Raw genomic sequence first — 72,089 nt, 5'->3', positions numbered from 1 at the left:
ATATATTGATATATTCCTTGTTTTTGAAGGTTAAAACTGGTGTGTGCCTTGATTTGAGCACCAGCCCAGATTCATTAGAGACATCTCAACAAGTTGCTCAACAGATTTCATCATCAACCCCAGCTATTTCCTCCAGCATTGATTTTTTTCAACCGATGTTATTTCAAACACAGACGTCGGGGGTTCTGTGTCCATCAGGAGAAATCAAGCAGGAGGACCTGGAGAGTGGAAAGATGCAGAATGAATCTAGCCCGGATGTGCCAGTAGAGGGTACCTTACAGGGGGCCACCCCACTAATTATGCAATGGGATGCCAAGTCTATGCTCAATCTAATTCTGGAGGAGATAAGAGATCTTTAAAGCTTCACAAATTATAGAGATTGCAGCCCTGCAGATCAGACTTGCAAAAATATAGAAGTTTGTGCCCCGAATCCCGGAGAGGCTAAAAGAAGCTGAGACACCTATTTGGCAGCTAGAGGACCAGGTTACCATAATGCAGGATAAGGTTGCCATATTTCAGAAACAAAAGGTCTCAATGGAGTCTAAGTTAGAGAAATTGGAAAATCAGTCCTGACGTACCAATCTACGCATAGTGGGGGTCCCAGAGGTTCTTAAGGGTCAGCAAATGCTTCAATGTGTGGATGCCTTCATTAAAACACATGTGCTTCCAAAACAACCTGGGGACCTTATAATTACAAGAGCTCATTGTGTCCCAGCAAGTCAGCCTCCAAATCATAAATGCTTGTTAATTTTGGAGACTGAAATGTGATAGCACAAATATTAACTACAAGCCATCAAGCAGAGGCAGTTCAGTATGCCAGTAGTTCCTCTCTGTTGCATATTTCCCGATATGTCAGCATCGACAGCTAAGCAAAGGAAGGAATTTGTAAATATTCTTCATTTGTTCAAAGCACAGGTCACTCAGGCAATGATTGCACATCAATCCAAATTGAAGGTGCTGGTGAAACAACAATTTCATTTATTCGGCGATGTTTCTCAGGCGCAGGAACCTTTTACAGCAGATCTCTAATAAGTCCTAGTTAACCGATGCACAGCCTTAAAGTCAAACCATAGTTATTTGACTCTCCGGTGGAGTGTGGAGTAGTGCGGCAGACCCGAGAGCAAAAGTCGGCCCGAGACCAGGGTTCAATTCCCGACGCGGCAGGGTCATGGACTTGGGTCAGCGGACTCGATAATTCTCGCTTCGGTGCTTACTCTAATCAGGGGTTCCACTCGGCAACTCTGGGCATTAGCTTGCCTAATCTCCACAACGGCCCCATCAATTCCGGGGATGCCTGGCTCCACCTTGGGGACTCCCAGCAGGGACCATCCCACAGGGAAAGCCAGGACGGGTTCCCCAGAGTTATACAGCGCCAGGAAACCTACGGACGGGTAGCAGTGCGCTTTACAAGCTCAAATACATTTACATTTACAACTGTGATTCTCCCATGGCTTGAATGACACTTTTTTCTTGCTCTTTATTGTCCTAGGAGAGGAGGAAGACTGATTGACACCAAGTCATTGTGCCAGTTTTCATGTGGGGTGAGCATGTCAGGTTTGAGTGGGAGGGTGATCCACTCACTGCTGCACAGGGAGGTTGGGAGTGTAGGGTGTGAAAAGGGGTGTTGGTGGCTTGGGTTAAAGTGGTTATCAAAAAGAGATCCAAATTTGTGATTCATCATAACATGCTTCAATTTCAGAATTGCACAATGTGTATCTTTTAGAGAGGGGGTCATGGCCGTCAAGTCAATTCCCTCACTGTTTTACATGGTGTTTTGTTTTAGTTCAGGAGACATACTAGAAGTGCAGAGCAGATATATAGTTGGAATAATTCAGACTCTAATATTTTGCGAGAATCATTGACAGTCTAATCATTTTTTCCAGATATGGATATACTCGAATTGGAAAGAAAAGATGTCAACAAATAATATCTTGAAGGTAGTCTTGTTTAATGTCAATAGCCCTAATAATAAAAAAACAGTGGGCAATAGAAACCTTGATTTTAGCTGAGAACCCGTCTGTGATTTTAGTTCAGGAAACTCAGATACCAGTTGGAGCACCGTGTTCTTTTCAGGCAAAAGGCTGGGAGCTGAAGTGGTCAATCTCTCCAGAGATAAAAATAGTCGCTGGTGCTCGGTGAGCTGCTTGGTGGGGTCTAAACGTCTTAAGTTTGTACGTTTTTATGTCCCAGTTGAATATAATGTTTTGCCCTATGAGGATTTATTGCAGTCACTATTACAAATTTCTGGAGAAGTGATTATCAGAGGGATGTTACAATTCATTGCATAATTCTTAAATTGACTTCTCTGTTAACCTAAAGAGGCAGCTTAAACCAAAATCTCTGAAAGATGTGCTAAACTATCAGAAGATACAGGGATTCATTGACCCTTGGAGGGAGGCCTTTCCTACAAAAAGTGTATATACTTGTTTTTTAGGAAGATTTCATGGCTCCTCCCATATATATTTTTTCCTACTTTGAAAAGCCCTAGTTTTTAACTCTGAACAAATCTTACCCAATGTTTTTTCAGACCATGCAGTGATTGTTTTAGAGTTTGCGATGGGGAAAGCTTCGGTTCACACTCGACAGTGGGTTCTTAATAAACAATACTTACAAGAGGAAGGCTGGGTGCAATCATGTAAAGGCAAGATAACGGAGTTCCCGGTAATAAATCATGGGACCGCCTCTCCTAGAATTGTATGGGATGCGTTAAAGAAACAGGGCTGGGGATAGGCACAGATTCTGGAAATAACTTTTTCAGTATTTGGAGACCGAATGGCAAGTTCCATTAGCCTCCAGTTCCAGGTTGAAAGTTTTTGGGCATGACCCTCCCCTTGGCCTGAGCAATAAATGGACACAATTATTATATGTTGCAATGGCTGTGGCCAGATCCCTCTTGCTTCAAATTTCGCAGACACAGTAGTTTCCAACAATAGGGGATTGGTTACGAAAAATTAAGCAAGTTAGAAAGAGTGAACAGTTATATACAATGCGAAATGGGGCACCAAGAAATTTGATAAAATAATGGGGGCAGCTGTTTGAGTGAAAACAGGGGTGTGAGCAGATGAGTGGATTGTTCTATTGTTTTTCTTTGCACATTCAGTTTTAGATGTATTGTATATACCTATAATTGCTTATTCAGGTTGCTGCTTGGGCAATTTATTCTGTGCTTTTATCCGATGTGGAGTTTTTAGCTAGTATTGTTCTCTTACCCGATATTTGGTGTATTTGAATATGTAATATGGGTTTATTGTTTGGAGCATGAACAATATTTATGAATGTATTTGATGTTATGGTATATAATACTTTGGATCTCAATTAAAAATATATTAATTAAAAAAAATAACATGCTCGAGTTAATCATCTGTTCGAAAAGTTTTGGATTTAGGTGTGAGCAAAACTCCCTTAGAGAGATAAAATGGGAAAGAAAATCTTTTTTTTAATTTCCATGTACCGTTTTTGCCCCTGCACTAATCTGCATGAAAATTGGCATGCCAAACATTAGCTGACCACATCAAGCGGCTGCCAGATTTGTTGCAGAGATCTCGATCGGGGAAGGGGGCAGTGGGGGGAGGTAAGGCGTGGGATCAAAGTTATAGTTGAATCAACAAATGTTTTGTTATTGGAACAATGAGTCTTGGGGCCTCTCTACAGAATCTATTTTATTGCATTGAATTGTTGCCAAATATTCTTTAAAATGGTCCATTCGGAGTCGTATTTAAAATATAATTTGAGAGCACCGGAGTGAAAGAACACTTGAAAGTCATGTTGGTTTTTGTTCTGTGTTGTGCATGTTCATGGCATGTTGTAATGATAGATGATAAGATGGTCTCATCTGGTTCAAGAAAAGTTTTATTAGATGTTTTATAATTGTGCCCTCGTTTGTAAGCCACAGCTGGGCACTAAAATAATGTACATATTTCAATTTATTGTCAAATTGCAACATATTGACTACCAGGACTGAGAATGGCGTTTTCCGATATTGTGAGATATTGCACTGACTATTCTCTTACGTTATTTTAGTAGAATAAACACATGCAGAGGACAGCCAGTGCAACATATACCCCATGCATGAGGCTCTATCCTCTACCAATGTGGCTGGCGTCTGGGTGCATTTCGTTTTGGCATTAAATGAATTGCCACTTGTTGCCACTTGTTGTTTTAGAGTCCAGCTTCGGCACACAAAGGATTGGGAGGCTCCTTTGTTAGTGTGGGATGTTCATGGAATTTGCACTTATTCTTTAGCAACAAGGACCTTGCTTCGAAATACTTTTTTCTAAGATGACTAAAAATAAAATTTCAAGTGGCACAGGATTAAATCAGTTACTGCCACAGCCCTGCCGTGCCCCTCCTTTCAGGATATTAAGGAGAGGACTGCTGGGAGAGAACAGTGACAGGTGTGCTCAAGAACAGTCACACAACATCTGTATTCCCCATTGCACACACAATTCGGGGGGTACTGTGAGAACTGGGGCGATAGCATCCATCCTGTGCTGTTCCAAAACAATCACAAAATGCTGATGTAGCAGTGTGATTGTCCCTTGCTCTCTACCCTACAGCTCAAACATTTCAATCAGAGTAAAGCAGGAAGGGTAATCAGAAGTCTATGAAAAGATAATCGAAGGGACTTTGAAACAGGGATCAACCATAAAATAAAGAAAATAATATTAGCACAGCATGTAGAAGAAACAAAAATCAAAACTGCAGTAAAGATCAGTTACATATAGGCATTGGGACGCCGCTGCGACCCAGTATTGCAGTGGTAGATGGAACACCAGAACAGGGATTTGCAGTGTGGAGCGTGGTGAAGGTTTGCTGTGGACATTCCAGAGGTTCCCCTGTTTCCCCTTGAGGCAGAGGAGCCATGAGTTTGGCACAGCAGAGTTGTTCAGTACTTGTCGCACTGGCCCCGCAGGTGTCTCCCCCTGGGGTTTTCGCGCACATGGAACAGTCCATGCGCGAGATAGGAAGGGAGCGTTAGGGAAGTTTTACCGCGCGTAGGTTGTGAGGAGATTAGGCGTAGGCTAAGGCGCAGGTAGGATAGAGAAGGCGAGGTTGCTACTAAAGCGAAATTCGCCCCCCACAAGGTTGTTTTTTCGTGTTTTATAGAAGGCAGTCGTGCTTAAAACATAGCGACTTTGTCGCCAACATGAATATGAATGAGCAGCTGGTGGCTGCATTGAGAGTCATTCAGCAGGAGGGGAGAGAGGACATGCTGACACAGGCTGCCCGTCAGGAGATGCTCCCTCCCGCACGTCCTCCACAGCGAAAAGCGGCAAAAGGGGTGAAGTCTGCTATAGAAGCTTGTCAGACAGCATATGTCAAAAAAGGAGGCAGGAGAGCGCGCTCCTTGAGCAGAGGCAATGAGGGGACAGCAGGACCTGGTGCTACAAGGAAGCTCGTGAACATGCGCAGGGGCTCTTTCCTCACACCTCAGAAAGCGGTGAGTCAGGTGGAGGACATACATGACTTTGTTGAGGAGGGTGCGCAGGTTCCAGTTTTGCGGAAGGGGGTTTCTAGTGGCGCTAAGCAGGCAGCCACCAAGAGAAAAGGGAAGGAAAAGGCTGTGAAGAAACTGGCAGTCACCCAAGTCGGGCTGGGGGGCCCAGGGATGCCAAAGTTACCCCCACCTATGCACCTTCAGAAGGGATATGACACTTCTTGTCAGGATATCAAACATAGCGCCATGAGTCAGGCTTTTATTGTACGGGGGCGGGAAGGCTCATTGGTTGCCTATTCCAGGGACAGCGAGGAAGGGGAAGAATTTGAGGCGCAGCTTTTTTCAGGAGGTCCCCCTTTCCAGCTCACGCAATAACTTGCCACTTAACAGGAGCGGGATGGAGGAAAACATGGAGTCAGGAGTAGAAGGTCAAACTTTGGCACAGAAAGGGGGACCACACATGCATGCACAGATTTCATTAGGTCCAGAGACACAGGGTACAAGTGATTTGGAGTTTGAAGTGGAGTCAGTCAGTGAGGAGGAAAGCAGTGATGAGCAAGGAGTTGGGGAAGAAGAGAAACAGTTTGTCCATGCCCGGAGTTAAGGAGATGGGATACTGAATATATTTTCCCACGTGCTCGCCCGCCACCATGTGCAGCGACGAACATGAGCAACACACAGGACAGGAGCTCGGATGGTCAGTGGGTATGGGTTGAGTGCTCAAACTCTGCTGGCGACAACAACACAGTGAGAAAAAATTATGAAGACAGTTTCAACTCTTCGGAAGGTTCTTGCGACTTTTCTGATGCGCAGATGGGTGGTTTCTTTACTGTACCATCTGTCCAAGCGGCTATCTCTAATGTATCATCGTCCATTGGGGAGCTTGTTTATGTCAAAAGTAGCGAATCCAGAGCGGATTTTGAGCGGTCGGGCAGACCTCTTGAGCGGAGTTCTGACTCAGCTTGGACAACTCTTGATGGCGGGTTTGGGGACGGAGTATGTCCCAGCACTAGTGCGATCAGGTATGAGTCTAGACAGGGGGCAAGGGAACAGGATGGGCTGTTGTTGAAGGGCAGGGATAATTTGAATAGCAAAAAGGTTCCACAACAAATTGTTTCAGGTATGGTATATAGGGCCAAAGGGGGAAAAAAGGGGGAGGGGGCAACACAAAAATCTTCTTTATCGTTTCGGAGGTCAAGTGCGGACTCTTCTAATAAGGACCTAACACCGAGAGATTATCAAGAGCGGATGTCTCGAACGGAGTTACAGCAAAGAGCGGAACAGTTACCTTGCGGTAAGCCTCATTGGTGGGCAGCGTGGGATGAGATGCATGAAAAACGGGGGAATGGAAGAATGTTACTTAGTATAACACCTGTTGGGGAAAGGGAAAGTGCGAAGGGTCAGTTGGTTGATGGGTCTGTATCATCAACTGTGTTGACACCGCTCACTTTAATGGCTCCACGAGAGTCGCAGGATAGGTCAGCTATTTTAGGCGACGGGCGAGCACAAGACGAAGTTTCTGATAAGATAGTGTCCGTTAATGTTAAACAAAGGCTTCCTTACATGGGTATTGAGATGCCCTTGGGGACTCATTTATCGGACAAAACCAAACAGAATATATGGAACCATGAGTTTGTTGACGTCTTCAAGTTACTACACCGGGACGTTCAAGCTAAAGAGGGTTCAAAGGTAGAGGAATGGGAGTTAGCGCGACGTCCCAGGGTTCCTCGTACCATTAAAAACTGGACCTCGGCTTTCCTGATATATGCAAGTATTTATTGCGAAAAATATCCTGAGCGGTCAGTTGCCCTATATAAATACATTGATATCGTCAGGAGAGCACAGCTGCATTTTGGGGGATACTCATGGTTGAACTATGATGAGGAATTTAGAGCTCGTATTAGTATATGTGCTGAAAAGCCGTGGGGGGATATGGACTCGGAACTTTGGCTCCAATGGATGTCCACTTCTCACCCATTGGCAACGACACACACGGCAAGCGGGTTGCCAGTACCTTACCGGCCCTTTCTGTGGCGTCCCGCTCAATCTGGAGCGGGTACATGAGGAAGGGGTTTCAGCTCTGGGACGGGGCTTGTTGGAACTATAATAGGGGAATGTGCATTAGACAACTGTGCCGCTTTAAACATGAATGTTCCCAGTGTGGGGGACGTCACCCACTCACGCAATGTGGTTCCCCAGCAGGAGACTTTGACGGCCAAAGATTCAGTGACCAACAAAGATTTAACGAACAGAACAACTGGTCCTATGGGGAAGAGGCGCCCCTTTCCATGCTTTTCCAAAAGGCGCATACACCAGTTAGTTTTCAAGCTTGGCGCCTTGGTTAGACAGGTATCAGGATACTGACACAGCGGCTAGATTGTTTTGGGGATTCCATGTAGGTTTTAAGCTTGGATATCAGGGCGCCCGTCATCGTAGGTGGGCGGACAATTTACGTTCGGCTAGGGAATTGCCGGAAGTGGTCCGTTGTAAATTAGAAGCAGAAATCAAGGAGGGCAGGATAGCGGGCCCCTTTCAGCACTGTCCTTCGCCGAACTTGATGGTGTCCCCACTAGGTATCATCCCAAAAAAGACAAAAGGAGAATATAGGATGATACAACATCTGTCCTGGCCAGAAGGTGGTTCCATTAACGATTTCATCTCAGCAACTGATACTGCAGTGTCTTACACCACAGTAGATGAAGCGATTAAGTTAGTGACACGGATGGGAGAAGGGGCAGAGATGGCTAAATGCGACATCCAATCTGCCTTCCGTTTACTACCAATACACCCTTCTGATTTTGAACTGCTGGGTATGTTTTTTCAGGACAAATACTACGTTGACAGAGTTTTACCAATGGGCTGTGCGGTTTCCTGAGCGCTTTTTGAGATGTTTAGTACATTCATTCAGTGGGTATCTTCTCAACTGTGTACTAAGGGCGCCAGTTATCATTATTTGGATGATTTTCTTTTTGTTGGGAAGGCTCAGACAGGACATTGCAAGGCAGCACTCACTCAATTACAGGCACTCGCAGATTCTTTGGGTGTCCCTTTGGCTCCTGACAAGACAGAAGGGCCTGGTCCGATTATGATTTTTCTAGGCATTGAAATTGATACTCTGAAGATGACGGTGCGCCTCCCAGAGAGTAAGATTTGTGAGATCAGATCTTTTTTGCTATTGGTAGTAGATGCACGGAAGATTGAGTTGAGACAAGTACAGCGCTTGTTAGGCTATTTGAACTTTGCGTGTAGGGTAGTAAGAGCAGGGAGGACATTTTGTAGACGTTTAGGCATGGCGTTATCAGGTGCTTCTCTCCCACACCATAGAGTTCGCCTGACTAAGGGAATTAAGGAGGATTTGAGAGTGTGGCTGTGTTTCTTGGAAGGTTTCAATGGAATACCATTGCAATTCTTAGATGAGGATTTTGTTTGGCAAGTACAGATATATTCTGACGCTGCTGGATCAAGTGGTTTTGCAGTATTCTGGGAAGGGAGGGGGTGTGCCGAAACCTTGCCGGAGCATTGGAAAAATCAAGGTCGCAGTATTGCATTTTTGGAGCCGTTTCCTTTAATTGTTGCTCTGTTGGCATGGGGTCATGAATTTCAAAATAGATCAGTTTTATTTCACGTAGATAATACAGCAGTGGTAAATTTAGTGAATAACCAGAAAGCCAGAGATGTGAGAGTGTTACAAATACTGAGGATGTTCAGGCTATTGAGTTTGCGGTTCAATATGATTTTCAAAGCTAAGCATGTCCCTGGAGTTAACAATTCCATTGCTGACGCTCTTTCCCGTTCTCATTGGCAGAAGTTCCGAGAATTGGCGCCGGGGGCGGATGTCAACAAAACGAGGGTGCCACACAACCTTTGGGCCCTAGGGGAATGAGGATCGTACAGCTAGTCGAGCAGTCCATTGCCCCTTCGACTAAAAGAAGTTATGTTCAAGCATGGGAAGAATTTTTACAGTATGAACAGGTTTTAAGCGGGTCAGGGTCACCGGAGAAGGAGAATGCAAATATTTGTGACTTTGTGCTCATGTTAATAGATAAGGGTTTATCTCACACGACCATTGCAGGGAAACTGTCGGGTTTGTCATTTTATGGACAACTGTTGTGGGGTTTTGACCCAGTAGATAATATTTTGGTTAGGAAAATGTTGAGAGGACTTAAGAGGAGGACAGTTAATTTTCAATAGCTATGGGCCCCCATTACTTTTGAGCTATTACAACAGTTGCTAACAGCTGGCGTTATTTTGTTATGATGTTTGGGAATTGGGGCGTTTTAGATTGGCCATGATTTGGATGTTCTTTGGCGTGTTCAGGGTGTCTGAAGTTCTGGGTTTGGGGACAGATCGGGGGTTATGCAGCAAAGAGATTTCAGTCCTGGAGCATAAGATAGGTATATGGGTTAGGAGGTCCAAAACTGATCCGTTGGGTCGGGGTACATGGGTTTTTCTGAATGGCAGTGGACTAGCGCATTGCTGCCCGGTACAGGAATGGGTAACATTTTCTTCTTCAACCTCTTTCCAGCAAGGCCACATTTTCATTCATGAGAACCCGCAACATTTTGCCACGCATTCATTCAGGATGGGGCGGCTACAGAGGCAGCTAGGTTGGGTCTGGGATTGGCTCTATTGCAACGTATTGGCAGATGGAAATCCAGTTGTTAAAAAAGATATGTACGAAAATAAATGTGTTTTGATAATCGGTCAATTTATTGCAGTAGATTAATTTCTGTTTTCTTTTAGGTACTGTTCGGGGAGTTACATCGAAATTTAAAAAGCAAACGTGGATGGTAGGTCATTCCTTTGTAAAATGGGCGACTCTTTTTGCCGAAAAACAGATTTACGGAAGATCTCTTGGTATTCCCAGCGCCCAGCATGAATTGGTGTGGAAAGGAAAAGGAGGTATGAAATGGGATGATTTGTTCCCAACGCTAACACAGATGTTTCATGTAAGAGGTTTTTTATTTTTTATTTTATTTTGTAGAGTTTTATATAGCGCGAACTAGACCCAAACCGAATCAGGTATCAGAGCGCTTTACATAGCACACGTTATGTTTTTACATGAGGACACACTTTCATTTTTAGGCAAGGGGAGATTAAGTGATTTGCCCAGAATCACAGGAGGTTTTGGCGTTGTTACCAAGACTCGAACCCAGATCCCCAGGTACGAGGGCGAGCGCCTTAGCCGTTTGGCCAACTCCTCTGCCCGGACTATCTCATTATCCATCTAGGAGAAAATGATTTGGTGGACTTGTCGGGCCCAACACTCATCAAAATGATGCAATTAGATTTAGCCGTTTTGAAAACCAATTGGCCGACCACTCGCCTCATCTGGACTGAATTCATTTATAGACAATCTTGGAGACATGCCAGATGTCATGCTGCAGTGGAGAAAGCAAGACGAAAGTTAAACAAAGCAATGAGGGTATTTTGTAAAGTCATGCAGATCAAGTCTATTGTGCATGAAAATATCACAAGCACCGAAGGTCACCTCTTTAGAGATGACGGAGTACATTTGTCACACTTAGGCATGGTTTATTATTTAGTTGAATTCAGAGATATGCTGGCTCAGGAACTACAAGTCAATTTGTGGTGTAATTCTAAATTGTGACTCGCTTTAGATTAGGTAGAGGGTGGGGCCAGGAAAACTCCTTGGTTTTCCTGAGTGGCAAAAACTCTCGGGGAGGAAAAGTCTAGAGCGGGCTTCTCCAGTCATTAGTTGGTTAGGGGGACTTATAGAGAACAATTGAGGGGAAGGATGTAAAGAAAATATTGGGGAAGTTTATTTCAGTTTGGAATACAAGAAAGATATATTTGATGGTTTCGGTCTGAATTCATATTTATAATAAAACAAATGCTTTCGTGTTCAATTGCCAAATTGCATATTATAATATTAATATACGGTTATCTGATGGGAATTCATATATCCTGAATAAAGTGGCCTTTTATGCTATAAAGTAAAGCGAGTGGTCTTGATTTTGTGGGCGATGGCCCCGCAGGGGGAGCGGCGCGGGCTGTCCCCCCTGGGGTTTTCGCGCACATGGAACAGTCCATGCGCGAGATAGGAAGGGAGCGTTAGGGAAGTTTTACCATGCGTAGGTTGTGAGGAGATTAGGCGTAGGCTAATGTGCAGGTAGGATAGAGAAGGCGAGGTTGCTACTAAAGCGAAATCCCACCCACACACCCACCCAAAAAAAAAAATTTATATATATATATATATATATATATATATATATATATATATATATATATATGAAACGAAGGATCCCAACCGCTTCTTGTAGCGGTTTTAAGCAGGCGCAGACCTCCTCTCCAGAGAACAAAATTTAGATGTTTTAAATCATCAGATAAGCCAACACACTAGTCAAAGTGCCAGCAGTGCATTTTATTTTGCAAAAAGTGTCAGAGCAAGTGCCCTCCCTGACGCGTTTCGCTCCGCGGACGGAGCTTGATCACATGACGCGTCAGGAGTAGGCGGTGCAATAAATGGTGATTAAAAGCCCAAGCGCCTAAAGAAACAGGACGCAAGGGTCACAACAAAGCAAACAAGCAGTAGTTCATCCATAAATGCTCAAATACTTGAAATGTTTGAACACAGAGACCCAGTGAAAGCATAGTGCTAGAATACGAAAGAAAAGGCCAGATGTCTGAATGCAAATAAACCAATGTAAAACAAATCTAATACAGTACAGAGGTTTGCCATGACAACATCATCCAATGATTTATAAAATAAAACCACAGCACATATATTCTCTGTATACTCTCCCGTAATTTCATGAAAGAGAATATAACATGAAAAGATGTGTATCTATTGCAAGTGCAAAATGTGGTTTAGAACACCAAATATATAGGCCTAAACTGAAAAATTGTATAAACCAATGTCTCAAAGTGCTTGAATGCTACAGTGCAAATGCTTTAAATGAAACCTCATATTGAGATGTCAAATACATGGAATACATTTAAGCGGTAGAGAACTCATCTGAGAACCTGCAGAAAAAGTAAATATACCACAAAATCACAGCAAGTGCTTCATCAAGCATATATAAACATGTCGTAATCAGACATATAGAGGAAGTACAGCATAGGGAAAGATAAATCACTGATCAAGGTTAAGAACAGGAACACAATTTTACAGAAAATGATGTAATTCAGCAAAGGCATTTAAACCATTGGGAGATCTGGTGTCGAGCAATAGAATGAAATAAGCTTCTTTTTGACGCAACAGCTTTTCTCGATCACCACCCCTGCCCGGATTGATTACAGAACACAATAAAGTATATTTCAAATCTTTCAATTTTTTGTCGTGAACTGCTTTAAAGTGGCGAGCCACTGGATAATTCATGTCAGAGTTTACTATAGCACGAATATGTTGCAATATCCGTTGATTAGCTTGCAACTTAGTGCTTCCAATGTATGAGAGTGAGCATGTGCAGGTAAGTTGGTAAACTACATAATCACTACGACATGTAAGATGTTCTCTTATTGGAATAGCTCTCTCATTGAAAGCAGAAATGTAATGCGTGCTGTTGACAGCAAAGGTGCAAGCACGACATGAAGTACACCTGTAGAAACCCGGTTTATTGAGCAAGGTAGTTTTGGGTGGGAGCTCAGGTTGGGTTCTATCTAAAGAGTCTTTCATAGAAGGAGCCCTCCTAAAGGTGATGGCTGGTGATCTAGGTAAAAATGGACCAAGAATCACATCTGTTAATACTATAGGCCACTCTGATCTGATGATCTTACTAATCTTGGAGGTTTGGGAACAGTAGGTAGTGATAAAGCGAGTTGAGCCCAAGGTGGCGGAATCAGGGATAATTTAGCTTTTTGAGGTCCAGAGTTCCTCACGGGGACGAGCTAATGCTTTAGCAAGAGCCTGATCTAAAATGACTCTATTGTAGCCACGTCTGAGGAATCTTCCCCTAGATTCCGATAAACACTGATTAGCAGTGTCTGAGCTACTGCAAATGCGTTTAATACGAATAAATTCTCCCAAAGGTATGCTATTTATGGTATGTGGGGGATGGGCACTGCGGGCATGCAAGATGGAATTGCCCGCAGTGCTTTTCCTGTGAAGTTTTGTCTGGATGGTGTCTTCTCTCCTCTCAACACTTGAGCACCTCTTTGTTCACCCTTGACTATAGCTCTTTTTTTAGTCTTTGCGCCGTACATTTTAGTTGTTGTTGCTTGACAATGTAAATAACTGTAATATTTCGTTCTTGATAAATACAAATCTTTGAACTGTGGATGGTGTTTTTCTGCCTATTTCATTAATTTCTCTCTCCCATATAGCTTGATTTCTTAAATGCAGATTGAATCGCATTTCTACTTTTGACTAGTTAACCAAGGGATTAAGTCAATTTGATCAATAGTCTAGGGCCATTGTTGTTTATATCACTGATACCCAGGTCCTATGATTTAGTGGGTTTTACCCCATTGATTTAATGATGATCAATGTAAACTTGGACATCCAAAAATTCTGCAGAGTTTGATGTAATATTGGCAGTGAATCTTAGGTTCCTGTTGTTTGTATTGATCTCATTAACAAACAAAGCTGCCTGTTCTTGAGAGCCCTTCCAGACGATAAAAATATCGTCGATAAACCGCCAATAATGAACAAGGTGAGGAAGCCAATGTGCGTGGGTAACACCAAGAACATGCCTCTCCCACCAGCCAACATGAAGACATGAATAGCTGGGGGAGAAGCATGAACCCATGGCCACCCCGTGTTCCTGATGGTAAAAATCCTTGTCAAATTGGAAGTAGTTGTTAAAAAGGCATATACGTATCATGTCAAGTAACATGAGGTTGTGATCTCTCATGGCAGCCTCTCGCGAATCTAAGAAGTATTGAACAGCTTCCAGACCCTGTAGATGGCTGATGCTGGTGTAAAGTGCCTCAATATCCATCACCAGGAAACAAAAATCAGGACACCAAGTGATTTGACTAATCTTAACCAAAAAATCTGTGGTATCTTTAAGATAAGAAGGGAGAGAAATCATATGGGGCTGAAGAAAAAAATCCACATATTTTGAAATATTTTCATTCATACTACCTTGAGCAGAAATAATAGGGCGACCTGGGACAGGAACAGTGCACTTATGGATTTTGGGTAAAAGATAGAAAAGTGGCGTGATGGGATGTGATACATTAAGGAATTTTGTTTCTTCCTTAGTCAGTAAGCCACGTCTATACCAGAGATTGATATCTTTTCTAGTTTTCTCGTGGCTATTCAACATCACAAACTTTGTAGTTTTAGTATAACAAAAGGGGTCACCTAGTTGGCAGGCTGCCTCTAATATATAATCAGTCTTGGCCCATAATACTGTGTTTCCCCCCTTGTCCGCACTTTTCACTACCACCTGATTATTACCCTGGATCTTTTTAACAAGTTTAGTATATTGTACATTGTTGAAATCACATTGTTTTTTCTTTCCAAGCACTGATTTATTAAGTGTCTTAAGTTCTGTGATAATCCTGTCACTAAACACATCCAGAGCGTCTTTAGGCATCAAAGGCAGAAATGTGGATTTGCCCCGAAAAGCAGTAGTTGGTGGTTGATTCACAGTAATAACTTGACTGACTGTAAGATTAGTTTGCGAACTTTCTTCGGTAGCTAGAGAAATCAAAGTTTGTAATCCTTGTAAATGTTTGACCTGTAAAGACTCCTCATCCGATGTTGTCACTGCAGCATTAGCACGTATATTTGGATTTTCCGGATGTAACAAAAAATACTTTTGTAATTTAATTTTTCTAATAAATTTAAATACATCAATACGTGCTTGAACATAAGAGAAGTCATTAGGTGGACAATAAGAAAGTCCCAACGAAAGGAGTTGTTCCTCCGCCCTAGAAAGTGTCATATCTGTCAGGTTAATTACTGTGTTGTCTTGTGCACTTGTTACTTGTTCCAATTCTTGCGAGCTCTGCCTCGCCCTCCACCTCTTTTTGGCAATCCGTTTTCTGCTGTGGCGTTTTTGACTGCCGCTTTGCCTGCTTGTGGAGGATTGTTCCGTGAGCGCAGAGAGTACCTCCGGTCCTCGCTGACAAAATTTAATTCATCAACCACTGAAAACTTTGTGAGATCGATAGAACCTGCAACAGCGGGTGGCAAACTTCCCTCTGAACCACTGAATGATGCTACTGATAGGTTGTCATCATTGGTCACAGTAGAGCTTGAAGGTGCCGTTTGATCAGTAGTCACACCTATTTTCTGTTGGACGGACATGGCTTTGCGTTTATATGAGTCGTATTTACGTGAAAAGGTAAAAATACGCCCTGTCGCATAGTCCTGTTTGTCTCTTGCAAATTTATGAATTTTGCGCTCTTGAATAGTTTGCTCCAACTTTGCAAGTCTTTGGTCAATTTCTTTGCGGGTGTTAGCTATTAATTCAGTTTCACCAGTGGCTTCCAAAAGAGAATTAACCTTGTCGATTTCAGTTAGCAATGCTTCTCTATCTGAGTGGGCAAATTGGATCAAAATCAGTAGCATATTTCTAGATGACTGTAAACTGTTTTCTGCCCATGCCTGAAGCATTTTAGGATCCGGGTTTTCATAAGTGGGAACAATCTTACTCTTAAACCACGTGGAACACGGTTAGCTTCCAGATATTTTTCTAATGATTTCTTCTCCCACCACTTCGATAACTCACTGCGAAGCAGTTTCTCCAAAGTCTTAAGTAATTCCCTAGTGCTGTTGTTGATGTTCGTGGTGCGACTTTCCTGAGTGGTTACAGACGTTACAGAAGGCAGGTTTTCATAGAGAGCCTCCGCCGCCATTTCCCTACTCCTAAGCGCGTCGCTGGAAAACATATTTGCATATAAAGTACGCGGTTTTTTATACGCTGCTAGACTGCTGTTTTGGCTTAAATCAGTTCAAGATATTGGTTGGAGTTTAGCCCAAACCCGCTGAGTTCAATGATATAAAGATGGTTCGCACGTTCAGTGCCTTACCGGATTCCACCTCGTAATGCCGTTAGAAGTTCGCCGACTTCTCCAGCTCCGAAGCACCTCTCCGGGTCCGGTCACCACTTGCACGAACAAATGAAATAATTCAATCCATGAACTGCGGGGGGCACGGTAGACAGTACTTATTCAGTCCAACTGTAGAACGCCGTGGCGTTTTGGGTTGCAATGAAACACCGTGCCTCAAAACATGGGCGGGTCCACGAAACCGGAAGCAAACCAATCCCGGTAATGAAGTGAAACGAAGGATCCCAACCGCTTCTTGTAGCGGTTTTAAGCAGGCGCAGACCTCCTCTCCAGAGAACAAAATTTAGATGTTTTAAATAATCAGATAAGCCAACACACTAGTCAAAGTGCCAGCAGTGCATTTTATTTTGCAAAAAGTGTCAGAGCAAGTACCCTCCCTGACGCGTTTCGCTCCGCGGACGGAGCTTGATCACATGACGCGTCAGGAGTAGGCGGTGCAATAAATGGTGATTAAAAGCCCAAGCGCCTAAAGAAACAGGACGCAAGGGTCACAACAAAGCAAACAAGCAGTAGTTCATCAATAAATGCTCAAATACTTGAAATGTTTGAACACAGAGACTCAGTGAAAGCATAGTGCTAGAATACGAAAGAAAAGGCCAGATGTCTGAATGCAAATAAACCAATGTAAAACAAATCTAATACAGTACAAAGGTTTGCCATGACAACATCATCCAATGATTTATAAAATAAAACCACAGCACATATATTCTCTGTATACTCTCCCGTAATTTCATGAAAGAGAATATAACATGAAAAGATGTGTATCTATTGCAAGTGCAAAATGTGGTTTAGAACACCAAATATATAGGCCTAAACTGAAAAATGGTATAAACCAATGTCTCAAAGTGCTTGAATGCTAAAGTGCAAATGCTTTAAAAGAAACCTCATATTGAGATGTCAAATACATGGAATACATTTAAGCGGTAGAGAACTCATCTGAGAACCTGCAGAAAAAGTAAATATACCACAAAATCTATATATAACGCTCCAAAAGTTCACCGCCAGGGCAATCTGCGCACTCTTGTGGACGGGTGCAGCTAGTATGGCGGTGACCATACTTAAAATCAAAGCTCCTGTTTCAAAAGAAACGCCTCACTCGCGGGACACCATCAGAAATGCATTTATTTACAAGGAATGCGTTTTCGGCGTGCTGCCTTCATCAGCTTGTTAAAAATGTTCGCACACTCTAACATGGTGTCAGTTTCAAACAGGTGAGTCTTTTGTGATTGGGTGTGGCAATGAAAGAGGACTGCTCCCTCGAGACCGATGTCCAATCCCCCTGATGCATTCTGGGATTTGAGGTTTAGTGAAGCGCTTGAGGAAAATGTATCCCGCCTGTATGGCATTATATGCAAAGTCCTCTGTAAGAGCATTTCCCTTCCATGCGCGCTTTACTTGCATGAATATGCGCTGTCCTCTTAGAGCTCACCCCAACCTGTGTGTCAGATGTTCACTTCCTTACGGTGTCCCTCGTCCAACCACCGGACCCTCCTGCATACGCCCCTGGAGCCGGTCGCATGGCCACATCTCCAACAGTGTGGATCACTGTCAACGTCAGTCGGCGGCGGTACATTCTTTCCTGCGTGGTGGTGCAGTTGCCGATATGAATAACGCTCCAAAGGTTCACCGCCAGGGCAATCTGCGCACTCTTGGGGACGGGTGCAGCTAGTATGGCGGTGACCATACTTAAAATCAAAGCTCCTGTTTCAAAAGAAACGCCTCACTCGCGGGACACCATCAGAAATGCATTTATTTACAAGGAACGCGTTTTCGGCGTGCTGCCTTCATCAGCTTGTTACAAATGTTCGCACACTCTAACATGGTGTCAGTTTCAAACAGGTGAGTCTTTCGTGATTGGGTGTGGCAATGAAAGAGGACTGCTCCCTCGAGACCGATGTCCAATCCCCATGATGCATTCTGGGATTTGAGGTTTAGTGAAGCGCTTGAGGAAAATGTATCCCGCCTGTATGGCATTATATTCAAAGTCCTCTGTATGAGCATTTCCCTTCCATGCGCGCTTTACTTGCATGAATATGCGCTGTCCTCTTAGAGCTCACCCCAACCTGTGTGCCAGAGGTTCACTTCCTTACGGTGTCCCTCGTCCAACCACCGGACCCTCCTGCATACGCCCCTGGAGCCGGTCGCATGGCCACATCTCCAACAGTGTGGATCACTGTCAACGTCAGTCGGCGGCGGTACATTCTTTCCTGCGTGGTGGTGCAATTGCCGATAAGAATAACGCTCCAAAAGTTCACCGCCAGGGCAATCTGCGCACTCTTGTGGACGGGTGCAGCTAGTATGGCGGTGACCATACTTAAAATCAAAGCTCCTGTTTCAAAAGAAACGCCTCACTCGCGGGACACCATCAGAAATGCATTTATTTACAAGGAACGCGTTTTCTGCGTGCTGCCTTCATCAGCTTGTTACAAATGTTCGCACACTCTAACATGGTGTCAGTTTCAAACACCAAAAGAAGTAACGCAGTGCAGTGCTGCAAGCCATTTGGGTGTGCCGCGCTACGTTACTTCTGAAGCAAAGGGATGCGTCATATTTACAACAACATGAGGTGGGGCGGCAGGATGTCGACAGACGACAGAATAGGAATTATTTATTTATTTAATTTTCCCTATGCCATCATCTGTTGACTTCTTCCCCATCCTGCCCTGCCCCGACTAGCTCACCATGCTTTTCTGTACGGACCACCGCAATGTAGAAGGATACCTGGTAGGAATGCTTTGGGTATAAGAGTGTGTTTGCCATTCTACTTACATAAGTAGGGTTGCGTTGTCATGCTTGAAGACTAGCTGCTCCTAGGTCTGAAGCTGAGGCAAAATGGAGTAAGAGATTTGGCTCAAAAACTTCTGCAGCCAGGGAATGGATGGGCAGTGAGGGTGTGAGTGCGGTGTGGCCCATGTGGGAAGTTTTTTCATGCTGTTCATGCCACTGCTTCTACCTACCTACCTGCCTGCGCATGCATTGCAGCGCCTCTTCAGGTACAAAAACTGCTGCATACAAGCAATTGCCATGCAATACATATGCTGAAGTGTTTTAAAAATAGTAAATATGCTTATAAATAAGTGCTGGAGACTACCATAAAGGGAAACATTACACTACACATTCAGTCAGTGTATATGTACAGGTTCTCTGTCCAAAACAGGACTACGAGGTACATTTACAAGCCCCATGCGCCACTTTTGCGTCACTTTTAACAAGGGAAAAATGACGCAAAAGTGGCGCAAGGGGCTTGTAAATCTGCCCCTACGTTTTTAAAATCTTGCTAACTCTGTAGAACCAGGCGTTGCCTTTTAAACAATGCAAAATACAACTTCCAACCTTCAGCAACACTGCAAAGAAAGGTTCTCCGTGAAGTATTGCATTAGGCAGAAGTTACTACCAAGAGACTACCCGAGCTTAGCAGTTCAGACACACACATCCTTCTGGAGTTTCATGGAACACGAACTAATTGCTGCCGGTTCTCCAGGGGGTGTTCGTGACCTGGTAACTTTTCACTCGGAAACCTTTGCTTCTTGCCATGAACAAATAATCCCTCGCAGGAAAGAAAATCCTACAGGGAAAACATAAGAAAACTCATGTTGATCGGCAGCGGTCTAGCCTTAAGCATGTAATCTACCACATCTGGGACAGCCCTGAGAGGGGTCACGGCCCGACGTGCCCCGAGTGACGTCGTGTGTTCAGATCAAATCGCTTATCCGAAACAGACCAGATGGGCGGCAAGAGGCCAGCATTATAGGTTGTGCAGATGGCACTGTTCACGCGGCTATACTGCCCTAGCCACCATTCAAACAAACACCCACTGAGTCCAAACATCGGTAGCATGCATTTCTGCTCCCTTGCTTGGTGACATTTACAGTTTACTTTTCTCAATTCGAAAAAATACGTTTTAGATGATTTTTATACCATATTGTATTACAAAAACTCACCTTTGAGCATGTTCATTCCATGACATTTTTAAACATGCAAGCAAAGGTCTATGAAAACAGGGATTTAAGAAACTGGTGATACGTATTACAATAATCCAAATAATTGCTGAAGCTGTTACTAGTCAAGCTCGACTCAAGACCGAATTGGAGGGATGCCCCAGTCTGTTGTCTTGGAAAAGGTATATTTAGCGCTGGTTGAATTTAGAGGAGTTGCTGGTGGTTGACCTCATAGGTTTTAAGGCACTTTTAACCATATGGAAAAAGTTCCAGGGGATTTGGCTTTCAGCATTATTAGTTGCATTATTTCAGATCTTTAAAACATGTAGCCATGCAAAACAAATGTCTTATTATAAATCTCCTCTACTTTGAACCATGTTATTTAAATGTTTCGCACCACTGCCACAATATACCGGTTGATAAGTCTCCTAAATCAGGGGTGTCCAATGAAGAAGGCCTATGAAGGTCAAATCCAAACCAGACTTTCAGGATAACCAGTAAATGCGTAAACGAGTCTTATATAAAATGATCCTATAAAATATCCTGAAAATCTGACATCAGCGTATCCATCAGGCTCGCACTGGACAGCCCTGACATAAATGATGTATTATAATCAAACAGCCTAGACTTCCACAAGTAAGTGAATGGGTTCTGGACATAATGAAACCCTACTGCTTCAGGAAATGACATCATAAATGCCTACCGTCACAGGGAACATCACACCAAACTAAGGGCCCGATTATGACTTTGGTGGCGCTGCGCCATGCAGGGGCCACCCACCAGATTACGAGTACAATTTGTGTCTGGAGGGCTTTTCTTTAGCTGTTACCATGGCAGTGCCCTGAAAACGGGCACCGCAATGGCAACACAAAAGAAGTTCCAGCATGGCAAGGACTGGAAAGTCCATTCCGTGCTGGAACTTGGAGTGCATTCAAACAGGAGGGGCACATGTTGTGCCCCCCTGAATGCATCCCCATGGCGACGTGCTTTGCTTTACCACCACCAGCCTGTTCAAAGGGGAGGATCCACCATGAAAAGGCTTGAAGTGGGGAAACTCGAAATATGCTGTGCGGACCGCAGAGGTCCAGCTTTGCTTATTGAGCAGCTATGACCGCTGCGTCATCACCAGGGAATGGCGGTTCCCAGGCATAGCAGGTGCAGTGGTGGATGGTCAAAGAAGCCACCTCGGAATAGGGCGGCCACAGGACCGCCACCACTGTGCCACCACGAGTCTGGCAGTAGACCGCCATACTTGAAATTGAGCTCTACGTTTTTTTCTGACACCTAGATACCCCTCCTCATTCACCACAAAAATCTGCTGACCCTTCAAGACAGCAGAAAACATGCGTGGTGACAAACAAAATAAAGAAGTCAACCTCAAAACAACACACTTTACACATCACGCTTGCTGCCCCCTCTATCAGTGAAAGAAATGAGAAAGGAAAGAAGCTACACATTTTTTCAGTTAGCATACAGTTGTGTTGTAGAAGTCCAACATAATCTTCAGACCACCATGAGGTACTAGTATGTTTCATCACTCACCACAGCAAATAGACATCCAGTTTATAATTAACTAACAACCCTGATCATAACCAGTCACAACAAAAGAAATGTTATTGTTCCCCTACTTGGGGAATGTTCCTTCCTTGTCCTTTGGTCGCTGACGGGTATCGTGATCATTCAATCAGCTACTCCCTCAATTGAGCATGGAACTGTAGAGGAAATATCAACTGTTGAGTGTGTCCACTCAACTCAATGAATATCAGCTGTGGAGCATATCCACCCGACTCAATGAATATCAGCTTCTCCATGCTCAAAGGTCACAGACATATTTGTTTGTTTTTGACAGTGCATCTAGGAACAGTGAAGACCCTTTCTGCAACACTGACACAGGAGTACATTTTCTTGCCATATTATAATAAGCACATATACACACTGAACCGGGGGTCTCAAAAAGTAGGACCAGACACACGAGTGAAAAGTAAGAGTACTATATAGTCCCGATTGGCAATTGAAAAGAGAGTGAAAGTGAAAAGACCCTTAATAAGAGATTGGATTCCCATCAATTACCTTGGTGATCAGTATCATCATCTGGGTATCCTTCCAACCTACCGATGTACCTCTTGATCATAGAGGTGATCTCCTTGGAACAAATCTCAAGTGGGTTGAAAAAAAGAACCAGAGAAAAAGAGCAAGTAAGATCTCTTAATATACAAGGAAAATGATCATAGATGGTTTCCCAAGTAACCATGAGAAAGGTGCAGTGCAGAAAAAGTGAGTGCAAGGTTAAAAAAGAATTGGTAAGAGAGAAACAGACTTTATTTTAGATATCTCTTAGCATTCTCAATAAAAACTGTGCAAAAAGCAGTTTTCAAAGATAGCTGCTTTCTATTTAGGTCGACATGTTTCAGCCAATTGGGTAAGGTCACCGTGGCTTTCTTCAGGACCTGTCTCTATTAATAGTTTGCTACTGCATAGAAAAAAGTGACCAAAATTGTGCACACTCAAAAACGAAAACAACTTAAGATGTTAAGGTTGGAATAAATACAACCTTATACAGTTCCTCCGCTTCAAGAGATGCAGATGGCACCCGTCTTGAACGAGGAATGGACCTCACCTCACCTGGTAACCACTCAGGACTACAAGGCCCGCTCTGTCCGTCATTGCCTCCGGTTGTGCCTGAGTCAGGGATTATATTAAACACCTAAATACAACACACATGAAGAAGCAGCTGGCACAGATAAGTGTGGTGGGGCGGGGCAGGGTGGGGTGGGAGGCGAGGAAGTCGACGGAATAGTTAAAATTAAATAAATAAACAAAACCTATTCTGTCGTCTGGTGACTTCACACCCATCCGCCCGCCCTACTCCACCGCCTCACTGCACTTTGCCCCAGCCAGGTCGGACTGGGCGGGTCTGGCTCACCGCAGAGGGGGCAGGAGTTATTTGTACTCCCTCCCTACGTGCGCATGATGGCTTGAATGGCTTTGTAGGGCCAGCGAAACCATCATGAGCACTTGGCATGTTCTCCGTTGGGCCGTGTTGCACAGCCCCATGGAGACAATGCCCAGCCTCCCCAAGCACTGCCTGAGCAGCCACACAGGCCGCCCATACCAATCAAAAAGCTGCTCAGGGGCTGTTGTGATTGGCTGGCGAGAGTCAGAATGCCTGGGTGATTCCAGTGCTGCCAGCAGACAGAGGAGAGGCGTGCGACGTTGGGAGAGGCATGCAACTGGGGCACTTCATTTTTTCCACCCGAGACGCTTGCCCCACCACCCCCGTTCAGAGGCAGCCACCAATGATCGCCACTCATTATGTTCTCTATTCATCAAAGTGATGAAATGCCGAGCGAGCTTTTCAGTGTTTCAGGTCTCTGCGTTGTAATTTTATTGAATCAACATATATACAATACATAATGTATTCAGGTGATAGATGATCAATTATACTAGTGCAATCAGTGTTCGTTGATATTTTGCACAAAAAAAAGATAGGAGTGATTAATTTCTACTGCTGAGGTGTCAGATTTTAGGCAATCTGAATATCATCTTTTTTTGCAATAAAATGTGTGGGCCTCATTTATGAAGGCCCTGCGCTACTAGTGCGTCACTTTTTCCCATTTTAAAAGTGACGCACCAGCGGCGCAAGACCTTCATAAATAAGGCCCTGTATTTCTAGAGCAACTTGGTGTTGGTCGAGTACCGGAGTAACTTGTGAATCACTGTAAATAAAGTCTTAGAAGCAGCATTTTGTGGTGGCGACAGTTTATTATCTTACCAGAGGAGGTAACCTTTTGAGTAGCATACTGATCAAAGGAAAATAAACATCGTGTCCTCGGCATTATTGGCTTTATATTGATACAGGAAAACAAGGATCCATACTTGAAGCCTTTTAAGTCATAATGCTTAAGGAATTGCAGAAGAAGCTGACACAAAACTAGATCTATCACCACAGGTATTGGAAATCCATGCATTTACTTCTTTGAGAAAAAAAGGTTTTCAAATACATGTGATGATAGATTCAGGGAGGGAGTGAAGCTGACAGAACATCTTTCTCTACCAAAGCATTTTAATTCTACATTTTGAAAATGTGAAATTTTTGCCACAGTGTTTTCTAATGATTTAGTCTGGTTTGTTCTTCACTTGACCACAGAGCCAAGCAATTATCCCTATTATAATTGGTTTAGGTTGTCGGTACAGTGCGAGCAAAATTGCAAAGTTAGGGCCATATTATCAAGCAAAGGCGATACATTATCGCCGCTTTTATCGGCAGGAAACTGCCGGTAAAGCGGCGATAATGGGATTGAAAATATGCCCTTGTGAATTCCCATAGCAGCCCAGGTTCTGGTGTTAACCTGGGCTGCGATGGGAATTCACAAGGGCATATTATCAAGCCCATTATCGACGCTTTATCAGCAGTTTCCTGACGATAAAAGCGGCGGTAATGTATCGCCTTTGCTTGATAATATGGCCCCTAATTCTCAGCATCTAAAGAACTTCTGTAGTGTTCTGCAGAGAATCACTATTCACCTGTATGCGAGGCTGCAGAGACACCATGGTAGAAATGTTTCCGAACATAAAGGAGCGGTACAAACATGGAGCACAATAACTATTTACAGAGCCAGAGTAATCGAATTTTCGTTTCACGTGTCCACAACAATGTTGAGTGTAACGTGCAGCAGCGGACCATCCTTACGGGTGAAGAGCCACACCCATTCACCTTTTGCCAGAGAAGAAGAGTGTCTGTCGTCCTGAGCAAAGGTCATCCTGACAGCCACTCTTCTTGTTCAGGTCAGTCAGCCATGAGGAAGCCGTGCTTAAATGCACAGGCTCCTGGCTGTTTATGTTGAACTTTGTCGGGGGTAGGATTTCACAGCCCTGAGGGTGGGACCTCCTCAGCCTGGCAAACGTGCCTGAAGTCCCTCACTCACGTGACGAGGGGGAGCGTCACTGATTGCTTCAGACCTGGGTGCTTCAGTTTTAAGCCCTGAAGTGCCCAGGGCTGAGTGTCAATCACTGACACCTCATCACAGAGTGGGATGGGGTCAGTCATCTCACTGGTTTCGTCCCACTCGATGACGATTGATGGCCTGTTGCCCACGCCAATGAGGGGAGGCGGCAGCAGTCCCACCACTCCAGGGACCTCAGAGACATTTCTCTCTGGGAGCTGTAGGGCATTTTAGCTTTCTATTTTGGAATGTTTGTTGAGTGTGTGCATGTATGTATAAATGTATGAATTTGTTGTGAAAGCATGTGATGAATGAGTGTTTGTGTGCACGTTTGTGAATGCATGGTTGTGAGTGAGTGTATATGTGTGCGTGCGTGCTACCCTGCCAAAATTATCGGCCACCACTGGCAACGTGCTAGTTGTGGATGGGTGCATATACTGAGCACAGATGTGTTGGAATTATGGTTAAGAAAGCATTGACAAAGATAGCAAGTCTTGCTTTTACATGATAGCAAATACAAACAGAATCATGCACAAAAGGCAGTCTGCATGTGTTGCTTACACAAATGTTGTGTAGCAGAGGCCAAAAGGAGCAAAAAAGGCTGCTTTCTGAACAGAAAGTAAAACGGTAAAGAGCTGAATATGACAAATAGTGTGATGATTGAGAGTACTTTCCAGATGTAAAATAGTCCTTATGCCTTTTCAGTGGAAGCACTTACTAGAGGGCGGAATGATACACAAAATAGACTCCAGCATTGGGTGAGCGATTTGTACTCCTTTGGGTGGAGTTGGATAATGAAATAATTGGTGATAGCAGGTAACAGATATTTCGCTGTAAAGCCAGCCCTACAACACAATGGAAACGAGATGGAGGCAGTGCAATCTTGACGTGTTCAGCTGCTCAAGTAACAAAACAATAGAACACGTGACAGGTTTTGAAAGCCCAGACACTCCACATCTACACTGCTTTGATTATAAACAGGACATAATCGGGACCTGTGGCGAAGCGACCCGGAAGTGTAATGGCAATCATACTTTTAGTTTAAACAACATTTTTCTTTCACTAATCAAACCTGCTAGTGCTGTCCTATTCACAGCGGCTATGTAACAACTTGAGTACCAACTTCTAACGACTAAACTGCTAAATTTGCCAGAAAGTAAGACGACGCTGCCACCTAAAGGTTCATTTTCAAATAGCTTTGTGTAAGGTTTTTCAAAACACCACAGATTATGTATTTATTGCATTTTAGACTTTTGCGACGATTCTCCTTATTCCGAAGTTTAGACATGTAGCTTTTGCGAGTGTAGAGCTTCTGTAATTTAATCAGCGAGTCCAGCTGTGAAAGTGAAATACAAAGAATTAATAGATATATTAGAAAAGACTATGTAAAATGCTAGCACTCACTTAAGTATAGATCTTGATAGCGCACCTTTATAGCTATTACGACCGTTACATTTCACAAGTTCAGGTTTTTCAGGTCTTTAAGCTTAGCAAAAAAATTTTGTTAGCCACAAAATGGATGCTAGACTTGAGTTCGTTTTGGAGCTAACTTTGGGGCACACCAGTAGGTGAGGGGGGGGGGGGGGGGGGGAGCACGGACACAGACACCAGAAGTGTGTGAAAAAGGCCGCTTTTATTGGAATCAGGTGCACATATAAAAACATCCCCCTTGGCCTGTGCCGCACAAAACTACTGCTCACTAATTAACAACTGCCTAACAGCCCCCCACCCCCACCCCTAAATGCAAACCCGAACATTGCAACAGTAATACAACAACATACGCTCATCAACCTGCCCCTCTACTAGATGCCCCTAATGACCTCCATGACCCCAAACCCCCGCTACCATGCAGTCCCAGGCCTCCAGCCAACCACCCTATTTCCTTAGGACAGCGCCCCACAACGCACCTGTTCCAGCGACAAAAAACACAACCTCAAACCTAAATAGTGCACCCTCAACCAAAAAAGCCCCTCGGGACAAATCCTCGACCACCCCCCCCCCCCCCACCCCGCAAGGGGAAAACAGCGTGGGCCTAACACAAAAAACCCGAAGAAACCCTGCAAAAAAGGGAGGGAGGGTGGGACAAAATATTTCCCCGACCTGGCTGCTGTGTCACCGCACCACAAACGTGCGCGGTGACACAAAATGGCCGCCTATATACCCCCACGTCCCCAGGCAGCCCAAAAGGAGCCCAAACCGCCCAACCAGCCCAAAAAGCGCCGCTACGGCGCACCCATAGGGCCAAACTTCCCCCTCCCCCCCCCCCCTCCTCTGGTGCCCCAAACTTCCCCGGGGGGGCGAGCCTCCCGTTGGTCGGCCACCCCCCCAAATCCCCATTGGGGCACACCAGTAGGTGAGGGGGGGGGGGGGGAAGCACGGACACAGACACCAGAAGTGTGTGAAAAAGGCCGCTTTTATTGGAATCAGGTGCACATATAAAAACATCCCCCTTGGCCTGTGCCGCACAAAACTACTGCTCACTAATTAACAACTGCCTAACAGCCCCCCACCCCCACCCCTAAATGCAAACCCGAACATTGCAACAGTAATACAACAACATACGCTCATCAACCTGCCCCTCTACTAGATGCCCCTAATGACCTCCATGACCCCAAACCCCCGCTACCATGCAGTCCCAGGCCTCCAGCCAACCACCCTATTTCCTTAGGACAGCGCCACTCGAAAGTCGCTTACGACTTTCGACCCCCCCACTAGGACTCCTGTCTCCTGGGGTACCGAACCACCCCCAGGGCCCCATCTATAGCCTCCTTTAACTGCACTATGTACAGCTCCATGCCGTACCTGGACAGGTGGACCCCATCCTCCAGGAAGAAATAGTTAGCACCATAGCACAACTCCGGGTGCTCCATCCTCCCCACCCCTTCCTTGGCGCAGAAAACGCGCATCTCCCGATTGATCTTCCTTCGAGCCCTGTCTATGGCCCCTGGGCGCTCAGCTCCCCTCCACACCCGCCTGGGAATAAATTCTGACCATATGACATGGCAGCCCGCCCATCGCCTCCCGATTTCCTGCAGGTCCTGTCTCATCTGCTTGAGCAGCGCCAAACCCTTGCACTGCACCAAGTCGTTCTCGCCCAGGTGAATTACCACCACATCCGGGCACACCCCCCCTTTTACCAACGTGTTTAACAATGGCAATAACTCATGCCAACGCCTACCCCCTTTTCCCCTCCAATGACATCTATACAACCCCGGATCCAATCCCAAATTGAGCGCCTGATGTCTGTCCCACTCCGCTCGTTCAGCCCGCCTGACGAACGAATGTCCCACAATATACAAATTCAGGACAGCCACATCCGGCCCCGCCACAGCACCTGCAAAGACACATATATTAACATCGGGAATCATTGCGACAAAGCACCATCCGCCTCCCTCAACCTCACATACGTCCTGTAAGCGTCCGATTTCCACCTACCCAGCCTCTGAATCTCTTCCTTACCCCAACCCCTCCGTGCCGCCTCCGTCGCTGCCCCAATCCTAAAAGAATGCGTCCCGAACGCCAGGGGATCCTCCCCCAGGACCCGCAGCGCCCGCCGCAAGACCCACAACGCTTGCGACGCCGTCACCCTTCCCCCCCCACCCCGCCCAAAAACCTCCCCCTCCGACACGCCACTTTCAGCCATCAACCTCCTGCCCCAAACCGCCGGGCACACCCCCTCCGTGTCGCCCGGCCCCAGCACCACCCAAGTACCAACCCCCCGCTGGTCAGTCTTCGAGCGTCTCAAACACACCGCCACTTCCCGGTCCCGCACCTCCACCTCTCCCCACAGCACCCCCCGCCGCCCCCTTGCACCCAGCAGCTCCGACACTCGAAACGCCCCAAAGAAAAGCCATGACATCAACGTAGAGAAACGCACCGACTCGCCCACATCCCTGCACACCTCCGGCAGCGCGCCAATCACTCCTGCCAGCAAAACCGCCGAAATGGGACGGCGCCGCCGCACTGTCGCCCCACGCTCCCTCGCCCACCCCTCCAGCAGCCTGGTTCCCAACTCCCCCGCCGACGGAGGGTAACCCCACCACATCTTCCCCATGAAGGCCACCGCCGACAACTTTCCCGCAATTGACACCCGCGACAAACCCCTGTCCATAAGCGCCAACATGAATCTTACCACCTGTTCCTCGCGCTGCCACCTGTCCCCACACCGAACCGCACCTGACTGCAGAAATTCCTCCCACGCTAGCTCGTAAGCCTTCCATGTCGACACAGCCACAGACGTCCTCACCAACTGAAAGACCCGGCCTCGCCTACCGACCACAGTTCTTCCGGCACCGGCGTCCTGACTTCCTCCGCCGCCGTGGCTAGCCCATGGAACCTCTCCCACTGTGAACGAGACAAGGCATCCGCAATGTCATTGTCCACACCGGGAACGTGGCGCGCCTGAAACAGTATGTCATTGTCCAAGCACCGCAAGACAAACACCCGCATCAATTTCAGCACCTGAGGATCCCGAGCCGACTGCCTGTTCACCACCTGCACGACGGCCATGTTGTCCACTCGAAAAAGCACCCTCTTGTGTGCCAACGCCCCTGCCCACACCGTGACAGCCACCACCAAGGGGAACAACTCCAGGAACGCAATGCTCCTCCCCCCCCGCCTGCCAATGGTCCGGCCACTGCTCCGCACACCATTTTCCCTCCCAGTACAGGCCGAAACCACCGACGCCCGCCGCATCCGAGTACATGGTGACCTCCCACTCCCAGTCCTCCGCCGGCGCCATCGGCACCCCATTGAAACGCTCCAAGAAAGCCCGCCACATGCGCAGGTCCTCCTTCACCCCCGCCGAGAGGCGCACATGGTGATGCGGCAATGGCAAACCCGACAACGCCAGCCCCAAACGCCGGCAAAACGTCCGTCCGGCCCGCACCACGCGGCACGCAAAATTCAAATGACCCAACAACACCTGTACGTCCCGCACCGTCACCTTCCGCCTCGCCAACATGTCATCCACCAGACCCAACATCGCCACCCGTTTGTCTTCTGGCAGGCGTGCTTCCATGGCGACCGAGTCGAGCTCGATACCGAGAAAGGACAACACCGTACTGGGACCGCACGTCTTCTCTGGCGCCAGGGGAACCCCAAATTCCCCCATCAACCCGGCCAAACCATCCAGCAGCCGCTGACAATCCGCCGCACCGGGCCGCCCCACCAGGAAGAAATCATCCAGATAGTGCGTCACTGACTCCGAGCCTGTGCGCCTGGAAAAAACCCACTGAATGAAGGAGCTGAACCGTTCAAATAGTGCGCACGTAATGGAACACCCCATCGGCAGCGCCTTATCCACAAAGTAGTGACCTTGAAACTGGATCCCTAGCAGCTGGTAATCCGCCGGGTGCACCGGAAGGAGTCGGAATGCCGACTTGATGTCGCATTTCGCCAACAGCGCACCCCGCCCCGCCGTCGCAACCAGACGTCGCGCCACGTCCACCGACGAATACGTCACCGACGCCAAATCCGCCGAAATGTACGCATTGACCGACTCCCCCTCCGGCCAAGACAAGTGCTGTATCAGTCGGAACTGCCCTTCCTCCTTCTTAGGCACCACCCCGATGGGGGAAACGATCAAACCTGGCAGCGGCGGCGCCGTGAAGGGGCCCGCCATCCGCCCTTCCCTGACCTCCTTGAACAGTTTCTCTCGCACTATGCCCTTGTGCGCGTTCACCGATTTTAGGTTTTCCGCCCAGCGAGCAATCCGGGGACCTTCGTACCCCAACCGAAAACCCTCCCGAAAACCCCTGCGCAGCACCGCAGCATCCTCCGCCCGCGGATACGCCGCCAACCAGGGCTCCATCCGCTCGATCCTAACCGGCGTACGAGCCCTTTCCCAGAGCCCCTGCTCCCCCCCCTCTACCCCCACCCCTCCCCCCGCCTGAACCCCCTCTGGCAAATCCACCCCCCTGCGGGGGCAGCTGGCCTGGGGGGCCCCCGGAACCCCAACACCGCAGCGCCGGGTGGTTCCGTCCGCACGAAGAGCACTCATGCCGGAAACGGCACGCCGCCCGCCCGCAGGCACCCCTATTGAAATCCCAGCAGGCCCCGATTGTGGCCTGGCTGCCGGAGGCGCCCTGACCCACCCCCCCACGGGTGGGGCGCGCCGAAAAGGGGGGGGGACGCCAGCGGCAAACCGCTGGCCGTGTAGATGGTGCGGCCAAACTTGGCCCCTCCCATCGTCTGCTGGTACAAATCAGAATCCAGCTCCCCCCACTGGGCCTCGGGGTCCCCCGCCAAGCGAGCCCGAAACTCCTCGTCGTAGTGCGACCAAGCATACCCGCCGTACGTCACCTGCGCCCGTCGGACCACATCCATGTATTTAAAGAGCGCGACGCACCTGTCCGGGAATTTCTCGCAATACACGCTCGCGTAAATTAGGAACGCCGCCGACCAATTGTCCAGCGTCAGGGGCACCCTTGGGCGCCTAGCCAACTCCTGCTCCTCCTCTTTTGACCCCTCCTTCGATGTCAACTCCCTATGCAGCAGCTTCAAAATATCGATGTATTCCCCCTTCCAAATCTTCTCCTTCGTAGCCGCGGAAAGGTGCGCCCCCAGCGGCTTGGTCAGCCCCATGTACGGAAGCCTCCGCACCGGGATTACCAACTCTCCTTACTTCCCCCCGCCGCCTCCTTTCCGCCCGGCGCCGCGTCGCCCGCCGCCGCAACCCCGCTTCCTCCGCCCGGCGCAGCCCCGCCCGACCCCACGCCTTCGGTACCGACTCCCGCGTCCTGCACATACCGACCCCGCACCAGCCGCCACCCATCCTCCCCATCGCCCCCAGACCCCACGGACACCTGCACACAACGCCTCTTAGCGCTCCCCGCGCCGTCACCTGTCTTACCTGGCGTCAAGGTCGGCGTCCTTGCCGGGTCCCGCCGCCTAACCAGTTGAGCCGAGGGGGCCGTCACTCTGGGAGCTTCCTGCCGTGCTGGCACCTGAAATACACTTCCAACACCATTACCAGCCCCCCCATCTTCCCGAATCTCTCCCTCCTCCTCAGACTCACCATCCGCCGGCACCACACCACTTTGGCCCCCCAACTGGAGTTCCACCCGGCTCAAACCCGCCCGCTCACGACACACCCGCATTAAATCCATCAAGTCCACACTCCCCCTCCTAGGCACCACACTCGCAGGCAATCCAGAAATATTCGTGTCCATCCTTACTCCCCCAACCCCGGCGGCCGTAGAGACCCATCGGGGAGGGGCCGGCGGAGACGCGTCTCGCCTCCATTCGCCCAGTCCCTGAGCCAGGTCCCTCGTCGGAGCTCGGCCGTCCGCACCAAACAGAGCCGGCCCATCCACTCGGTGGGTGGGAGCCGCATGCTGCTCCCCCGAGCGCCTTACCAACAGCTCCTGCCAAGGAAAAAAGGTGGAGTCCAGCATGCCAGGGTAAAAACCACCCCCCTCGCCCCCCCACGCGCTGCCCCCACCGCCAAACCCCCACCCCATCGCCGCACCCCTCCCCCATCCCGACGAATGGCCACCGCGCCGCGCCGGGACACTCCCTCCCCCCAACTCCCAAGCCCCTTCCCCCGCCCAACCCCCCGGCCCACCCCACCCCCCGAAACCCCAACTCGGCCCCACCCCCCTTCCACGCCCCACCCCCCCAGCCTCCCCCCAGGCCACGCCACTGCCCCCCGTACCCCACCCAAAACTCGCCACCCGCCCGCCTGTGCCCCCATCCCGGCCCCCAGCCCCCCCCTCAAAACCGCCCCTCCCAAACGCCCCCCCGACCCACCCCCCTCGCCGGTCAAGCCGCCGCCTCCCCTCCCGCCACCCAGCGCCTCCGACCCACCCCGCCCTCTCACCCCCGCCCGGCCCCTCTCCCCCCCCCGGGCCCCCTGCCCCAGCGCCAACCGCCCCCTCGCCCCCCCTCCCCCCTCCTCCTCCGATGACTCACCCCAGTCCAGCTCCGTGTCCTCCCCCCCCCCCCCCCACCCCCCACCCCCTCCTCCTCCACATCTGTCTCCTCTATGAGCAGCGGCGAAGCAGCCCCCCCCAGCCCCACCCCCACCAACTCCCCGCGCTCCCCACCGCCACTAGCGCCCTCCCCCCCCGCAGGCCCCTCCGCACTGTCACCCCCCCGCCCCCCCCCACCATTGCTCGCGCCCTCCCCATCCACAACCATCCGATCCCCACCCCCCTCCCCCACACCTCCCAGGCCCCCCGGCCGCGCATCCACCGCTGCACTCCCCTCCTCCCGCCCTCCCCCCACCCCCCCTTCCCCACCGGTCACGAAGACGAGCGGCCTCTTCCGCCCCGCCTCCCGGGCCTTCCGCGCCCCCCCCTTTGATTTGGCCGCGGCCTTCGCAGGAGCCTTGGCCACCGCCCGGCCTCCCCCTTCCGCCCCCCCGCCCCCCCTCCCCCCCCGCCGAGCAACCCGCGACCTCGGAGGGTCGCACGCCGCCACAGCTGCCGCGGCGCCGATGGCAGCGCGCCGCGGCGGCCTCACCTGCACGTCGGGCCGCATTAAGTCCATGCGGCCCGCCTCTGCCAACAGCCTCAGTGCCTCCACAACACGCGGGTCCGTCGCCGCCATCCCAGTCCTCACGCCCCCTACCGCCGACCCGGATCACCGCACCACAAACCGCCGGAGCGTCGCACACTCCTCAGCCCGCTCCCACGGTTCGGACAAGCCGCGCACCGCCGCCACACAACCGCCGGGCCCGAAATCACTATAGCCGGACAAAATATTTCCCCGACCTGGCTGCTGTGTCACCGCACCACAAACGTGCGCGGTGACACAAAATGGCCGCCTATATACCCCCACGTCCCCAGGCAGCCCAAAAGGAGCCCAAACCGCCCAACCAGCCCAAAAAGCGCCGCTACGGCGCACCCATAGGGCCAAACTTCCCCCTCCCCCCCCCCCTCCTCTGGTGCCCCAAACTTCCCCGGGGGGGCGAGCCTCCCGTTGGTCGGCCACCCCCCCAAATCCCCAATATTCAAATGAAGTGACTGGAACAAGTGGTGTGGAGTAAATTCATCCACTAGATTGTGCTCCTCAAGCGAGCATAGCAAGCAAGTCCAATATACAGCGTCGTCCCACTGTTTTTTAGCAGTCTAATAAAGGAAAAATAAAATGATAATAACTCAATGTTATTATCGCTATTTTTTGCCTGCTGTGGCAACTTTGCAGGGCAGGGCTGCTCTGCTCACAGTTCGGGGGCGGGGTGGGCACTCTGTAAATGCGCATGAATGTTTGGGCCGGCCAAGCAGTCATGGGCACTTTGCATTTTCTCCACCCAGGCTGTAGCACATCCGGGGTGAGAACATGCCCATGCTCCCAGTCCCCATCTGAGCGCAGAACCACGGCACTCAGACCAATCACAGTGCTGCATTGCAGCATTGTGATTGACTTAGGGGGCCTGGGGGCCTCCTGTTCCTGACGGACTCAGAGAGGAGAGAAGCCGCGAGGAGGTATTTTAATATTTATTTACCCCCTCTGTCCTACCAACCCCGATCCGTACCAGCCGCCACTGCTACTCAGACCTGGTTGCGTCTGCCCCCACATACTAGGTTTTAATTGCAACAGGCACCCTTTGCCTTTCATTCCCCGTGATCAGTAATAGTAAATTATAGTATCTACTGGTCCTTCAGATCTGACTATTCCGCAAGAGCCTGTGTCTGTGCAGAGGCCCTTCAACCTTTCATCAACATTACCAGCCCTTGGCCCACCAACCCAAACTATTGTACCCATCTTCTTACTCTCACTCACACACACTCACCCACCAGTGTTCAAAAATTATTTTCCCCTTCACCACCCGAATTGACTTACTTTACCTACTAACTCAAATTCACACATCTACGGTAAGCTTCACACTACTACCCACTAACCCAACTCAAACATCTACCCAGTCATTCATATTTTGCCTCTCACTCAGTAAACGTCTGCAGTCAGCATTGTTGGACTGGCCTGTTAGGTACCATGGCACTGCCAGAAGGGCTAGCTTAAAAGGGCCAGTGGAGAGGGGGTGAGGGTGGGGGGTGTGGGGGGGTGCATTTTTTTTTAATTTCTATCGCAACCCATGGAACAAGCAAAAATGGCCATTTCAAGCTGGCCCATCTGGAAGTGCATAAGAGGCCAGTCCAAACCTTGGCAATCATTAATTCATCCACTCCCACTAACACACAGAATTTCCCCCTCAAAAAAATCTACCCTTGGTGGCTATGCTAATGCTTGTTTTATTTTCTTTGCATACTATATTTATTTAATTTGACAGCGAATTATCTAGATGTCCCACTGATACATTAAACAAATATAATTTGCAGAGGAAATAAAGCATGCATCAGCAGTCATAACTATGAAGCAGCTAACACCGACCTCATTACAGCTGGAGAGAGACCAGCAGTTAGATAGGGAAGCAGAGAGTACAGAGAAAAGATTTAGGGGGATATTTAAAATAAAATATCAGAGCACAGTGTTACTCCAAAATTGGCAATGCGCGCTCTGACATTTGTTAAATGCAGGGATGCGTCTTTTTTACAATACGGCACACCCCTACGTTTCTCTTAGTGCTTGTGCTGAAAAAGCTGCCTAGAGAATGCGCAGCACCCCTGAGCCATGTTGCAAGGGTGCCTGCGCTGCAGTGGCAATTGTTTATGTGAAGGAAGGGACACCTTCCTGCACATAAACTATCTTCAAAGACGATTTGCTGCTTCTATGTGTGATGCAGAATGCAGCCTGCATGAAAAGAGCAAAATACAAGAAGAAATGAATAATTTTTCCTTGTATCACCAGTCTAAGACCAGGAGGCATATTTACATGCCCCTATCGCCAGAGGAACGTTACTTATAGTGACGTTCCTGTGGCAATATGGGCGTGACCTTATTTACATGGCAGCGATGAGCCACTTATAGTGGCTTAACGCTGACTTGTAAATAAGGCACCCTACTTAGCGTGAAAGGGGCGGGCAATGGGTGTTGTGGTGGGCGTTCCACCGCAACAACTATTGATTTTGACGCTGCCCTATATTTACATGGCTGGTGTAAATATTGGGAAGCACCAAAATTAAGACCAGGGAAAACCTGGTCTTAACCTGATGAAACTAGGAGAAATGTTTTTTTTCACCCTGTTTTTGCTGTTTCTATGCCTGCTGGGTTGTGCAGCACACATAGAAACAGTGAAACGCAGTTGACTGTTTATATGTAGCAAGGTGTCCCTTCCTGCACATAAACCATCATTAGAAAAAAATTATGACGAGTTGCAACTTCTATGTGTGCTGCACAAAGCAGCACACATTGAAGTTACAAAACGCGATTTCAGATTGTTTATATGCAGGAAGGGATAACTTCTTGAACATAGACATCCTTCCACTCAACGCAGTCACCCCTGCACTATGGTGCGAAGGTGCCTGGGTTAGCACTAGGCTGCTAAATTTTGCGCTAGTGAAGGGAGAAACACAGGGCTGCACCGTATTTTTGTAAATACAGTGCAGTTCTACATTTAAGAAGTGGCGGAGCGCGGCTTTACGCCAACAAGGGTAACGCCGCGCTCCGTCACTTCTTTTGTAAATATGCCTCTAGGTATTCCCTTGGCTTAGTTTTTGGCTCTGCACCATCCATGTAAATATGGGGCTTTGTCAAAAAGTAATAGGTGTTGCGGCGGTACGACCACTGCAACACCCATTGCACATCCCTTTCATGCCAAGTGAAGTGTGAAAAGGGGCCTTATTTACAAGGCGGTGTTAAGCCACGTTAAGTGGCTTAACACCACCTTGTAAATGAAGGGAAGGAGATATTGCCACCAGAACATCACTAAAAGTGGCGTTCTGGTCCCGAAATCGCCATGTAAATATTCCCCTTAAACCTTTTCTTCTACGTGCAGTTGCTCAGAGGTTTAAACTTACCTGGGTTCTTTCCGGCCAGCGCACTGCTTCCTCAATGCAACCATAACCATTTAACTGACACTCAAAATGGGCTTCTCTTCAACTGTGTGTGTAATTTTGCACTAAAGAAAATACAAATGTGACCTTAATGGCACCCTTTCCCAAGTTGTCACAGAGACTGGTTTGGTGAAGACGTCTTGGTGATCCCACCCTCTCCTCTGACAAGATGTTAAAGTGAGGAGTTAAGTAAAGTGCACCATTCACTTGAGTGATGTGCAAATTTGTATAACCTAGGCTTAGAAGTAAAAAGCCAGAGGCACTTTATTATTGGCTCTCCAGGCGGAGTAGGTGGTAAGCAAGAGACAACGCCATAATTTCTAGAAATACAAGGACTGTGCACGCCAAGCCCTGGCTACGCTGCAGCTTTTGCCAAATGCATGCGCAGTTTGCAAAAGGACATAGCTAATCCAAACAAGAGTCAGAAATCAGTTTTAAATGAGCAGTTCATTTTAACTTTATTTATGTAAGTGGAGGAAGCCACGAAAGACCAGGGGACAAGCCCTACGCTTAAAGAATGGCCTGCCAGTGCATTCAACAGTTCCTTATAACAATCTATTCTAATCAGGCGCACAACACCCACAGGGCTAAATGGGCTTCAGCCCCCCCCCCCTCATGTCTCAGCCCGGGCTGCTGCAGCTCGAGCTGCTGTGGGCTCAGCTGTGTAATATCTGGAGTCTTATCTGCGGCACGCCGGAGTTTTTCTCAGGTCTTTAAAGACCCTTTGCATATATCTTTATAAACTGGTTACAGAGGCATAGGTTTTTTTCTGGTTCCCGTACCACCTGGGCCCCCACTCTGCCTATTCCTTACAGTTGTATTTTACATTTACTGGGGTAGTGTGTGAATGCATTTCATGTAAAGGAATATAAAGTAGGGTTGCCAGAAGAAAAATTCCAGCCATGTTTTGTTTAAAAGGCCTGCAAAGACCTTGTCTTGACACTAAATAGGGTTATAAATAAAAACTATGTATTCATTTGTAATCTGTCTTTGTTCCCTTTAATTAGCAGTCAAGGATTTTTCAGGCAGCCATACAACGAAATTAAAAGTGCTTTCTATTTATTTTTGCCGTTCAAAATATGCAAAGATAAATGCTGAAAATATGGCTCTATGTACCGTCTGGGACATCAAAATAATATGCTGGCAACTCAAATCATAAGACTGGAAGTTTGTTGCAGGTTCATCACATTATTTTGTTCCTCTATCCCAGATTAATGCCATAATAGCAATAGTTTAACTTATGTCTGAAGTCCTACGCTGCTGTCAATAACAAGCTGAGTTACTTCAAGTGTCTGGGAATGAACCCTGCATTCCGACAACTCACTCCTCATTCTCGCCCTTCACTTTCACGCTCAACCTGCACTCACAGCGATCACAATGCACTCACACTGATCATCATGCACTCGTACCATTCACCCACTCACCCTGCACTCACAGTGATCACTCTCCACTCACAATGCACTTGTGTTGTTCACCCTGTACCTCACTCTGCAGTCACACTGGCACACTACTCACCCTGCACTCATGTGACACTTCACTCACCTGTCCCCCTCACTGCTCAATCTGCAATCTCACTCCTCAAACAAGCCCATCACTAACCATGCATTCATTCGTCCCACTCTTCACTTACATCTGCACCCACATTCATATGGTCACCTCACTCACCCTGCAGTCACTCCCCTTACCCTACTTTCACACTGATGCATCGCTCACCATGCACTCACATGGGCACTCCTGCCACCCCAAGAGGGTTCATGTGCCTGCTACAAACAACGTGCACCATATAGATTACAGAACTGGGTGTGAGTAAACTCTGAGTAGCACTATAATAAAATTAAATGTTTGTCAGAAAGGTGTTACAGAAAGATGGGGTGCATTGTTGGTGAGTGGTAGTGAGGGAATTCATGGAAAATGAGGGAATGGCGGAGTGGCGCCAAAAAAGGCTGTTGCACCGTGTTCGACTAGTGAAAGGGCCAGCCCTGGCTGGGAGAGTTAGTCCCCCCCCCTGAAGTTTGGGTCTAATTGCACCCCTGATTCTAATTCACCACACACTTCTGACAAACACTAGGGCCTCTTGGCGATGATACCAATTCTACTAAAAGCTGTCTGGCTCTGCTGGTTTCCTTTCTTAAACCATTAATACCCCTAAGTTTTTCATCTGAAAGCTATAGCTGGCTCAGAGGCCTCCCCCATCTCATTTTGCTGAGAGGGGTGGGCTACTTTTTGAGTAACGCCACTGCCCATGGCCCGTGGAGGGAGGGAGGAAAATGTAACTTTAACTAGGGTAACAAGTATACTAATGTAAATCTGTATTTGTAAAGCGCAAACTACTCACCCTTACAGGTCTCAAGGAGCTGGGGGCCATCATGGAAATTAAGTGAGCTATTGTCCATAGTCACATGATGCTGAGTTGAGCTGCCGCAGTAGCCGGGGATCGAACCGTAAAACCCTGTGCTCTGTAGTCAGCTGCCCTGGCCGCTGCACCACACCCCTGCACTCACACCAGCCCAGGTACCAGGAAAGGTAGTGCTAGGCTAGCAGGACATTCTGCGCTCTATCAGGGCCATTAACTCTAGCCTGTGAATACATACTGCTAAAAGTGCCTCAGACCTGCCAGGGAGTCTTCAAATCTACAACAGATGTCTCACTCTAGCAGTTCCTTCTCACCGCAGATTTGAGTCTCTATCATAGCATTGGTAAATGCTTTCACTCAGCCTCAAACATTTTGAAGCTTACTTTCAGCCAAGTGTGATTGATTTATTGTTCTGAAAATAACTGAAATTGTAACGTCACCTTCTTCTGCGTTTCGAAATTGATATAATTTAGGGAAGAACTATTCATTTCTGCGGTTCTAAGCCTCAGGGTTTTGATGTTAATGTCAACCTGCCCATGTCAAACTTATAGAAATCTCAGAAAACTATGTTTAGAAAAGTTTATTGAGAACAAATCATTTTTTGTAAACTTCCGGGTCTACCTATCCAGGGTCGACATCTTGATCTTACTACCTTAGTTTTAACAATTTAGAAGTAGGGCCTTCTTCTGACACATGTTTGAGTTTATTTTGCATTTTTTAGGATAGATTCAGGTAATTTTGAATCAGTAATAAAAATTAAAACTTTTTAAAATCCCCAGTTTCTCTAGAGATTCAAACACAAAACCAAACCATATAGTATCATCTATAGTTGAGGCGCTAGATGCCTTGGAATTAAAAGAGATGTCCGAGAGCGAATCCTCTTATAGCACGTTTAAAGCGTGCGTCAAGCTAAAGCTATATCTGGCATCTATCCAGAAATCTCTTATGATCTGTAGTAATTGGAAGCCTGTATCCCTCGCACTGCATCCATATGAATTTGGTAGCACACAGCCATATCTTGATTGCGTCCATACCATTCCAGGTTGAAGGGGAATATGTGAGGGTGCGCTCTATTCAAATCTGGTGGGATTCAGGCAGTCATGGAGAGGAAAGGTGCCATCGCTGCAATGCAGGTTTTATATTAAAACAGAAAAAAATATGTACATTCCCTGTTGCTGTCCGGCTTTATATCAATGAGAGGATTGTATTTTTAAAAACTTCCTTCAGAATACTTGGCTTACCAACTTGTTTGCAGGCGGCCACATGGGGTTTAATATTTAACAACAAGGGGTGGTGATGGACAGAGTTTCTGAATTTAAGCAGAATACTCTCACCCAGTCAAGAGATCAGGGCTAGATCCAACACCGTTTTTTAGCTCACTGCACCATCCCAGTTCAGAACCTGGCTATATGCAAATTAGTCTGTTCCTGTCCCAGTGCATGATGGGAACAGGGCAAACCAAACTACCAAGCCAATTCTTACACTGGGAAGGAAACAAGCTTCCGGGGAGCGGTTTCTGCCATTTCAGGCGTCGTCGGCCCGGCTTGCTTGAATCCTGATGGTGCAATGAGCAAGGGACTCACATCTGAGTATACCCTTCCACGCTTAGGGTGGACAAAATATTTAACAACAAGGGGTGGTGATGGACGGAGTTTCCGAATTAAGCAGAATACTCTCACCCAGTCAAGAGATCAGGGCTAGATCCAACAACGTTTTTTAGCTCACTGCACCATCCCAGTTCAGAACCTGGCTATATGCAAATTAGTCTGTTCCTGTCCCAGTGCATGATGGGAACAGGGCAAACCAAACTACCAAGCCAATTCCTACACTGGGAAGGAAACAAGCTTCCGGGGACCGGTTTCTGCCATTTCAGGCGTCGTCGGCCCGGCTTGCTTGAATCCTGATGGTGCAATGAGCAAGGGACTCACATCTGAGTATACCCTTCCACGCTTAGGGTGGACAAAATATTTAACAACAAGGGGTGGTGATGGACAGAGTTTCTGAATTAAGCAGAATACTCTCACCCAGTCAAGAGATCAGGGCTAGATCCAACACCGTTTTTTAGCTCACTGCACCATCCCAGTTCAGAACCTGGCTATATGCAAATGGGGTTTAATAGCATGGACTTTTAATAAGCACAAGTTTTCATAAAAGTTTTAATAGCTGCCTGCAAGTCAATATCTGATGTGAAACCCACACATAAGAATCAGCTGGCGATTAGTGCTTCATTTTCATGTATCTGTTAATGGGCTCGCAACTGCTATTTATTAGTTATTAAACATGTAATTAACAACTTTGATTAACATTTATTTTAGTGTCTGTATATTAGGGCAAGCCGCAGACTCCCACAAAGTAGTGGGTTCATTTGTTGGCTGTACTCTTACTTTTAACTGCATTTATATATATTTTATATTGATTTTATTTTTGTTTGTAAATTACATGTATTTATTAACTATTAACTACTTTTTTAAATTATTATTATTATTATTAGTCTGGTTATTCGTGGACAGAACAGCTATCTACTAACTCATCCTGCTAGAGTAACGGACGCATATGCAGTATATTACAAAAGCCTATATAAATGCAATATGTCAAATACAACTATCGATGAAGATAGATTTGTGGGACATTTGAGCTTATTTACCCTAAGCCAAAAGGGTTTTCTGGAGAATGTTATAGTCTTTTGGTTCGTATGATATACACTGCATTCAAAGAAGTGGAAACCATGGAACAATTAGGTTTACTATATAAAAAAAAATACTATAATACCCCAGATATCAAAAGATGAGAAAGATTGCCTAGATTTCTGTAGTTACCAATCCATTTCCTTGATCAATATTCACATGAAGATTTTAATCAAAATCTTGGCCACAAGAGTCTGCAAGAGTATAGCCTCCTTAATTACACCCATCACGGATAGGCTTTGAAATGGGAAGGTTCTCTGGAAAAAACCGAAGGTTGTTGTCCTATCGCCTATGGCAGACAAATGTTCTACCCATAGCGGCGCTAGCCAAATTGCTTAATCCAGAAAAAAAGCTTTTGATCGTGTTGTGTGGGGATCAGTGCCGGCTCGGGAGCATTGCCCCTCTGCTTCATAGCAGTGAAAGATAGAACAAATAAAATGATAAAAACTCGAGGTTATTATCATTGTATTTGTTCCTGCTGCACAGCTTTGAGGGGCAGGCGGGGATGCTCGGCTCTCAAAGAAGGGGAGGAGTGGTTTGCCCACTCCAAGTGCGCAATGACTGTTTGGCCGGCCCTCTCGGTCCGGTCAAACTGTCATGCGCACTTCGCATGTTCTCCATGCAGGCTGCATTACAGCCAGTGTGGAAAACATGCTCAGGCCCCCATTTCCTGGCTGAGATCCGATCCCCGGCACTCAGAATAATCACAACACTGCATTGCAGACTTGTGCTTGGCTTAGGAGAGGGAGCCTGGCTGCTTCCTTTTCTGGCCTCGGAGAGACTAAGACGACATGGGAGAGAGTGGGAGAGCAGCAGAATTCCAGAAATATGAGAACATAAACAAATCCACTGAAATATACATCCGATTCAATAGTTTCTGTGAGCAGATGATATATTTCTTACAATCACCATACCAGATTTCTCCTTCCCAACATTCATGCCTGTGATGCACTCATATATACACTCATTCTCTGTCACCTCTGTGGAAAATGAAAGGCATTACGGGTGCATAGTATCTCAAAGGCCAGTTTTGAGTGGCTATGATATGAATGGGTCATAGAAGCCCAAAATAGATTAATGTGATTTTTAACAGAGTTACGAACTCCATTCCTGAACATAATTTGAACCTCGTGATAAGCAAAATGTGCACTGACTGGATGGAAATACCTTCATCTACCCTTGTGGGAAAGAATCAAAATAATCAAGGTAGTAGTTACTCCACAGTTTAATTATATATATATATATATATATATATGGTGAGAGACAAGTCCATTATGTGAAAAAGGAATGCTGATATAAAACATTTTGTATTTGGAGGAATACGCCTCAGATTAAAACCATGTTGATGCAAAGGAATTCTGCCTATTTAGTAAGCCACTCACCTGGTTTTTGGACCGTTATGGTGGGTAAGTCTCATAACCTGTGTCTCACTCCCAGTTATTTCATGGTAAGTTTGCGACTAATGCCCGCTTTTTAAGGTAGGGCATCTGTGATGTAGTTGGGGAGAGGGGTACTGGGCTAGTTGCAAGTTACAAGTGAACATGTGTCCATACACATATGCCCATGGGACCAGCCTGCATGTGAGAAACTATGGCCATGCCAGCATGGTAGCTGCACTCAGGAAACCTGCCTGCTGCAGTTTTAAACTGCAAATTTGACCTGTCAAAATAATACCCCTTTTTACTGGCATAAACCTTCTTTAGAAATATTTTTAAGTCACCAATATGTAGGCCTAACTATCCATAAAGGCAGGATGCAGATATTTAAAAGTAGAAATTAATGTTGAGCACTCCCGCTTTCTGAGACCAAGTAGCCACTTCTTTCTGCTGCTCTCTGCTGCCCCTGGAAGCTGTCTTTTGTCCTCAGAATCCCGGTTTCACTGGACCCCCAGCATTGCCTGCTAAACCAGGAAGCCAGCAGCCTCAGCGTTGCCCAGATGCACACCCCCTTCCCGCAGGCTCACCAAGTGCTGCCCACTTCCCCAGCCTTTATTTTCTGCATAAACCGAAGCGACCTGGGTGGCCGCACCACAGGCGTGCCAAAGTTGCGCCAAATGCAGGCCCATCTGCACCCATCCGCACTTGGACTGTACCCAGAGTCAGAACCCCTGGTCCTCAGCAGACAATCAGCTACTCCAGCACTAAATTCAAATTCCTGAACCCTGGAAGAGCCAGCACCTCATGCTGCTCCCAAGCACCAGCTAACACAGAAGGTCCTTTCACCTGCCGACTTTTCATCTACACATGCCACACCTCCATGTCCACACTGACAACTCTTCCCCCAACAAACCCCAAAACCATCTAAATTGCATGCTCGCCAATGTCAGATCACTAAGCAAGCATACCATTGAAATCTGGGACTACGCCATCACCGCCAAACCGGACGCAGTCTTCATCATTGAAACCTGGCTCAAAAAAGCCTCAGCCTCGGACATAGCTAAGGCAAACTCCAAACAGCTACAAAATGATCCAGAAAGACTTCCCACTAAAATCCGGAGAAGAGATAACTATCATCCACAAAGATTCCAGAAATTCAGCACTTCAGATGATGACTCCACTCCCATTATGGAACATTTCCACTTCTAAATGCACATGAAAGCCAACACAACTGTAGGGAGCACCCTCGTCTACAGACCCCCAGGCCCCTGGCCAGCCTTCTGCAATGCCATTACTGAAACTATCACCCCACTTGCCATTGAATCAAAGCAATACCTTTTCCTAGGAGGTCTCGATGTCCACCTCAGTGACCCGATTGAAACGCATGCCGCTAACCTCCTTGAGAACATGCATAACATCGGACTGATGCAAATTGTTTTCAGCCCCACACACAGCGCTGCGCCAGTCACACCCTAGACCCCATCTTCACCACCAGCAACAGAATTCATTTCAGCCACACCTCCAAAGTCACTTCGTCGGATCAAATTATCATTCATTTCACCATTGTGGAATCACCCCAACGCACTGCCACACCCTACACCCTTGCGCAACGCAGCTGAAACAAACTCACAAAAACCCAATGGATAGCCGCCTTCAACACCACAACCCTCCAGACCACAGACAATGTAAACCAACCCACCAAAAATTTCTCAGACTGAATCAGTGCCAGCGCAGAAAGCATTCCACAAAACACCACCTGGTTCTCCCCAGAACTCCAGACCTCAAAAAAGGATGCAAATGAATACAAAGACTGTGGCACTCCAACAGAAACCCCACAGATCACTCCATGCTCAAGTCCACCCTCAGGAATTATCACCATGCCCTCAAAGAAGCCAAAACAGTCACCCTGGCCAATCGCCTTGAAACCAGCAGGAACCACTCCAAGGAACTTATCAACATCGTCAGAGTATTCTCCAGCCCAGAGGCCATCAAAAACACAATCCCGCCCACACAGGACCTCTGTGATGCCCTATCCAATCACTTCCTCAACAAGATAGCACACATCTTTGGCAATTTTGACCCTCAACCTATAAAACTCAGTCCACCCCCGACCCACGCCGATACCTGGCTCAACCACCTAATTGACTGGACACCCATCAGCACCAAGACCACCACGACCATCATGATGTTCATGTACTGGGACACTCTGACAGACCCCTACCCACACCCCACCTTCAACCTAGGATGGGAGAAGATCTGCCCTACACTCATGCACATCCTCAACTCGGCAATCAACTCCACCGTCTTCCCAGATATCTGGAAACACGTAGAAGACCCCTCTTAAAGAAACCCACCACAGACCCCAAAAATTATGTCCCTATCTCACTCTTTGACCTTATAACTCACCAGGGATCATTGTTCCCACTGGTGACATCGTGTTCTTAATAAGTCAGGCATACTGATGGATTAAAATTTGATTTGCGACTTTCCTAGCCATTTTTAAGACACTAGTCAGTACACCAACACCTACGTTTCCTCAATCTACACAAAGGTCCCTTAACTTGCACTTAACATCACAGCTTTGGAAAAAGATCTCTGATAAAGAACCCCCTTGAGGTTGCCCATCAGGCACTGCAGAGCTGGCCTGAAGAGGAGCAAGCCTGATGATTAAGCATGGGTGTGTGAGGGCCCCCTTTCCAACAAGGAACTACTCCCCTTGTAGTGGCTCCTTTTCTCTAACCTACTCCATTTGTCCCCTTTTGAACTGCATACCTTTTTCTTTTGAGCCCATCTCACTCCTCCCATACCCAGCAAATGTCCTTAAGAAAGCCATCAACATCCAGCTCACAGACCACCCAGAGAGAAGCAACCTACTGGACACCTTCCTATCAGGCATTCATCTGAACCACAGCACCAAAATAGCCCTAATTGCTGCAACAGAATTGAATCCAGGGATCTGGGTTTGAGTCTCGGCAATGACGCTGAACATCCTGTGTTCTAGGAAAATCACTTAATCTCCCCGTGCCTAACAAAAATGAATCTGTCCTCATGTAATGCAACTGGTGCTATGTAAAGCGCTCTGATACCCGATTTGGGTCAAGTTTGCACTATATAAAACTCTGTAAAATAAAAATAAAAATGTTCAGTCGAACTTAGTTCTTGTAGCAATCCGACTTACACATGCCTATTCTCATAACCATTCCCCTGCACCTTCGATGGATGTCGCTGCCTCTATTCTAAATGAATGTGGGCTGAAGGATCCCTGCTCTGTGGAGGGCACTGAGCATGACCTGACAGAACTGGAATAGTGTCAGCGGGACACCTGAGGCAGGAATGACCAAGGCAGGGACTGCCTTCTGAGGGAGCATTTGGAGGTAATTGAGAACTGCAGTTACTGGAAACAATGAAATCCCTGCTACCTTTCTCAAGATGACCTGCTCACCCTTTCCCAATTGGTCTGTCTTAGAGCAGGGTATGGTCACCACCAATTCTCCCCGCCCAAGAAAGTGGCTGAGCTGGTGCTTTCCCTCGGGGTGTTGCTGGGACCGTGTAACAATTTCTGACACTCTGAAGACCCCATAAAAGGTGAGGGAGCAGGCAGTGGTGAAAGGCACAGACTCAAAGGGAGAAGAGCAACCCCTGCAGGACCGCAATGATCCTTCCACGGTTATCCACATCTCTGTGATGCCTTTGATCAGTTCTTGAACCATCTCACCTTTACCATCACTTAAGGGCTGCTTCTTAGAGAAGGAGTTTGAATGATCGGGTCACCCCTCCAATTTCACAAAACATTCCATTGCTGATGCATGTCACCTGGTAAATGCTGTTGATTTATCCCGTGACCGTATATGCCCAAGAAAACCTAGCCAGTTAGTGAGCAAAAACAATGTGATTCTGAGTGTTGCCCTGGGTGTATGTGGAAAATACCCTTTCATACGCTTGCTAAGTTTATCGGTGCAAGGTTTGCTGTTATTATTACAGAGAGGGCAGGGTTCCAAGGTTCTATAGTGTGTGGGCTCTGCCATTGGGTGATAGTGCCGGAAATCCTGCAACTAGGAACAAGACTATGCATCGGCTGCATTATTAAATACACCAGGCTCATGCTTTGTTTTAAACAAGATGTTATTTTTGAGACATACCAACACTAGTTCCTTCAGCAGGCTGAGCAGTTTTTTGTACTTTACCCATTGTGAATTGATGCATTCTACCTCATTATCTGACCAAAATATCACTGACTTATTACCAAATTAGTTGGTCCAAATGTGCAAGGCCACCATGATGGGAAACAGTTATGTCTGGGCGATGAACTCCCCTCCAATCGCAGAGTTTATGGAGTTTTCTGCACTCTGCGGAGCACGATGAGATCCCAAAAATGCAAAGCCGAGTTTTTTCCTAACTCGGGCTAACAATCGTTAACTGAGTAAGTGTGAGTGAGGAAAATTCACTGCTAGACCACCTCTCAGTGAGATTTCTCAACGCAGGTGGTCGCGGATGGTCACGATTGTGTGAAACTGCTCGAGTTGAGAAAACATCCTTTCGCATTGAGGAAGCTAAACTACTCGAGCGGCAGATAGAAGCAGTGCCCTCTTGTGCTGTGCATGGTGCTGTTTGTGGTGCACAGGAAAAACATCCGGGGCTAAAAATCAGAGTGAACAGCCTGATCGAATGCACTCCACGGCAGCAGAACTCCACGTAGCGCAGCAGAGATTTTTGGTCACTTTGGCGAACTGCACTTACGCCTTGAAGCAGTTCCTATAAAGTGATGTTGTGCCCCAAACCTGGGTTCAGGGTTGGGCACACCACCTATCCCCCAGTATAGCACTGAATCCCAGACTGCCTTCTGCATCCATGAACACACCAAAAATCTGGCTGGACCTTAAAAGAGTTGGCAACACCCATGTCCCATTAACTGTACTTAAAAAATGATAGCCAAATCCTAAATTCCTGCTTCTGATCCCTAGAGAGGCGAGTCATATAGCATTTCTCCCTTAGGCCAGACATGGCCTGGACTATTGAGCGCGAGAATTGACAACCCAATGCTATTATCTGCAGAGTGAAATTAGTGGACCCACTAAGGTTTGCATCTGCTGTAGGGTGACCTTCTATGCTCTAAGGCATGCTTCCTGGGAGGACCTAAAAGCCTGCACCTTGCCTGCTGGGAGCCTGTACTCCCATTTTACAGAATAATTCTCAATCCCTCAAAATACTAAGCTTTTTGCTGGTCCTGCAGTCAAATAAAGGATGACGAGATTAGACCTTGATACTTTCATGAAAACCCAATCCAAAAAGGAATTGAACTGATCAAAATACGGTGCACAGACATAATATCGACTCCAAAATATCGTTTGGACAGAATATCGAGTTTGAAATATCGTTTGGACAAAATATCGACAGGACAGAATATAGACAGCCAAAATATCGTTTTTAAGGTAAGTGAAGTAATATCGACTGTAAATAATATAGAAAGTGAAAATATCCAAGTATATAATCTAGATAGTAAAAAATATCGTTTTTTAAATAATATTTAATTATTTATAGTGTTTTTTATGTTATAATATGTGTGAAAAGTGTCATTTTATGTTATAATTATTTTTAATTCATGATTTTTTTTTAATTATTGTGTAATTTTATTCTGTAGCGGGTTGTGGGTTTATAGGGGAATAGGGTGGGAAGTAATTTAGTTATAATTAATTAAATATGTAAATGTATTAATTGGTAGTAATAATTAATTAATTGGTAATTAAATAATATTTGTTAATTATTTAAAATTGAATTGGTAATTAATTTAATTTAATTGATTAATTGCTAATTATGTAAATTAAAATAATTTATTTCCTGTAGCGGGTTGTGGGTTTATAGGGGAATAGGGTGGGAAGTAATTTAATTATAATTAATTAAATATGTAAATTTAATAATTGGTAGTAATATTTAATTAATTGTTAATTAAAAAATATTTGTTAATGAATTAAAATGTAATTGGTAATTAATTTAATGTAATTGATTAATTGCTAATTATGTTAAATTAAAGGGGTATTTTTAGGGTTCAGGGTCAGTTTTTGTTTTTTGGGTAAAGGGGTATTTTTAGGGTTCAGGGTCAGTTTTTAGTTTTTGGGTAAAGGGATATTTTTAGGGTTCAGGGTCAGTTTTTAGTTTTTGGGTAAAGGGGTATTTTTAGGGTTCAGGGTCAGTTTTTAGTTTTTGGGTAAAGGGGTATTTTTAGGGTTCAGGGTCAGTTTTTAGTTTTTGGGTAAAGGGGTATTTTTAGGGTTCAGGGTCAGTTTTTAGTTTTTGGGTAAAGGGGTATTTTTAGGGTTCAGGGTCAGTTTTGGGGTAAAGGGTTTTTTTTAGGGTTCAGGGTCAGTTTTGGGTTTTTGGGGTACAGGGGTACAGTGTAAAAATAAAGTAAAATTAAATTTACATTAAATTAATTTAATGAAATGAAATTAAATTAAATTATATTAAATTAATTTTAAATAATTTAAATTAAAAAAATTATTATATACTTACCAATACTTACGTTGTAATGGTAGTGCGTTGTAAAAGTTGCGTTGTAACGTCATATATCCACTGTTGCACTCTTTGGAGTGGGAATAGTAATTTTAACCCCTACGCTATCCAACGCTTTCCCTACTGTTGCACCCACTGGAGTGGGAATAGTAATTTTTACTCTTTTGTATTTGTACGTTAATAATATTGGCTATTATTTAATTAAATTTTGTTACTATATATATATATGTTTTAAGAAATATGATTAAAAAAATATTATTTTTTTACTTTCATTAATTATTTAATTATTAAAAGTTATTTTAAGTATTGTTAAGTATATTTTAGTAATTAATTTTTTATATTAATGTAATTAAACATTGTTTTTATTAAAGTCGATATTTTTTACAACTATATTTTTGTAAACGATATTTTTAACTCGATATTTTTGTACTTACCTGTTTGTAGATAGAAACTCGATATTTTGTCTCTCGATATTTTGTCAACGATATTTTTGTTGGTCGATATTCTGTCCCTCGATATTATTTCAGTGATCCCAAAATACATGCAGGAGACAGAGCATCCCATGGGCATACATCTGTTATAATAAAACTGTTCTTGAAACTGGAAACCCAGGAGATGGTAATTGTAGACCTGGCTTGTCAAGCTGGTTTATCCCCGGACTTTTTGCTCTTTAGCCTACTGTTTTGGACCCGGTTTTTGTTGGTTTTATGACTCTGGACACTTTACCACTGCTGATTAGTGCTAAAGTGCAAATGCTTTCCCTGTAAATTGTATTTATGGATTGGTGATTCCATGATTGGCATATTTGATTTACTAGTAGGTCCTAGTGCAGTGCACTGTGTGTGTCCAGAGCCTGTAAATCAAATGCTGCTAGTGGGCCTGGCTGCAACACTGAATTGTGTAAATCACATGAGCATAGCATACACAGAGTGTCCACGGGTCTACCTGAAACAAATCTACCTTAAGTAGACATAAACCAACAAATTAAGTGTGTAACTACATGAGAAAATACCTTTACAAATAAGGATACCCATCAGTCACCATCCGATACCGCCCTGGTCATCATCTGGGCTTCCTCAGATATTTCCCAAAGTGAATCATAAAAGATGTAAACTAGGACTAGTTTGACATGTCCTGCATCTAATTAAGAAGCACAGGATCACCTTATAGATGTCAAATGATGGTATTGATTGATGGGTAAAAATGAAAAAATTGCAGTGCGTGAAATGTGTAAAAAAGTAAGTGACTTAAAATTGGTAATGTGAGAGAAACAAGAGTTTATTTCTATCGCTCAATTTGCCCAAGATTAAAAACAGTGCAAATACATGGCAGCTTCAACAAATATCTGCCAAGATGGTTAATTGGTCAACATGTTTTGGCAGTTAATCAGGACACTCCTATCCTCTGCCTTCATCAGGACCTCTATCAATGGCTACTACTGTAATGAACCAAACAAATGTGAACTAAAATAAAATTAAAGAACCATTTCACCTGGACTCCTAAGTGGCTGGTCAACTCCTACTGTATGTGGATTACTCAGCCACTGCGAAATGCATAAAAAATGTTTGGTTACATGTCGAACAAAAAGGAAGAAGAATAAGAAAACTTAGTGTCTCTAGATATAGACATCCTAAGCTGGCACAATTACCATCTGCAAGTGTCTCATCAAGGTAAACAACAGGCAGTGTACATATGTTTTTGCACATAGTATGTAACTACTCCGGCTTACCTAATTAGCAGGAGGGTATGGCCTTGCCTCACCTGGCTGCGGCTCAGGCAGAAGAAGCACCGCTCTATAAAAATCAAAGAAGGCATAGACATAGACAATGTCATATAACCTGCTACAAACGATAAGTCTGTGCATTACAGAAAGAAAACATCATCCATGATAGTTGTCATATTCTTCATAAATGAGTCTTCATAGTACTTTGGTAGCTTATAAGGGACTAGAAGTACCTAGCCGAAAGTTACTGAGAGTGTGCTCATATTGTTTAAGTTGATGATCAGAAATCATAGATTTTTATAATAGAGTACACTATCTGCGCACGTTATATGCTATTATTTTGAAAAAACAGATTCTCAGAATGTCTGTAAGAAAACGCCACTAACACCCAAAAACATCAATACACCAAGCCATGCACATCAAAAGGTGTTGGATAGTATCATACACCTTACCCTATTGCATACATGAAGGAAGATGTGTGACTTGCTAGTTAAATCACAACAGCAACCCTTTTGCTATTCATCCCGTTCCTTACTGATAAAAACAGGAGCCCACACAATGAATATCCAGTAAGCCCGTCATCGAAGCCCTTATGGAGCCAACCGTAAAACACAGTTAAACTGACGTGCGCTCAAATAACAAACAAGACAGCGGTGCCAACTCACCTCTCCATTGGTACTCCAAACGGTCTACCGAGCCGACTCGGAAAGGTGACTGGCGGCGTACCTCCGCCATTTTTATCTCATTCCCTTTGTTATTGGAGCATGTGATGCAACAAGGGCGATCACATGTTCGTAGTTCGCGTCACAGGGAATATGGGAAATAAAGTCCACTATATGCGTTGAGCGCCCATAGTAAACCAATAAAGCTATTGTCAATTACAAGCATTAAAGCATAGACGCGCTTCAGATTAACAATAATTAATTGTCAAGTTACTCAATATGTGATGCTGGTAATTTCATTTTCAAAAATGTAAAATTACGCGGTTTGGGCTGATCGTCGTCACAAAATCTCTACTATCAAGAAACAATATTGTTATTAATAGTGTGTGGGCATGTCATGTGTTGATGGTCATGTGCGAGCGTGCTTCAAAATATTAAGGCCTCCTGCATATCCATCGTCTTTGTCTTGGTAATTCACTGTGAGAACTGATAGTAAGCAGATGAAGATCATATATTAGCAACCCTCTGTTTCATGAAGTCTGGAAAATGGAGTTTCTTGTCTGCATCACTATGCGATAGAGAAAGGAACCCTATTATGATGATCTTGAAACAGTATTTATCCACTACTTAAATAGTCTATTCTGATCAGGACTATGCATCGAAAGAAATATTATGTGCGAAAAATATAGTCCCTTCTCTGACAACAAAGGAAAATGAACTGTGCTTCATTGAAAGCTCAACTTTGTCAAAAAACTTTATTGACAATAATGTTGTCAGTAGAACATAGGAAGACTGCGTGTCGGTGGAACCTACTGTATGTTTAAAGGTACAGACTATTTCTTAGAGGTACAGAGTATAAGCTCATAACGGTATTACAGCTACAAAGAGCTAATACATTCTATATCTGTTAGAGTAGATTGCTGGAGCAAAATATATATGCATTCTGCGTTGTTAACTGGCAGTGGAAATATAGCCAAAGTAACAGAAGTAGTGCGTTTGCACTCAGACTACAGCTTTATAATGATACCCAAGGAGTTTCATCCTTCCCCTTTGTCTGTCCCCAGTCTAAACACCCATTTCTGTTCTCTAGCCAACAGATATTTATATATATCTGTCACGTGGTCTGGAATGAAAGGTTGTTCTAAAACCGTCCATTCAAAGTCAGTAGGACCATGTTTAGCTTCCAGGAAGTGACTTGTCAGTTTTGTTGCTTGTTTCCTACAGCGTACTGTGCTTTTGTGCTCGGAAATCCATAACTTGACTTTTCGTGTTGTAATGCCTACGTATCTTAAATGGCAAGGGCAAGTGATCATATATATGAATTTGTCACTGTTACAGTTGGTGAACTTGTTCTGCTGCCAAGGGCGACTTGTACCTATATCTATAGTGACCAATTTCCGTGTCTGGGGGCAAGCTGCACACGTACCACACGGATGGCGGCCCTGTACAGCCGGTATGTCCCACATGGTACCTACAGCATGTTGTGTTCTACTTTTACGTCTTGTGTAAACGAACTGGTCTTTCAAATTCAGACCTCGTTTGAAAGCAAAGAGAGGGGGCTGTATGGATTCTTGTCCTGTGTTGAGAATCGACCAGTGCTTTCTGATGACTTTCTGAATGTCATTGGAGATTGTACTATACGTATTTACAAAGGCCCAATCCTTGTGTAATCTCTTTCGGTGTTGTAGGTTCAAGCAATGCTTCTCGGTTGTTATTAGCAGCACGTTTCAATGATCGACGCGCCAGTTTTCTTTTAAAACTTCCTTGCTGTCAGCTGTTCGGCTAAAGAAGTGGAATCTTCTTTAAATCCATCTTTTGTGGAGCAGTTACTTTGTATTCTCAAGAACTGTCCTTATGGAAGATTATTCCTCAGAGATTTAGGATGAAAACTATCGTAACAGAGCAAAGAATTGTGGGCCATAGGTTTTCTGTATAGTTCTGATTCAAGACCTAAGGGGGTAGCTTTTATTAGTATATCCAAAAAGGCCAACTGTTTTTTGTTATGTTCGACTGTAAACCGTAGGAATTCATTTCTGCAGGTAAGCCATTGTAGAAACAGATGAAGGTTATCAATTTTTCCTTGCCATATGACGTAAATATCGTCGATATAGCGTTTCCACACTCGTATCGAGTCACATGAGCTGCCTGTAAAGGTAACTCAGGCCTGCCACTGCAGTGCCTGTGCACAGTTTGGTACTGCAATGTCGATATGGCAAGTTCACCCACTTGCCAGACCCTAAACTTCCCTTTTCTTACATGTAATACACCGCTAAGGTGTAAAGATGATTTTTATATTGTGTGTTTGAAAATACCACTTTTAGAAAGTGGGTATATTCTTCTTTAGCCACCCTATGTGCCTCTGCTGGATTGTGCATTGACTGTCTGGCTTTGGAGTTACATAGGCAGGGGAGGTGCATTCTCTCAGACAGCTACGGGGTGATGTCAGGGCTGGGATGATTAGACCTGGACTGCATTCAGTGTAGGGGGAGGAGCTCTCACTAACACCTGAATATGCCCAGTCTGCATTTTAGTGGTAGGAGGAGATTTCCCTTGCACCTAAATAGGCCCTGTCTGCCTTATAAAATGCTGTCTCCACCTCCTGCCAGGAAGCTACACCAGAGAGGACAGAACTGCTTTTGGCTGGGCAAAGAGCTTCTCTGCCATTAGCGAACAAAGGAATTTGAGATATAAAAAGTGGGGCCCAAACCCCTGAACTTTAGACTACTGCTGATCTAAGGAACCTGCCAGGAAGAAGATCCGGAAAAGTTGGAAGTGGTGTACAGCCCCTGTGTTCTGTGCTGTTGGGGTTAGCATGCAGTGGCTGCTTCTGTTTTGGGCAGGGAAAGGACTGGATGGTGCTTTCATCATCCTGCAATTAGAGTTTTCTCCAAGAGCTTGAAGTAGAGCTTGCCTCCTGTTGGAAGTCTCAGGGATAGAAAAGACTTCAAAGATCCCTTCTGGAACTCAAGAGGAACGTCTGCCAAGGAGAAAAGCTGGGAAAGCTGAAGGAGAAGTATTGCCCCTTTGCTACGTGCTGTCTGGGGTTGGACTGCACTGGCTTTTTTTGGCATGGAGAGGATAAAGACTTTGCTGTGTGCTGTGTCTTCTGATTGAAGAAGATCTCCAATGGCTCGAAGTAGAGCTTGCCTCCTGTTAAGAAGTCTCAGGGACCCAAAAGACTTCCTCTAACTCTGCTGGTGCTGCTGGACTCTACCATCTGTGAGTCCTACCCTTGCCTGAGGCGCCTCCCTCCAGTCAAAAGGCTTCAGAAGTGGGTTTTTCAGCTGCTCTCTGCAAGAACTGGCACAAAGCATCGGAAACCGTGCATAGACTCTCAGAAATAACGCTGGATGGAGCAAAGCCCCACTGAGTCCCGCTGGTAGATGAGAAGCCTCGCTGCGCAGCCCCCAGCACTAACGCTGGATGGCACGAAGCCTTGCAAAGCGACGCATCACCTCCAGTGTGCAACATCTTACACTTGGGCGCCAAGTCTACAAGAACGCCAGGGCCGCAGTAAGAAACTGACACATCACCTCCCCTTCTGTAAGAAACTGACTCATCACCTCCCCTTCAGTAAGGAACTAACGCATCACCTCCCCTGGGTAGAAGTAAGAAACCAACGCATCACCTCATCTGGAGTAAGGAGCCAACCTTCCACCTTCCCTGGACGTAAGGAACTGACGCAACACCTTTCCTGTTGCTGTTTATGTTTGTGAATGTGACGCATCCAAGGTACTTTGTGTTTGAAGTGTTGCATACATAGTTTACTATGGACAGAACTGTTTTTACATTTTAAAAGTCATATTTGGATAACTGTATGTTGGATTTGTGTTGTTTTGGTCTTGTTTGGTTTAGATAAGGAGTGCTTATTTTTCTAAACTAGTGTCGTGTCCATTTGTAGTGTTTTCTCTGTGTTACTGAATGCGTGCACAAATGCTTTACACACTGCCTCTGAGATAAGCCTGTCTCCTCATGCCAAGCTACCAAGGGGGTGAGCAAGGGTTATTTTAAAAGTGTATCCTGTTTGAACAGAGATGCAAACCATTGCCAACTAGAGACCCCCATTTCTAACAGTAATCATCTCGATGAACGGGGAAGCAGCCATAAGGCTGACATGATATCTTCCTTTGCCATTATGGCCCCTGGACCAATCTGTCTTAACAACCCCAGGGCACTGTCCAGTGATGCTACCTTACAGATCATAAGGATGAGTCAAGGCATCATTGATTTGATTTGATTTGATTTGATTTGATTTATGATTTATAAAGCACACGATTGCCCATGGGCGTCTTGGCGCTAAGTAGACATAGGAGACCAGCTAGCTTCAGAAATGTTTACAAGCCTGCAGTAAACAGCCAGGTTTTTATCTCCTTTCTAAATGAGAGTAGCGAAGGGCTATTTTTGATTGTCGTTGGGAGCATGTTCCATGTCCTAGCTGCGTGTAGCAGAAAACTCCTCCCTCCCCACAGGATCTGTTTACATCTAGGCACCTAAATCAATTTTTGATGACTGGATCTCAAGGTCCTGGTTAGCTCATACCATTTCAGATGATCATTCACTGAGACCCCCTTAGGTGCTGAGAGATTGTGAATCAACCTGTACTCTCCCTTCTCCTTCTTCAAGGCCAAACCCAGGCAAAGAGGGGAACATGCGAATAAACCAGCCTCATTTCCCAATTTTAGCTTTTTATCAATCTTTCTCCTTGCCGCCTCTATGCTTAGTACTAAGGAGTGCTGATTTTTGCAATACCCGGGAACCCGTAGGCCCGGCATAGGTATTCTAAAACCGTTGCAAAAGCCTGAGTATAGGTGGAGGTCTGCGTTGTGGCAGGAATATGAGTTCAGCCAGGGTTCAATGTGAGCAATGACACCAGGGAGGTGTGAAAAATGCCAATGGCTGTATTTCCTCACTTTTGTCCCATTTTGTCCTTGGTCTTATTTAAGCATTTAATCTCAGGATGCCCAGGTGTACTACAGAAGGAGCAAATGTGCTTACATTTACAGGAGCTTGGAGCTTGGAGCTCTACGGCATGCTTTTTGTAAAAATGCCCATCCAACCCCCTCCCCCCCTCCAGTTGCAAATCGAAACGGCTACAGGCCACTACCCTTGGGCTTCTTCAACAGCATGCAAAATAGCCATGCATTGATGTCGGTTTGGTCCCAAAATATGCCTGGGGTCGTGGCTCTCTTCATTCTACATGCCTTATCATAATCTTTCCAGCAAGACCCACCAAATTCTTCATAAGCGCCCACACTTTTATTCAAATAGTAAGTCGTATGAGGGCCAAAATCAGGATATTTCTCTGGAAGCACTGAGTGATAAATGGTAAAATCTTTAATCAAATTCATTAGCATTTCCTCTGCTTTGGGCCTCTTCGACTTATGCATGCAGTCTTTGGACTTTCCTCCTCTCTAACTACAGTACAGTGAGTTTGAATAAATATACATACGCCCGCTTCTTTATCTTTTCTCTCAATTCATCTGATAAGTATAATCCTATCAGTCCCTGGGGGACAACACCTGATTGTGTCCGCTAGACTATATCATCTCCTCACCTTTGTTCCTGGCTGTGGGTGCCGTGGTGGTGGTGGATGCCAGCGGGACAGAAGCGGTTCCACTGCCCAATGCCCCATCATGTGGTCATTTGTCTGCAACCCCCTTGGCATTTGGCCCCCCACCGACAAGCCAGATGTTGGGCTGTCTGTCAGGTCATTGGCAGATGCCAGAGTGGTCTCACCTTGGTTACTCAGACGGGACAGTCAAGACAACACCTTGGCGAGGCTACTCGTCAGCTTCCCCCAGTATTGCCTGAGATCACCTTCTGCTTCCCTGATTCCTGTGCCTCTGTTTTCCTCCCCAATTATGACCCCCACCTGCTCCTGACTAGGCTTGAATAACAGTGTTTCGCTGTACCCTTCCTTGGCTGCTTACTGAAAGCGGTAAATCCTTCTTTTTGGGGTGGGGCAGGCCTTGTAAGGGCACTCATCAGTAGCCCCTCATTGTCCGCTTCTGCCTGGTCTCTAGGACTGGGCTGCGAGGCTGTTTCCTTTTGCACTAAGAAGGACAATGCGGATTGCAATAAGGCTGATACCTGGTGCATGACATCTAACCACCCCAATATTGCCATAGTATCAGATTTTTGAGGTACCTGTTATGGTGGCACGGTCACACAAGACTGTCCCTGTCCTAGAAGATGTATACCAATATGCCCCCAAAAGTGAAGGAGACAAAACAAAGAGGTGACCCAGATGAGGGTGGAAGAGAAAGGACTATGCAGGCTATGACCCTACTAGACCAGGAGGGTGACCTGGCTGCTGCTGGCAAGACAGGCTGTGTCGGCATCTGTCAAGACTGTCCAGGGAACTAGGTGACAACAAGTGAAGTTGTCCTAATATATAAAGCCCCCTGCTCACTCTTGCTGGGTGCCCAGAAGCCCCCTGGCCAGCCCTGGGTAGCCAGTAGCATTGCGGGCTGAACCCACAAACATTAAAAGTTGTGGCCACTGTTGTCCGCTTATTTGCACTGGTCAAATCTGGCCCACACCTATCCCTGTGCCGGACTGCAGCATGGGCCTACGTTTTGCCACCAGCCAACATTGAGTGCTCATGCCAGGTATCATCTGATAAGTTAGACTAATTCACTTACTGGGATGTATTTCCTACCTAAATGGCCACTTAGGCTATAAATATTTACTCTTTAAAAGGCTTCAATGCTCTAGATGAGTACAAATTATGCTAAAATTGCTTTATTTGTGTAATTGCCCACAACCGGCATTATGAGGAGTTGTGTAGTGCCCAACCCAAACAGGGGTTGTGCACTGAAATGTTTCTATAATCAAAACATTTCTATGCTCTTCTCCTTGGATTGTGTGTTCGTATGTCTTTTAAGGCCCTTAACTGTGAGCACTCTGCAAACAATACAGGAAGGAAAACCTTCCAAGGAAATTATTTTACTGATCATGAATAACTTAAATGGCATTTTCTGATGGAGTATAAAATACCTGCAACAGGTGTTGTGCTTGCATCTTTAAATTGTACTGAAACTAAATACCACTCCTCCATGTGTAGTAGAGAGAGCGCTATTTCAGAGACTTTGGCAGCCCTAGTAATGATGTGAAATTAAGTTCTCTACCCAAACAGAAGGCTTCAGCTTGAACATGTAGTGCATCGTGGGTTATTTGCAAGTACTTAGTCCTTGTTGTCCGAATGCTCCCATCTACTTCTTAGAAGTTCTCCAAATTGACATGGGGGATCTTGCAGATTTACATGGTTGTGGAGGGGTTCAGCGTGGCCAGGTGGTTGCATGTGCATCTCAGACAACACAAGAGTAGATATCTCCGTCTTGAAAGATCCGCATAGAAGAATATCACACATATCTCCTTTCAGGTTTGTTCTTTGTGATCACTCCACGGGGATGTTCTTTAGAAACTCGGGCTCAAGGATGAGAGTAGTGACTGGGTTCAGGTGAACAATGCTAAAGCAGTACGGGAGATACGTTGATGAATTCAGGACATGCAGGGTCTGCTGCAAGAACTGAAGCCAAGACTGCCTGTGACAGGTTTACGAACAACATTCCCACGGGTTGTAGCTTCAATGGGCGTGTTTGGGGTGTTACCCCCCTAATAAATGCATTCTTCAGTAAATAGTTGGGTGCAGGTGCTTTAAATCGGGCATGGTGAGGTGTTTGTTAGATATTACTTGGGATTTTTACATACACGGTCAAACACACATACACTCTCTCTCCTTTGTCTCTGTTTTAAAGTTTCAAAAATTATTATTCTACTAAATATTTCATTTTAAATACCCTTCACAATATGCACTCCTCTCCCTTCCTACTGCTCCTTAAGCTCCTCTCCTTCCCTGCTTCTCAAATAACGGGGCATATTCTAAAGGAGCTATCGCTGGGTTAACGGCACTTTATCGCAGCCAAAGTTGCGATCAATTTATCGCCCCATTCACAAGCTGGTGCTAACATTCCATAGCACCAGTTTGCCACAGATGACCCACGCAACTATCGCTAATGAGTTGCAGAGTAGGCATTCCCGAGCAAAAATCCGCAACACCACTCCACAACATTCTCAACGACCAGCCACATCGGGGATAAGATCACAAAACATGTGATAAGGCACGTTAGCAGAAGGAAACTAACACCTGCGCTGACCTGGTGAAAAGTGAGACCACAGCCTGCACCACAAAAGGGAGGCCAGCCCAGAGCCACACATGAAGAATAAAAGATGCCATGGAGCCACTCATCATGCAGGCCGGACACCCAAGAGGGCCTCAACATCCACCGCCACCACCCCCAGGATCCCTCCTCTCCGGGCCCCCCCGAAAAAGACATGCCACATCGAATATACGAAATCATGTACCAAACATTCCCCCTGATGACACACAATCACATCTGGTTACATGCATGTGTCAACATGAAAATAAGCATCACACATTCACCTTTGAAATAACGAATGAGAATTTATTAAAACAAACACAGAATAGAAATGAAGACACATGGCAGCACCCCTTGGACACTCCGTAGATCACAGCCTGCATGATAAAAACCATGATGAGAAGGTGTGTCCTGAACACATCAAGGGACAGAAAAAAGGCGAAAGATGGGAGAGAGGGGGAGAGAGAGATAGCCGGACAGAGAGGGGGAGAGAGAGCGAGATGGACAGAGAGGGAGAGAAAGAGCTAGATGGACAGAGAGGGAGAGAGAGAGCTAGATGGACAGAGAGGGGGAGGGAGAGCTAGACGGACAGAGAGGGGGAGAGAGAGATAGATGGACAGAGAGGGGGAGAGAAACTCAGAGAAAAGAAGAGAGGGACAGGGAGAGAGAGTGCTGACATTGCACACCCAGGCCACACTGCTCACCTGCTACCACCGGTGTGTCTCCAACCACATGCCGGTATGTAGTGCAGTTCACCAGGTCTCACACCTGAGACAGACCTGTCATCTGAAACAGAGTCTAGATACATGAATGGCAAAGTACATACAATTGCACGCAACATCGTCGCCTGTCTGCCCCAGCGCACCCAGCCAGCTGCACCCCAGCCCCTCCATCCACCCAGTGGTGTATGCCCACCCCTGCACACCCCAGCAACTGCACCCCAGCCCCTCCCACCGCCCAGTGGTGCATGCCTATCCCTGCGCACCCAGGCCTCACTGCTCACCTGCCGCCACGTGCCGGTGCAAGCCCCAAGCCCGGGGCCCGGGTACATGGCACCCTCCACAACATGCAGCCCCGCTCCCTGGGCCACCAGGTCTCACATTTGGTACTGGGTCTTGATTTCTCCATGGCAGAGGACATACCAGCGCACCCGCATCATCGCAGGCTGCACACCCGCTCAGCCTCATAAGTGCCTCTTTTTATCCAGGAGGCAACATCACGTGGCGATAGGCCCATGCTGCATGCTGGCTCTGGCCTACACTGCGGTCCATAAATGAGATCTCCCTTGGGCACTTTCAGTCCAAGGCATTCACTCACAAATTTTCACAAACAAGATCTTTTAAACTCACATGTGATAAACAAAGAGGCAATGTAAAAATAATATATATAAAAAGTACTTGACAATTTATTCAGAAAAGTGCATTTAAAAACATTAAGGTTTGTAATAAACAAACCCTTCCTAGGTACACAATGCTAAAAACAGTAAAAATAAATTCAACCAAAACAAAAAAAGGGACAGAAAAAAGATTAGGACGAAATATTTCCTATTAGTAAACAGGGAGATACAGAATAGGAAATCAATTCAGCTTTGTGTCAGAGTTATTGTCCCTAAATACTTAAAGTAGTTCTCCCTTTCTTGAGCATCGACGCGTTTCGGTGGGCACTTATACAATAGCCAACACCTTCTTCAGGAAAACAATAAAACCATCCCATAAAAACATGAATCTGAAATTTAAAAAAAACATCAAATAAGCACCAATGAATATGTCATATTAAATTATTAGAAATACATTTCATTTTACAAAACGTCATTGTTATACACAGAGCACTTTGTGATATATGAGACATAGGTTCTCACTGCCATGTTTGAGCACTATGTTGTTCTATTAACATGCATTTGGGAATAAGTGTTTATTACATTTATTACATTTATTACGTTTATTTGTATAATCTATAAAAGCCATCTGGATATATGTATTCTGGCTACTGCGGCAATATTGTTATTATTAGCCATTGTACATTTCCGGCGATATTAGAAGTAGCCGAGCCTCTCCCTTTATTAGTGATATGAACGGGAATATGTTATTGCACCGTAGGACGAGCACTACCGTAGTAGCGTTTTTATGACTTATAACCTTATCTGAAGGCGTATGCCCCGCTAAGTGTGCTGCAATATTCAAAAAAGGTATGCTGAGTATATATAAAGCCACTCTAGTTAGGTATATGGGACCGTAGCAAGTTAGTTCTATATTTATTTTTGTTTCTATCTGTTACACATCTCTTTCTTTAGAACGCCACGATATATGAAGGGTCTGTTAGAGTCAAGGTCTGTAAAGTCTACTTTTTAAGAAAAGAAGCTGCATAGTAGGATGCTAAACAAGCCTATTAACTCTCGGGCCGCAGGAAATCTAAGGTTAGTCCTAATTAGGTGTCAAATTTTTCCAAAGGCTACGCTATATATTTGTAGAGTGTAGCGTAATATCTATGCATATCTGTTATTAGGAAACAGCGCCACGTGTGCAACATGACCTTATGAGAGCCTCTGGTCAGGAGTTTGTTTACTCCTTGAGTCGTTTATCCGCCTTAAGACGTTTTATAAGGTTCGTGGAGCTTATTTGATATGGATATTGAGAATGTTACAATGATTTACAAGATATAGTTGAAGTTAGATGGTTATGAATCTCTATTATAAACTCTTAAATCATAGGATTCCAATAAACGGATTGTTGTTCCCTCATTTGGTTTGTTCCAATTAATGAATAGAAAAGGAACCCTATAAAAGATATGTCTAAATTACTGTGTTTATATACAATAGATGTCTAGAGTTGAGCTTTGGCCAAACCAATCAGTTTCAGCTTAAATTAAGGGTATTGATGATTATTTGATCCTCTATTCTATTCTTGTCTCCCTTATATATCCAATGAAGGGGCAAGGGTATGATAAAAATTAATGAATTATGTATACCATGTGTATGTATTATTGTGAAACTGTTATGATGAATTTTTATGTTGATTAATGATACACTTAGGAGACATATGTGTTTATTTGTGTGTTTTGAACTGACTATGTTTCATATATCACAATGTGCTCTGTGTATAACAATGAGGTTTAGTAAAATGAAATGTATTTCTAATAATTTAATATGACATATTCATTGGTGCTTATTTGATGTCTTTTTAATTTTCAGATTCATGTTTTTATGGGATGGTTTTATTGTTTTCCTGAAGAAGGTGTTGGCTATTGTGTAAGTGCCCACTGAAATGCGTCGATGCACAAGAAAGGGAGAACTACTTTCAGTATTTTGGGACAATAATTCTGACGTCAAGCTGAATTGATTTCCTATTCTGTATCTCCCTGTTTACTAATAGGAATTATTTCTTCCTCATCTTTTTTCTGTCCCCATTTGTGTTTTGGTTAAATTTATTTTTTACTGTTTTTAGCATTGTGTACCTAGAAAGGGTTTGTTTATTACAAACCTTAATGTTTTTAAATGCACTTTTCTGAATAAATTGTCAAGTACTTTTTATATATATTATTTTTACATTGCCTCTTTGTTTATCACATGTGAGTTTAAAAGATCTTGTTTGTGAAAATCTGTGAGTGAATGCCTTAGACTGAAAGTGCCCAAGGGAGATCTCATTTACTGACATTTGTCTTTTGGTACCCTATCCCTTTGGTTTTTGGGTCCCTCTCTTATACGAGAGCTACACTGCGGTCCAGCAGGGCACCCAAAACCTGAGCCGTCAGACCGCCGGGACGGGGCATCATCGCAGGCTGCACACCCGCTCAGCACTTAAGGTGCCCCTATCTCAGTGCACCGAAAAACACTGTCCCATGGCGGTGTGCCTGTGCCGGCCGCAGTGTATCCGGTGCCACTAAGTCTGCACCCCGTTAGTCATGGCCCCTCTATGATTGGGTATCGTGGTGCGGACACCATCATGTCACCTCCAGACCTGTGGAATGTGATGTTGCAAGCCCATGGGCCACCATGCCTACATGCACACCACATGGATACACACTGCAAGAGGTTGGAAATGGCAATGTGTACGAGTGCCCGGCCTTTTTTATTGGCAGGGTCACATGTCCTGTGATGCATGTGCTGGATGGGTGTGGTGTGGGTGTAAACCAGCTGTGGGGGAGTGGCTGTGGCATGCTGGCAACTAGACCTGTGAGCTGCAGATCACTACAGGGAAGTCTTGGCACATGTAGCGTTGATGTCCCCCCCTGGAGCGTAAGAGTAGTGGGCTGGCCTGGCGTATGCCAGTCCTGCGTAAGGGTTGAACAATGACCCCGATGCTCTGGGCATGGTTCCGTATGGGGCTGGACAAGGAAATAAATAATGCGTGTGTCCCCGTTGTTGCGTCCGCGCCACCCAGACAACATTCAGCAATGTGTCACTGTGTGACCCAAGTCCAACGACATGAGCCACATGGACGTAGGGAGATTTTATTGACCCTACATTTAGCAATACTACCACACATGAAAGACCATAGACAATACATATCTGTGTGATTCGGAATGTTTAATGCACATTCAGTGGAGTGTTGCATCTGGAGGGATGTATGACGTTACAATGCACACTTTTACAACGCATATCTTTACAACGCATTTTTTACAACGCAACTTCCATTACAACGCATTCCATTACAATGCATGCCATTACAACGAAATTTTAAAAACTACATTTACAACGCATTCCATTACAACGCATAATACCTTTAACACGCATACCATTACAACGCATACAATTACATTGCTTGTTTGGTAAGTATTGGATAGTGTAGGGGTAAAAATTACTATTCTAACTCCAGGGGGTGCAACAGTAGGGTAAGTGTTGGATAGAGTAGGGGTAAAAATTACTATTCTAACTCCAGGGGGTGCAACAGTAGGGTAAGTGTTGGATAGTGTAGGGGTAAAAATTACTATTCTAACTCCAGGGGGTGCAACAGTAGGGTAAGTGTTCGATGGTAATGTTATGCGTTGTAATGGTATGCGTTGTAATGTTGTAATGACTGAGTTGTAATGACATGCGTTGTAGTGGTGTGCATTGTAGTGTCATGCGTTGTAATGGTTGCGTTGTAATTGCATGCGTTGTAATTGATGTTGCGTTGTAAAAATTTCGTTGTAATGGTAGTGCATTGTAAAATTTGCGTTGTAAAGGTTGTTTCCCCATCTGGAGCAGTACAGGGCCATGCAAACCCCACTTTACAATGTTGGCTCGTGGATGGCAATCCACATCCCTTCAGGGAATGACAAGTCCAAAGGAAGAGGAAGAGTCCAGTCCGCAGTCTGATTGCTGTGTCAAACAGAATATGACAGTCCATGTTGAGCTCCAAGGTGAGTGACGCAGAGTGTATCAGGGGATAGTGGAAGGTGATGATGCAGAGGGCAGAACCAAGCTGAAACCGGCCATTTGGCGGAAATGAATGCACTGCGTCCTTCTTACCATGATGGTGCTTTCATTCACCTCTTCCTCCTCTGCTGTCCAATGTGCCTCACATGTGGGTGGTGGTGTTCTGTCTCCAGCACTGTGTGGTAGTGACACCTCAGGGGTCGGAGGTGGAATGTCTGCCGCACTGTGTGGCACTGACACTTCAGGTGGCGGAGATGTGGATGTAGTGGTAGCAGCGGCATGCATCAGCGCCAGGCCTTGTGGCAGCAATGCCATGAGGATGGTTTTGAGGTCATTGAGGAGCCTAGCTACCTCTCACTGGTGTGCAGCTATGGAGCCACTCTTTCCACATCAGCCTGCTCCATGGTCTCCATGAGCCTCCGCATGTTTCCCATCTCCCGAGCGAGCTCGATGGAGCCACTCTGACTAGTCAGTCGTTCTTGTCTCTGAGTCAGGACTCGGGCGATGTCAGCCATGGTACATTAGAGAGCATGGAGCGGACAGTGGGTGTCTGTTAGGGACTGTGAGTGGTCCTTGATGGGACTTAGACACCCACGTATGGCCTCTAGTTTGTCTGCCATGCGCTCGAAGCCCACCCGCACTTGTTCAGCCAGCTGCTCCTGGCATCCCAACACACAGCGTTGGAAGGCCATGTGTTCTTCTTGGCAGCTGTGGTGGTGGAAGCTGACTGCTGTGTAGTCTGTGCAGTGGGTGGGGTCTCCTTGTAGCAGCTGGGCTGCCCAGCTCCTGGAAGTGGGCTGCGGAGGCTCTCCACGAGCTGTTGGAGGGCATCAGAGTAGAAGTTGTGGTGGTCCTCTTTGTCATCAGAGAAGAGAGGGTCGGGCTGCTCTGCAGGAGGTGTTGATTGTCCCTCTGCAATGTAAAGTGGAGATGCAGTTTAACAATGTGTTCATGTGTGTTGCCGCATTGTACATGTTTACATACAGACTGCATGACTGTGTGCATCGTGGCTGTTTGGGAGGATCTGCCTATTTGATTGGGGACAGGGAACATTTCGACAACAGACGTGTGTGTGTTTGTACTTGTATAAAGTTGTCTCACATTTCCCTGCAATGCCACTTGTGATTGGCCAGTGACTACACCCAGTCGGCACCAGCTGTGTCCTGTGTTCTGTATGGACGTGTTGCGGTTTGTGCCACGTTGTTTTCAGTGTTTCTGTGCTCTGCATGTTATGTGTGTGTGCTGCATTTCGGGTGTGTGGCCCCTGCTGCTCTGTTTTGCTGCCCCTTATCCCTTTCCTGCGATGTGCCTTTGCCTTCTGTGCTTATACAGTGCTGAGATGTTGCATACTTGGGTACATTGGTCTCTTGGTGTGAGTTGGGGGACTGGGGAATGGTTTGTCCGCAGATGTGCTCAGCTCAATTGTGCATGTGTGCCATTGTGGCAACCCCCCGTTCCCCCAGTCCCTGGTCGTTACTCACCCTGTTGCTGTTGTGTCCGGTCATGTTGAGGAGTGTCAGGTGCTCCAACACCAGTCACCATCTCCCCATTGATGACTGTGGACACTATTTCCTCCATCTCGTCCAGCTACTCGTGTGGGCAGGACTCCCACCTCCAGTCTGCATTGCTGCCTACCGGTTGTTGGTGAGTTTCAGCTTGGTTTTGCGCTTGACGTCATTCCAGTGTCCTCTTCAGCACTCCCACTGCATTCACCCTGTCCACAATGGACTGTCATAGTCCATTTTTGGTTGCAATGACACAGTGGAGGTGACGAACAGTTGTTGATGGTGTTTGACCATCTCCATTATCAGGACCCTATTTTCCTGCGGACTGAAGCGCTTCTTCCTACTCTTCTTCTCCTTGGCCTTCCCTGACCCCGTGGTCCCAGGCAGTTCCTCCGGGGGGCTTGTGGGGTTCTGATTCTCCACCGTACTTGCTCCAGTAATGTCCATTGTGCTTCTCTATTGTTTGGCCTTTGTCAGTTTTTTTTCTACTTTAATGGTGATTTTTCCAGCATGGCGCGTGTGAATTGCAGGCATTTTGCTGTTTTTTTGCTGATTTTAGTATTGCATTTGGCCTCATCGCAGCTTTTTTTTGCGCTTGCGTTTTGCATTTTTGCGGCATGGCGTTGATTTTAACGCGGTCAGTTGATGCGTTGTCTGGAGACCATCACATGGTACCGCCGTGTTGAGAATGCTTGGTTAACACAGCGTAATTTTCCCGCGATACACTGTTGGATGTTGCATTAAGTAACTTTTGCGATGGTTATCACACGTTCTTGAGAATATTCCCCAATGTATTTTAAACAGCATGAATGTTGGGTAATCTGAAAAGGTCGCACCTCCAGCCACTAGGTCACAACTGCGATCTGTCGAAGAGTAATATTCAGTGATGTGGCTAAAAGAGAAATACTTATAATCATGATTATTAATAAGAAATACAGATGGATTCCCTTAAATTCACACCCAGAATGAAAAATAAAAACATTGGTTTTGTATACTAAGGCATAGACAGATGAGGGTAACCAAATGATTTCGCATCGTACAATTCTCGAGAAACTAATCAAATACTTTTAGTGCAGACTTTTAATATGATCATGACTGCAAATTACGGCATGACTAAGTACTATACATTTAGTTCACCACATGCGTATTTCATCTATGCTACTTGATTGCAACCATCTGGGTCAAGCTCATGTTTGGCTGCAGCTCATACCACACAGCTGTCTATAATAAAAACTAAAGCTACGCTTTGCACCAATAAACCTTTGGATGGTTAGGGCTTATTCTAACGAGGAAATGTTATTGCATCCTCGGGCAATGTATAAATACTGGAACAGCGTACTTCTTTGCATCAGTGACTTTTCAAACACATTTACAACTGATGACAAATTAGTTCAGAGCAATTGCTTAGTTTTAACAGTGCCTTTCGACATTAGAAAGGGCTTTCTCTATACTGCTTAATTTGGATTTGAAAAAAATGGAAGTTCCAGCATCCAGGGTTTTCCCACCTCTGCTGGTAACACCCAGAGCTGTGGCTACTGCTGCCAAATGCCAGTGCCATCAATACCTACTAATCATCTGACTTAAACAATTGACATTTTGGACTATTCCAGGTTACCTATGCTGAAGCAATGGATTGGGAGTGCTTGTTTTATCATTATGGAAAAGAAATGAATTGGTAAACTTGCGATTAAAGTGCTCTGCTAGAATTAGGTTGAGAGCGTCACCTCATGGTGACTACAATGCAGGTGTCTGCTTGGCATAACAAGAGGAATTGGTAGATACAGGACCACAGGTCATGCATGGGTTGTCTCTGTCTCTCCACCTTCTGAAGTAGATTAAAGGAGTATCATTGAGTTTGCAAACACTCCTGGCAATTTCTTCCAATTTATCTCTAGTCAATAAACCTTTGTAGTAGCCTAAGAGGAAAAGGGGTTAACAACAATTCAAATTTTAACATACAGTGTGATAATTAGGACCACACAATAAAAGTCCAAATTAGTGACAAAGTTAAAAAGTTTATTACAGACTCAAAGCCAGACTAATATAAATCAATCTCAAGAACATACTATAAAAGTACAAAACTATCAGAGGAAGCCCAAAGCGGTGTACAATATTGGTCCTCAAATTCAAAGAACATAGAAGAATTTCAGAGCCAGTGATGCAAAAAATAGGAAAAAGGATTTTCTGACTAGAAGAATGGTTTTAATCCCTTTCCACATACATGGAAAATCGTTTCAGCGTCTACTAAACCCTACACTAACCTATGGATAGGGGAACCCTATTGAATCAAGGAAGCAACAAAGGCGTCAGCATCAGAACCTTTGTAGAAGTTCCATAGGTACAAAATCATGTATAGCATAACGCCAAACAAACAGAGATGACGAGAGGTCAGGAACTCTCCAAGGCTAAAGGGAATCTGACTAAACCCAAGGTAGATTCACTGATTAAAATGCAAAAAGAACATTCAAGAAATATGACCTCATACATATCACTGTACTTTTCCAATACCCAAGAAGGAACTTGGCGCTTTGAATGCTACTCCCATAATCAAGTCTTCTACCAAAGCCTCATTGGATTCTTCCCTTTTTCTGATAGTACCAACTGGTAACAATCCCTTTGCTCTTCATCAAAATAATTTGACCTTGTCAATTCTTCCTCGCCTCACTATCTCTGAAATACAACATGCATTTCACTAACTAATGAATGCCTTTGGTCTGCAACTACAGAGGAGAAAAACAACTTTCAGGTTAGTGTTGAATGAATTGACTGTAAGCTTAAGGCCCACACTCATGCTAACTTAACAGTTTTCTTTAAATGCATATTAGTTCTACAACCTACATACAATAAAATAAATAAAAAAAGTAATAAAGGTATCAACTATATTATACTGTACACTTGCATGCAGCACAATAAACTAATACATGTATTATTAACCAAAAATGACAACTGGTCACAATATATTAGGAAAGTATTGAACGCACGTGTGATTCATTTTCACTAATCCATGGCAAATGCATTGCATTAAATGTATTTTAGCACACCACCTTACAATCTAAACCTAAAGAAGATTAATAGGAGCAATCCAGATGTCTCTGATAAGAAAAAAACTTTAATATGCATAGACATGTAGATCTAAAACACACAATAGATGCATTTTCTATACCTTTGGGACAGCATATCTCAATTACATTATTGTGCCACACAAGTACATCAGGGAAAAGGTAAATATATATCTGGCCTAGCCAAACATAAAAAGGATGGAGCCAAAATTATGCTATTCGAAGTTCTAAATTTCGGTTACCTGTCATTGTTCCAAAGATCCTGCGGAGTGAATTTACTACGGTAGTAGTGCCTCATATTTTATCAGACGGTATCGTGCAAGTCAACAGTCCTACGATGGCTTTCAGGCTCCACCCAAAAACCAATTGTCATTAGGTGATGGGTCAGCATGTGAGGAGAAGCAACATTTCTTACGTGTAAAAACCTTAAATACCTATTGATGTAGTCCTGCATTCGCAGAGGTTACATGGAGTGCCTCTCAATCTAACTCCCCCCTCCTTCCTCACTTCTCTTCCTAACTTGTTTATATGGTGCGTGACTCCAACTTGAGGGTCAGATCAACCCTCAGAGTCACCATCAGGACACATCACCATGGTCCATATGTGAGTGGCACCCATTCCCATGTGGACCTTCACTAATGAGATACCGTATGAAGTGCAGTCTACAGCGTATATGGTCAATCTGACTATGTTTCAAAACAGGCCTTAGCTCACAGAATCGTTGATGATGCAGGAGAATAATGGTAATATGTCAGATGAAAGACAAGTGACATAATGGAATCCGGTTCCATTTATGCATTTTGTCTTCATCTGTGTGACTAAGATAACATGTGCTTCTATAAAGACAGGAGTTCTGCAGTACAATGGGGCATTCAGTGTTGAAAGGCAGAACCTAATCCAGTGCATTCTACATGGAATCAAAGAGCCTTTAATAAATCTAAACATCTCAAGGGGGTATTAAGCCCCCTGGAAGGTAGAGATGAAGACATGGCCAGAAAGACTGAGAACCCCAGAAAAAAATGCAAAGGACACGTATGGCTGGAGCCAGTCATAACATAACAATGATTGTAAAGATGCAGAGGATGCTCAGTCGTAGTTGACTATCACAGGTGAGTTGACATGGTAGACTATGTCAGTTGTGGGCACCCAACAATTGCATACTGTTGTCTAAGTGTTAAATGGATTCCTTAACAAGTGGCATGGTCATCGCACCTCAGCAGCTGGCAAACTTCACACTGTCCCTCTATTAAAGACTCTGCTAGCAAGCAAATGATAGTGCAGTCTACATACGCCCAGCTATCCTGTGCTGTTTTTAGGTTTTCATTTGCCACTGGATTCTCCTGTGCCTTGATACAACCTTCAATATGCTCTGGTGGAATGCTGTGGTTAGTACACTCAATTCCACCCTTTTAATCATTGTTAAGGTTCCACACATAACAGAGGATCAGTTGATTTGCAGGTTGTACTTTATGGCTCTGTGAAGATTAGTGCTGAAGTTATAACTC

The 72,089-nt window shown here is 45.6% G+C and overlaps 1 protein-coding gene and 2 long non-coding RNA genes across 3 annotated transcripts; 1 reads left to right on the top strand and 2 right to left on the bottom strand.

Moving 5' to 3' along the window:
* Window positions 1-26,459: 26,459 nt before the first annotated feature.
* LOC144826213 (uncharacterized) lies at window positions 26,460-52,595 on the bottom strand. The gene is made up of 3 exons (XR_013609710.1): window positions 52,509-52,595; window positions 51,850-51,913; window positions 26,460-26,640 (listed from the first exon to the last, which is right to left on the bottom strand). It is a non-coding gene; the product is annotated as an uncharacterized LOC144826213 (long non-coding RNA).
* Window positions 27,947-32,616, bottom strand: LOC144826212 (uncharacterized). Its single transcript, XM_078684593.1, has 2 exons — window positions 32,158-32,616; window positions 27,947-28,638 (listed from the first exon to the last, which is right to left on the bottom strand). The coding sequence occupies exons 1-2, from the start codon at window positions 32,474-32,476 to the stop codon at window positions 28,016-28,018; spliced, it is 942 nt and encodes a 313-aa protein (XP_078540719.1). The 5' UTR covers window positions 32,477-32,616; the 3' UTR covers window positions 27,947-28,015.
* Window positions 52,596-62,752: 10,157 nt separating the features above from the next.
* LOC144826211 (uncharacterized) lies at window positions 62,753-64,175 on the top strand. The gene is made up of 4 exons (XR_013609709.1): window positions 62,753-62,852; window positions 62,958-63,080; window positions 63,170-63,267; window positions 63,855-64,175. It is a non-coding gene; the product is annotated as an uncharacterized LOC144826211 (long non-coding RNA).
* Window positions 64,176-72,089: the final 7,914 nt, after the last annotated feature.

The sequence above is a fragment of the Lissotriton helveticus genome, chromosome 3_2 (genome assembly GCF_964261635.1).
Source record: "Lissotriton helveticus chromosome 3_2, aLisHel1.1, whole genome shotgun sequence".
Lineage (NCBI taxonomy): Eukaryota > Metazoa > Chordata > Amphibia > Caudata > Salamandridae > Lissotriton > Lissotriton helveticus.
The sequence above is the reverse complement of the archived record's forward strand: the minus strand, read 5'-3'. Positions and strand labels throughout refer to the sequence as shown.

Excerpts from the sequence above, each read along its gene's own strand:
- LOC144826212 (XM_078684593.1), bottom strand. The coding sequence starts at position 32,476 with ATGGACACGAATATTTCTGGATTGCCTGCGAGTGTGGTGCCTAGGAGG. Across the intron at positions 28,639-32,157 it reads GACGCCGACCTTGACGCCAG|GTGCTGTGGCGGGGCCGGAT; the intron begins GTAAGACAGGTG and ends GTGTCTTTGCAG.